The 72,089-nt window shown below is 45.3% G+C and overlaps 1 pseudogene across 1 annotated transcript; it reads right to left on the minus strand.

The window, feature by feature from the left end:
• Nucleotides 1-38,688: 38,688 nt before the first annotated feature.
• Nucleotides 38,689-54,466, minus strand: LOC310782159 (G2/mitotic-specific cyclin-B2-like; annotated as a pseudogene). Its single transcript has 7 exons — nt 54,259-54,466; nt 53,303-53,307; nt 45,103-45,152; nt 39,930-40,083; nt 39,479-39,851; nt 39,259-39,369; nt 38,689-39,054 (listed from the first exon to the last, which is right to left on the minus strand). The product of its transcript is annotated as a G2/mitotic-specific cyclin-B2-like (transcript).
• Between the last annotated feature and the right edge of the window lie 17,623 nt (nt 54,467-72,089).

A 72,089-nucleotide genomic window follows, 5' to 3' on the forward strand; every position in this document is an offset into this window, starting at 1 on the left:
ACTGTCATATTGCCCATATAGTGGGCTGTTGTTCAGGTATTGATGTTAGCCATTGATGTAGTCAGGATTATAGAGTTGGTTTAATTACCTGGTTGTAGTGTGCCATGGCCTCTCTGTGGTCCGTGAAGGAGGCAGTGTTGTTAGCGAATGTGACAATCAGCTTGCATGGAAATAACAGCCCATACCTCACGTTGGCCTCCCGCAGGTGTCCCCGCACCTCGTTGAATAACGCTCTTCGTTTGACCAGATCGGCTGTGAGGTCGGGGTAGATGTGAAAAGTTTGGTTTCTGTTGGTTGTCATTTGAGGTGATGGGTCGGTAGGGAATTCAATTTATTTTATTTTTTTATTTTTATTTTTTTCCAGTGGCAGCAAGGGATAGATAGGAAATATATATATTTTTTTATTTTCCTTAAAATTACAGCAGCGATGGATACTTTTTTCATAGCCTACATGTAGGCTACTCTACCACTGTGCTCTACACACGTTTTTATATGAACAAAATATTTAAGTCAATATGAATGGTTTCATATCAAACATGTTTGATATTTAGGACTGAAAATCTGCGCGAATACATCATCCTGCTGCTGCGCAAGCCTCCCGTCATTATCGTTAATTGACGCGCTGCTGCACTGCAGGCAACAGATAGGCTACCAAATACCAACAGCACAGAACCCGAGTATTTTGGGGAAAATGTCACTAATTTATATCACAATGAATGACCAATGAATAAAAAGTTGTTACACCGTAGTTTCAAAGCCCCTGCCAGTCAGAGGCTGTTAATCTCCTACCTGTCTATCAGGCAGTGTGGGGGGAAAAGGCATTGCTGCTATGAAGCAATCCAGTTTATCCAAACTTTTGCCAATCTCATGACATGCAGCAGGGAAATATATTTTGGTAGCCGATGTGTTTGTGTCCTCACTTGTCCAGACAATCTTGCTATAGAGTTGCGTTGTTTACACGCTTGTTAAACTGCCGTGAGATTCATTTGTTTGGGGAGCATATGCGAGACGCTCCAAAATCGAAACCGGTTCAGAGTATGGCCGGTCGTCAAAGTGATTATCCTCCCGATAATCTTAATAATATCCTGTAGTGCGTGGTGGCTGGGTTTACCCAGGCTACGCTAGTGCTGCATGGGCAGAGAAGCGACACAAAGCACATGTCCGTCATGCTCCCTACCATTTTTGTTTTAAAGTATCTAAATCACTCTGGATTAAACCATTGCCAAACCAGGAAGGAATGGGAGATACCAAGTCCAGTCACTATACAGGTAAACCATAGATATAAATAGGGGAGTAAACACGAATTTTGTAATGAAAAAACGCATTTAAAAATATATACAAAATACAAAAAATGAAAGTTGTATAACCCTCCCTAAAGCCAAAATAAAAAACACAAGTCCCTCCCCAGTACTCAAAAAAAGATTTGATACCCCTCCCCTTTTCTGCACCATACCCCCCCTCTCATAAATAACGAACAGTCCCTTACCTGCTAGTAGGGCCCTACTTACCTGCTAATTAGTCAAGTCAAGTCAAGTCAAGTTTATTTGTATAGCACATTTCATACACAGAGGTAAAGTGCTTCACATAAAATGGTTGACAGGAAAAGAAAAGAAAAGAAGAGAGTAAAATGGACATTTAAAAGCATCACAACAAAACTTAAAAAAAAAAGAGTATAAAAAGTGCATTAAGCAACTTCATTAAGCACATAAAATGGTTGACAGGAAAATAAACGAAAAGAAGAAATAAAATGGACATTTAAAAGCATCACAACAAAACTTAAAAAAAAGAGTATAAAAAAACAGGCGCAGCAGTTGCAGAAAGAGCTAAAACTTATAGAGGACTCATTGGGTTTGCATAGTAGCTGTCAGCAGTTAAAAGCGACGGTAAACATAAAAGTCTTTAGACTATTTTTAACACATTCACTGCCAGCCGTTTTTCAATACTGTAGTTAGCTTCTGCCAAGTTTTTTTTTTGAGGATTCTGGCTTATCTTTCAAGAGCCGAGGATTATTTTCTTCTAGGACTTTGTGAACACAAAATATCTCAAAAGAACTAATAGAATGTGTGCTTTCACTGTCTAAAAGAGTTAGTTTGTAGAGTTAGTAGTTATGTAGGCATTAGCAGTTGAATACAGCATGGTTTCAGCGTCTGAAAATTAAAGCGGAGATAAATGCCTTTTTGTGAAATTCGATAGAACAGTCACTTTAACCATTTATTTTTGGCATCAATAAGACATCAGACATCTAAACAATAGTTTTGAACAGTAATTTCCTCCATACCAGCACCCCCACCCCCCTCTCCTTCAAACTCCTCCCTCCGTGGGTGTTCTCCTCCTCCCTCCGTCGCTCTGCAGCGGGTGTGTCACAAGCGAGTTTCTGCTGCCTGTCTGCTGCCTGGCAGCCCCTCGTCGGGCGAGTCTGGATGGGCTCGCTCGTTTCTTGGGGTTTCGGTTGAGAGCTTTGATGAAGCTTTTGCGATTCTGGGCTTTATGCTGCATGTTTCAAAGTGTGTTGCACCCAGTCTATTTTTGGAACCCCCCACCGTTGTGCGCCACCGTTGTGCGCCAGCGCGAAAGCGTTTTCGCCAAACCATTCTACAGTATGAGAATGGTTTCCTCACGCTTTCCCCTGCAGTTTTGGCTCGGCTTTCTCTAGTCTGGAGAGCACTGTCGCCACTTAGTGGGTCGGTGGAATGGGTTGTACACGTTCGGTGGCTCCCATATTTTTATAGGAGACGTAGGGGGCTTTGATCCACGTCCCACCGTCAATTTTTTTTTTTTTTTTTTTTGACGAGTTGACTCGTCCACGGCAGTCAACCGTTGGTTTCTGCTTGACGAGTTGACTCGTCCACGGCAGTGAACGTGTTAAAATCTATTCTCTGACACACTGGCAACCAGTGTAAGGACTTAAGAACTGGAGTGATATGATCAGCTTTCTTAGTCTTCGTTAGAACTCTAGCAGCAGCATTCTGAATGAGTTGAAGTTGCCTAAGTTCTTTTTTGGAGAGACCAGAAAAAAGGCTATTGCAGTAGTCTAACCTACTATAAATGAAGGCGTGAATTAGTTTTTCTAGATCCTGTCTGGACATGTATCCCCTAATTCTTGCTATATTTTTAAGATGATAAAAAGCAGATTTTTTAATTGACTTAATGTGGGAGTTAAAGTTGAGATCGGAATCAATAATATATCCAAGATTTTTGACTTGATCCTTAGGCTTCAGGGATAGAGACTGAAGGCGTACAGTGATTTTAAGCCTTTGTTCTTTGGGGCCAAAGACGATCACCTCAGTTTTGTCTTTGTTTAGCTGTAGGAAATTCTGGCACATCCAGTTATTTCTTTGATCAATGCACTGGCACAATGATTCTATGGGGGCATAGTCAGCTGAGGAAATAGTTATATACAACTGAGTGTCGTCTGCATAGTTATGATAGGCTACTTTGTTTTTTTGCATAATTAGGCCTAGAGGGAGCATATAAAGGTTGAAGAGAACGGGCCCGATAATGGATCCTTGAGGCACCCCACAAGTCATCCTAGTTAGGTCAGATGTGTAATTGCCAATGGAGACGAAGTACTTCCTGTCTTGAAGATAGGACTTGAACCACTGGAGGACCGTACCCGATAGCCCAACCCAGTTTTCCAGTCTGTCCAATAAAATTGAGTGGTCAACAGTGTCAAATGCAGCGCTAAGATCCAGTAGCACTAGAATCTAATTTTTGCCTGAGTCTGTGTTCATTCTGATGTCATTTATGACTTTAGTAAGCGCGGTTTCTGTGCTGTGATGGGGGCGAAAGCCTGATTGGAGTTTATCTAGGAGATCATTTGAGGTTAGGAATCTATTGAGTTGTAGGTAAACAACCTTTTCAATTATTTTGGCTATAAAGGGGAGATTAGATATTGGTCTGTAGTTACTGATTACCGATGCATCAAGGCTACGCTTTTTTAGTAGGGGTTTAATAACTGCAGTTTTCAGGGACTCAGGAAAAGTGCCGGTCACAAGGGATCTATTAACTATTTGCAATAGGTCCGACGACAGACAGTTATAAACGCTTTTAAAAAAGCTTGTTGGAAGGGTATCGAGACAGCACGAAGATGATTTAAGGCCTTGCACAGTTTCCTCTAAGATGTCGTGGTCGATAACGCTGAACTGGGACAAATTTATCGAACTAGGGATCTGCGGGTAGGATGATGTCACAGCATTTCTTGGTGTGGAGCCACTAATAGCCTGCCTGATATTAATAATTGTATCCGTAAAAAAGGCAGCAAACTCATTACATTTGACAGTAGAGAGGAATTCAGGTGCTATACAGAGAGGCGGATTAGTCAGTCTATCAACTGTGGCAAATAGAGTGCGTGCATTGTTAACATTTTGTTAATTATCTCGGAAAAGAACGATTGTCTCGACCTTTTCAGTTCGAGGTTGTAGGAGTGAAGGCTTTCTTTGTAAATATCATAGTGAATGTGAAGATTAGTTTTCCGCCATTTACGCTCAGCTTTCCTGCAATCTTTCTTTTTGCATCTAACGGATGCAGAATTTCGCCTGGGTGCTTAATTAGGGACCTACTTACCTGCCAGTAGGGCCCTACTTACCTGCTAGTAGGGACCTACTTACCTGCTAGTAGGGCCCTACTTACCTGCTAGTAGGGACCTACTTACCTGCTAGTAGGGACCTACTTACCTGCAAGTAGGGACCTACTTACCTGCTAGTAGGGACCTACTTACCTGCTAGTAGGGCCCTACTTACCTGCTAGTAGGGACCTACTTACCTGCCAGTATGGCCCTACTTACCTGCTAGTAGGGCCCTACTTACCTGCTAGTAGGCCCCTACTTACCTGCTAGTAGGGACCTACTTACCTGCTAGTAGGTCCCTACTTACCTGCTAGTAGGGCCCTACACACCTGCTAGTAGGGCCCTACTTACCTGCTAGTAGACGCAGAAGGTCGTTATCAGCGATTCGTTATCAGCCATAAGTTTACGTTTTAACGCTTTTTGTTGCTTAATTCTAACCATAACCCTTACCCTAACCCTTACCCTAAACCTAACCCTTAACCTAACCCTTACCCTTAACCTAACCCTTACCCTAACCCTTACCCTAAACCTAACCCTTAACCTAACCCTTACCCTTAACCTAACCCTTACCCTTAAAGGATGGGTTTTCCGTGGGGAATATGAATTTATATTAAATCTCACGCCCCTAAGGTTTTAGAATCAGTTGAAATTTTTGAAATTGGTTATTTACTGCTAGACCTATCAAGCATCTCTCACATTATTTCCATGTCGCTCTGACGTGTAAAGCGTCAGAGCGTCATGCCCCGCCTTGCGGAAGTCGTGCACCTATGAACTACAACTGTTGTTGGCCATGGTCCCGCCTCTAGAGGTCCTCCACGCCCCTTCACAGCTCTTGTTCCAAAACAAAGGGCAGCCATTTTTCTTCACCGCATCGGCTGAGTGCTGCTAGCTAACTTAGCTGCTCCTGAACCATGGCTGAAGCAAACCTATCCGATGAAATTGAAGTGTCTGATATGGATGAAGACTATTTTGATAGTGTGCTAATAAACTCGGACATTCAGGGCTACTTATATGAGCCAGAATACAGTGAAGAGGAATTACTCCGTATGGAAGCAGAGGAACAAATACAGGAGGCCGAGGCAGGCTCCCCTCAAAGCCCACAGCCACCCCGTGCGGGTGATAATTTCTGGTGCCGATGCCGAAAATGTGGACCTATGCAGACAGAAGAGGAGTCGCTATGCTGCAGCAAATTTCACAGAGGCCAATTTCTTCTCGAAGAAGTGGCAGCATACGCGGCGGACGGAGGAGAGGGATGTCTAACCCTGCATCCAAGTTTTCTTCCGCACATGGATCAGTGGGTTTTGGAAACCTTCTTCCTGAGACCGAGAATCAACTGGAAAAGACAACCTCGGCCTGCAGGTCCCGACGGGCGTTTGAGCATTGAGTAAGTGTCTATGTATTATGCCAGTTCAAGACAGTCGCTGTTTTTCAATCCATAAAATAGATAAGGCGAAGATAGCAGTAGAAACAGCTTGAACGTATTTCACACCAAACTAGTATCACAAAACATATGTGCGGATTATAAATATGCCGAATAGAATAGTGGCCTCTGGGCACAAATTCAATGAGTATGTGATGTTATTCTGAGCAATGTTTTAACGTTAGTGTCGATATAGCAGTAGGTTGCGAAGAGAAATATGTAAACGGATGGCCCGCTGTTACAGAAAGAGATAGCCTACAGCCATTCTTTTGTTCCCCGAGGGAGCGATGGAGGACACATGGTTTCGCGTCCTTTTAAATGTAGTATTTTAGAAGAGATCCCTACTTTTTACTGTTTCGTGTCTGTATGTTTTAGAATTAGGCTACATATTTAGTTCTGCTGCATCTGAATTGCTACCGGGGATATCAATAAAATATCTACTATACTGTGCCACTCTCAGCAATAGATTTAGGATTAGACTATTTATCTGAACATTTGGTATCTAACGTCTACCACCAAACGTTATCCTGCCAATAGGCTTGCCGTTCTAATCTTGCTTTTGGTGTGTGTTTCTTTCTTGCAGTCAGTGTCGCCTGACAGCATATCGCCATTTCCTCGAATGGGTCCTGAGAGGCGAAAGACTTGGACGTTTTCACCGTATAGTGTTGCCAGCGTGTGTTGTCCAGGCGATCAGAGGCATGTACCCCGCAAACGATGGACAATACCGTGGCTTCCGGGACACCAATGTTGCTATCGCGGGAATCAATCTATAAGATCTCCAAGGGCATCCATTTTACATTTTTAGTAGGCTATATCATGGTAAATGTCATCTGAACAACTACTGGAAATTTGAAGGACGATATTTGGACATCCACTATTCATGTCACACCTTGTTTACATAGGCTAATGTCACTATGTTCATTAAAATTTGAAATAGATATTTCACATCTGATGTCTTTATTAGTTCCATTAGAAATTGCACTGAATGGAGAAATATAAATCCTACTGCCTGGTTCAATCCCCAAAGGTATCTATTTTTATAGACAGTGGTTCTATAACTTTGTCATGCAAAGCACAATATGGAATGGCTCTCAGACCTTGTAATCTGCTCAGATCTCTCAATTGCATTAGTAAAAAGAGCAACAGGGAATGCCAGATTGATATTAAAGTGTTCCAGACAATTTCCCTCAGCTAATAGCCGATTTCGAAGTCAGTTTTTTATCGTCAACCACATGAAGTGCTAAGACAACACCTCCATAATTAATCTAATCAACTATAAATAAATCAATAACATTTATACAGGGACTTAGAAGGTACGGAGTTTTTGATGACTTTATATTTTTTTTAATGTTTCTTTTCTCCTATTATACTGTCTCATATAGCATATTGAAATAGCCAAATCCCCTAATTCCAAGAAATCCCACTTTTAGATAAATAACTATTTTATTGCTAGCTGAGATTCTTGTAGTGTGAGCCATAGATTTGATGTCATTATTTTGACGCAGTAGTATCTTTCTGCATTTATCGTTTGATTACTATTATAATTCTCGCCCCCCCAAAATCCCCACACACACACACCTTCTATCACCCATACCCATCCAAGGCAGTGAGCTGTACAATGCAAAGGGGAGGGCGGGCAGGCAGCAGCACTATCCAATAGGCTGATGTGTTGTGAGGGAGTTAGCCTAACTCCTGCTTTGTCCATACATGTAACTAGTTACTATGTAAGAAATAGCTTTGTAAGGGTTGACAAATCTGCTAAATAAAATCAGATAAAATGTGTGCATTGCAGCAAACGACATGTAGTTGTCCATTTGTATTGCAAAGAACCTGAACTAAAGCTATAACACATTAGAAAAAAGGCTGGATATTTCGAGTTTACACCAGTCACATAGAGCAGTGATTCACAAGCAGGGATACCTGAACCCCTAGGGGTACTTGAGCAGCTTGCAGGGGGGCCCTGGAATGATTGTGGAATACAATTTACCTCCAAAAAGACACATAAATATATATATATTCCAAGTCTTTTCATAAGCCCATTGTGAAAATGTGATGTCTGTGCTGCATTGTTCTGCTACTAATAATGGAAAAAAAAAACACAAAAAAAACACCGGCAGTTCAGTGAAACATAGATTTTGTATAGATTTACTTGTATCTAATGATCAACACGCATTTGTGAGGGGACCTCAAGCGGTTGGGGACCACTGAACTAGGTCACAAACCTATTAGTGTTACACCAGGTTGTGTGTAAAACACAGCCCTTTTAAAGATAGTTTAAATTCAAGTATATCCATAACCTAGAAAACAACTAAAATCTAGCACTGTAATGTAAAATTAAAACAAATAAAATGTCCACTGCAGCTACAAATGGAGCTGTAGATTTTCATTTGAAACCCCCTCAAGTAAAAGCTACAGGGCCCTAAGTCATTATTTTAAAGGTGAAAATGTTGACAGACAACTCCCACCTTGGAGCGCATAGGACTCGGCAAAAAAGCCACAAACACGTTAGTATACACCAGAGTTTAGCCGGGGTAAAAGACCACGAATAACAAAGTTTAAAAAGTAACAATCTTTATTTTTGAAAATATGCCCCAAAGTCCATCCACGCCGTCGGAACCACTGGTCCGCCTGTCCTCCTTCCTGCTCTGGTCCACGCTGCCCTGGGGGGGGGGGACAAGAACATACGGTCAACGTACAGGCCCACAAATCACTCAGAATAGTAGTCAGTGTTTCACTGCACTGACACTGCACACTAATCTAAATCAGAACACGGTGGTATTATGCTTTTGTGCCCTGCACTGCACTCAAGACAGGCTAGACTTTAAATCGGCAGGGGAGATCAACTGAAAATCCAACAATATTACAATAATATAATTACGTCTAACAATATGGGTATCAGTGTCCAGTAAAAACAGGGGGGAGCGTGTACTTACCTCAAAGAGGAATGAGCCGGGACTTCGACCCTCAGCCGCGGTTGAATAGTCTGCACGTTGTCCCACTGAGGCTGGTCAGCTCCCATCAGACACGTCACCGCCTGGGGGGCACAAGAAACACCGCCAATCTTCTGTACATAAACCACACACTATCCCACACTCACCTGTCACCGCAGCCGGCCTATCTGTGTATCAGCCGCAATGATGGTAAACTACTCACAATTATCCTGGGCAGGAACGTCATCCCCCTATCGAGCCTGGCTGGAGTTGTAGAGGAGAGGTTCCCTCGGCATGTCTGTAGTCACGGCTGTTTGGGTGGCGGTTGGGTCGGCCAGTGTTCTGTACCAACAAATACCATAGACTTAGGTATACAGCATTGTTTGCAGCCACACAAAAATGTATTTGGAGAGAATCCCCCAAAAATGCCCTACAACATGTTCAGTCTGAATGCACAGTAGGATGGGTGCAGATGGGATTGCTATAATTTCACCTACTCTTGGATGGGTCATTTTGATGCTCTGTTATTGAGGTTGATACACGTTTGAGTGGTTTACGACAATTGACTAGATAATCGATCCCTGCATTTTGGCACTCTGCAGAAATCCCCTTTGTTCAAATTTACACACACACACAGCCCCCCCTCCCCCACACACACCTGGAGATGAGCCCAGCCACTCGCTGCCCTGGCCTGCCCCCCGGAGGAAAGGACAAAGCCAGGATGGGTTAAATGCAGAGGACAAATTTTAATTTAAATCGCTTTTAATCGTGTTAACGCTACAAACCTTTGAATAAATGGCATTTGTAGAGACTCTATAGCGGCTTAGCTTGTAAGTTACTGTAAGGGATCTAAACACAGCCCAACCAACAATGTACACACACATATATAGCCTACCTCTTCATTTCTTTGTGCAGATTGCGGGTCAGGACTTAGAGAAAAAACGTCTTCCATTGACGCTGATGGAACGCTGGTTGGACTTTGGGGCCCTGTCGACGGGGAAGCCACGGGCGCAGGATCCTGAAATGTCACAATAACAAATAACGTTATAGTGTAAGCCTATTTTTATTTCAATTTATTTGATCTACGAACAAAGTTTGTATACTAGTTGGATACGTTAGTTAGATGTGCTTACCAAACGACGCCGTTTCGGCTCTGGGGCTGCGCGAGAAGGTCCTGCTGCTTCTTCATCCAAGTTTACTGAAGGAATTGCAGTTTCCCTCAGCTTTCTGCGAGGCGGGGCTGCCTCTGGTGCTAGGTAATTACGTTCATAGTCCTCCTCTTTGAAATGGAGACTGCAAACTCTCAGGTCGAAACCAGTTGCAACAGTGTTCTCATCGTATTTCAAAGCGCGCAGCCACTGTTTACTGCGCTCTGGGTCTTTCGGTAAACAATGCGAAATAAGCGCTTTGCCTGGTTGCTCTGCTTCTCGCCTCTTCTTCACCGTGCACGACTTAACTCCACATTTAATTGCCATTATCGTGTCTCTACAAACGAGTCTAGTCACGTAGATTCTCAAGTTAGATCTGCCTCGCGGCTGTTTTTCGAGTTGATCGATGCAGAATCACTGCGAGCCGCCCATTGGTCAAGCGTGCACGGTGGGCGTGGAAACGAAGGCCACGCGAGCCCAGTGCATTGTGGGAAATGTAGTATTTCGAGTCCCCCCACCCGCCCCTCCCCTCCACCACCCCCCCCCACCCCCCCACACAGAGTGGATTTCTGTTGATAACTTTGGCAGTAAATAACCAATTTCAAAAATTTCAACGGATTCTAAAACCTTAGGGGCGTGAGATTTAATATAAATTCATATTCCCCCACGGAAAACCCATCCTTTAACCTACCCCTAACCCTTATCCTTACCCTTAACCTAACCCTTACCCTTACCCTTAACCTACCCTAACCCTTATCCTTACCCTTAACCTAACCCTTACCCTTAACCTAACCCTAACCCTAACCCTAACCCTACTTAACCAAGCACTGTATACTAATATAACCCCTGCCCACCCCTTAACCCACAACCTAACCAAGCCACCACAGTGCCTAAATCTAACCAAGCACTATTTAATATTATAATCCCATCCCACCCCAAATACACAACCTAACCCCTCCAACCCACGTTTAAATTTAACCCTGGCCCTAAACCTAAGAATCCCACCCATAAAGTACTTCCTACCCTGGCCTAAACCTAAATTACAGGCCTCAAACATAGGCCTTAGTCAATTAGATTGGAGGAGATAAATTGTATTAGCATGCCTCATTTTTGAAGGCCCAAATTGTGCATCAGTGTGCCCACCCTGGAGCTGGAGGGCATACGAGGAGCCATCGTCCTGGGCCGAACCAGGGACCCCCCAGCTGCAGTGATGGACCACACCTGAACTTTCTTTTAAGACTAAAAGGCCCAAAATGTGTGCTTGTGTGCCCGGCCTGATGTTGAGGAGGTGTCCCAGGGGGACCCATGGGGGCACACTTACGGGCCCTTTAGCAAAAGGGTGTTGACACATTGATCTGAATCATAAGAGTTGGGAGCATGCTTATGGCTTGCATGCCAGGATGGCAAAGGGAAATGTATTTGGTTGCTCGCCTGATGCAGGAGATAAATCACAAATTGGATGAATCTCATAGCACAGGCCAGAGCCAAACACACAGGGACATGTATGGTCATGAAAGGTGGACGGTGTGGCGGGCCATACTGCCTTGCAAACAGCACCCAAACTGGAAACAGCCATATTAGGCTTTTAGAATGGGATTTTGAACCCATTCTTTTTTGTTTATTTTTCGCCCTAATTTGGAGCAATTTAATTTCTATTCAGATTTAATTATGAGAGGTCGAGAGAGTGGGAAAGTGCATTTGCACAAACGGAAAAGTAAAAATCTAGCAAACTACTGGGAGCCTGACCACGCCCCCCAGAGCCGATGAAGCTGCTCAGAGAACAGGCAGGTCATTTGCTCTGAAAAAACCACACAGACCGCACCGCTGCCACAGCATTTTTCACTTCAAGCTCCATCAGAAGACTGCCTAAACTGCATTTGCATGATTTGTCAACTTATAGATACACCTGAGGAAGGTCTTTATCAACCGAAACGCCGTGTTAGATTAAGTTGACGTTACTACGACCTAAGTTCATTATCACGCGTTGAAGAAACAACACGCGGGTCAAACAAAGAAAACAAGCTAGCTCGTCCCTCAAGGACGGGTGGCAGAAGAAACGCCCTTATCAGGGCGAAAGAAGAAGACTGCGGCAAAGAAAAGCAGATTAAACTCCATGGTTTAATGAAGACTCAGTAGAGTAGGGCTGTGAAGACATGTACGCCTGAACCTGCCGTCCATAGCGAAAATAAACGGGGCAGAGGAGACTCAACGCTAGCGTTCCATGCAGAATAGCTAGTCGTGAAAAAGCCAACTTGGCAACATCTGTTTTAGCTTAAACTCCATATCTGAGGGCTAACAAGACACAAAACCTTAACGCAACCATCAAATCTAGACGGGCGTTCATTTTTTTGATAAAGTTAACGATCTTTTCCAAGACGTTCTGACTGCTTAAAACGCAATAGCAGTCGTCAAATTGCATCAAATAGGCTGGGCAGGCATGTCTAATGACAGAGGCAGACCTGTGATACACCTGGGGCCTGGGGTAGCTACACACCCGCCCAGAGAGCGTACTAGAAGCCCAAACATACGCCCAGCGCGTGTTATCCAAGGAAACACGCTGCATCCACTGCAGAGGCCTCCTATCGCAGACCAGACTCCCACTATGGAGCCCTGGCGAGAGCAATACAACGCCTACAAGGCGTTAGAGTATGGAAAGGACGAGTCTCAACCAGGCCTGAAATTAGAACAGGACCTGGGACAGATAGGTAGAGCACCAACAGCACCCAGGCTGGAGGCTGCATGTGATGGTATAGGCTGTTATGAAATCATATGCACACAGTGTAGACCACCCTACACAGGAGACATAGTCAAGGACGCCCCAGAGTCAGAGAATCCAGACTGGGGGGATGAGACTTATTATCCGTGGCAGCAACCACAACAAGATTCCTATGTGGATCCAGCCTATGACACTCAAAAGCACCCTAGTGCAGAGGGGGGCACTTACAAGGGCCCCTGGGAATGGCAGAAACCAGATCCCTGTCACGACCCCAACCTAGACCAGCACCAGGCACCTGATAGGCAGGACACACCTGGTAGTGTAGTGTTTAGTGGGGAAAACATGCAGGAGTTGTTCGACCCTGAATACAAGGGTAGAGTGAAAGCCATGTACAAAGTTATTAGGACGGCTCATCACTTAACAAATGTCACTCAGGACACTCCTCCGCCGGGGATTAGCAAGGTCACCAACACTTTGATAGGGTCAATCAGACCATTTGCCCCTACCAAAGAGTTGAACGACATCTTAGAGGGACATGCCAGGACATGGGAACTGGCGGCTATTAGGAGTCTACGCAGTCACTATCTGACCATGATGCAGGCCGAGATTAACACCTTGCCACACATGACATTAGACCAGTGCCGTGGACCCTATCAAACAGCCACAAAGTGGGCTAAGAAGGCCTTGGGCAGACTGCAGAACCACACCCTGCTTACAGCAGAAGCTATGATTGAGGCTAGGGTCAAAAGTGTACAAGCCAGAGTGTCAACAGTGGGAGAGGCACAGCCCCCACAAGCAGCAGCATACTGTAAGCCTGCGGCACAACTTATGCCTATTGTCAGTGATGTAACCCCGTTGGACATCCAAACTGACCGTGACACGCCCCCAGGAGGGCAGCAAACTGAGTCAGCTGACCAAACCGAATTTGACAGCTCTGTAGCACTTAGCCAGAGACTGGAAGTAGGGCCCTCACCACAGGGTAAGGCCTCTGTCAGACAAAGGGCAGAGGTCAGACATACTTGTCTAGTCAGACTCACTCAGGAGTGGCGTACACAGGACCAACTGACTAAAACTCAGAAGCCAAACAGACATAGCTCTACGCCCAACAAACACAGGGACTGGACTTTAACAACTTCCAAAAAGTGGATAGTCTTAGGTGACTCAAGCTTACAAAACATCCACAAGTTCAGGTGCCCCGAACTCCAGATAGATAGTTTCCCTGGAGCACATTTTGGCCATATCCCAGCCCTCATGACCAAAACACTTGTCTACACAGAGGTCACAAAGGTCATCCTGGCCTTGGGTATAAAATTACCATGCCTGGACTGACAGGCCGACTCTGTATAAACAGGTGATCCAAGCTGTCACAGCTCTACAAGAGCGCTTTCCCCGAGCAAAAATATGGGTGCCACTTGTCAATTACTCGCAGCAACTGCCATACCAATCTGCAGATATGCTAGAGTATCTTAATGACATAATAAAAGAGAGGCTGAGAGCTATACCTTTATTGCCGCTCCAGCAATTCTCAACTCAGGCAGGTCACATTCATTGGACCAAAGGCACAGCACAGAGGATGTTAGAGCATTGGCTTAGACATATTAATTAAAGGACATACATCCATATCAAAAAGCAAAACAATGCTCTCATCCTACTGCTTTACCGCTGTCACACAACACACACAATAAGAGTGTTGTAGTTACTCATAGGCCTCTAAATAGAAACTGCCAATATTAGGCTAGTAGAATGTGAGTTTACACCCATTCTCTTTTTTTGTTTCTTTGAGGGCACAAAATGACTGATGGTATACACCACAGTCATCCAATGACTGATGGCATACACCACAGTCATATTACAAATGGAACAGGGGGACCCATTTCAGTTCAACTCAGTAACAGAGCACTGTCTTATGGAGATAACACAGGGAGTAGGGACCCAGTGATGGGACGCCTTGGACAATGTGGTGGCGAGTGCACAGTGGCCTGGCAACAGGTCACAGTGGCCGAAAGGCTGCACACTTCCTCCAAACCCTAACCCGCCAGGGCCTCACATTGTCCCGGGTGGCTGGGCCCCTGTTCTCTGTCATCCAAGACACAGGTCTCTATACTTCTGACTGAACCACAGCAGTGGATTTCATTTTTAAAGCAAAACTCTTGCACCATCTAAATCCAAACAAGACCCTCTTTACATACAGGTCACACACATGACCTTACAATTTGATGCCAATTTGCTAGATGCATAACAGAAGCCAAGTTGGGCCTTTGCAGAAAGCCATGTCTGGCATGCACCAAAAAGCCATGCTCGGCCTCCACTTATCCACTAGATGGAACCCTCACCTCTCCTACGACCTAAGTTCATTTTTTTGTCCCCTTCACCATACCTCAACTTAAGTCCTGTTGCCCTGCCAAAACCTAACCAGGATAGTGCCCTAAACCTAACCTGCACTATCACAAAGGCCTAAATCTAACCAGGACAGTCACTGCAGTGCCTAAACTTAACCAAGCACTGTATACTAATATAACCCCTGCCCACCCCTTAACCCACAACCTAACCAAGCCACCACAGTGCCTAAATCTAACCAAGCACTATTTAATATTATAATCCCATCCCACCCCAAATACACAACCTAACCCCTCCAACCCACGTTTAAATTTAACCCTGGCCCTAAACCTAAGAATCCCACCCATAAAGTACTTCCTACCCTGGCCTAAACCTAAATTACAGGCCTCAAACATAGGCCTTAGTCAATTAGATTGGAGGAGATAAATTGTATTAGCATGCCTCATTTTTGAAGGCCCAAATTGTGCATCAGTGTGCCCACCCTGGAGCTGGAGGGCATACGAGGAGCCATCGTCCTGGGCCGAACCAGGGACCCCCCAGCTGCAGTGATGGACCACACCTGAACTTTCTTTTAAGACTAAAAGGCCCAAAATGTGTGCTTGTGTGCCCGGCCTGATGTTGAGGAGGTGTCCCAGGGGGACCCATGGGGGCACACTAACGGGCCCTTTAGCAAAAGGGTGTTGACACATTGATCTGAATCATAAGAGTTGGGAGCATGCTTATGGCTTGCATGCCAGGATGGCAAAGGGAAATGTATTTGGTTGCTCGCCTGATGCAGGAGATAAATCACAAATTGGATGAATCTCATAGCACAGGCCAGAGCCAAACACACAGGGACATGTATGGTCATGAAAGGTGGACGGTGTGGCGGGCCATACTGCCTTGCAAACAGCACCCAAACTGGAAACAGCCATATTAGGCTTTTAGAATGGGATTTTGAACCCATTCTTTTTTGTTTCTTTTTCGCCCTAATTTGGAGCAATTTAATTTCTATTCAGATTTAATTATGAGAGGTCGAGACAGTGGGAAAGTGCATTTGCACAAACGGAAAAGTAAAAATCTAGCAAACTACTGGGAGCCTGACCACGCCCCCCAGAGCCGATGAAGCTGCTCAGAGAACAGGCAGGTCATTTGCTCTGAAAAAAACACACAGACCGCACCGCTGCCACAGCATTTTTCACTTCAAGCTCCATCAGAAGACTGCCTAAACTGCATTTGCATGATTTGTCAACTTATAGATACACCTGAGGAAGGTCTTTATCGACCGAAACGTCGTGTTAGATTAAGTTGACGTTACTACGACCTAAGTTCATTATCACGCATTGAAGAAACAACACGCGGGTCAAACAAAGAAAACAAGCTAGCTCGTCCCTCAAGGACGGGTGGCAGAAGAAACGCCCTTATCAGGGCGAAAGAAGAAGTCTGCGGCAAAGAAAAGCAGATTAAACTCCATGGTTTAATGAAGACTCAGTAGAGTAGGGCTGTGAAGATATGTACGCCTGAACCTGCCGTCCATAGCGAAAATAAACGGGGCAGAGGAGACTCAACGCTAGCGTTCCATGCAGAATAGCTAGTCGTGAAAAAGCCAACTTGGCAACATCTGTTTTAGCTTAAACTCCATATCTGAGGGCTAACAAGACACAAAACCTTAACGCAACCATCAAATCTAGACGGGCGTTCATTTTTTTGATAAAGTTAATGATCTTTTCCAAGACGTTCTGACTGCTTAAAACGCAATAGCAGTCGTCAAATTGCATCAAATAGGCTGGGCAGGCATGTCTAACGACAGAGGCAGACCTGTGATACACCTGGGGCCTGGGGTAGCTACACACCCGCCCAGAGAGCGTACTAGAAGCCCAAACATACGCCCAGCGCGTGTTATCCAAGGAAACACGCTGCATCCACTGCAGAGGCCTCCTATTGCAGACCAGACTCCCACTATGGAGCCCTGGCGAGAGCAATACAACGCCTACAAGGCGTTAGAGTATGGAAAGGACGAGTCTCAACCAGGCCTGAAATTAGAACAGGACCTGGGACAGATAGGTAGAGCACCAACAGCACCCAGGCTGGAGGCTGCATGTGATGGTATAGGCTGTTATGAAATCATATGCACACAGTGTAGACCACCCTACACAGGAGACATAGTCAAGGACGCCCCAGAGTCAGAGAATCCAGACTGGGGGGATGAGACTTATTATCCGTGGCAGCAACCACAACAAGATTCCTATGTGGATCCAGCCTATGACACTCAAAAGCACCCTAGTGCAGAGGGGGGCACTTACAAGGGCCCCTGGGAATGGCAGAAACCAGATCCCTGTCACGACCCCAACCTAGACCAGCACCAGGCACCTGATAGGCAGGACACACCTGGTAGTGTAGTGTTTAGTGGGGAAAACATGGAGGAGTTGTTCGACCCTGAATACAAGGGTAGAGTGAAAGCCATGTACAAAGTTATTAGGACGGCTCATCACTTAACAAATGTCACCCAGGACACTCCTCCGCCGGGGATTAGCAAGGTCACCAACACTTTGATAGGGTCAATCAGACCATTTGCCCCTACCAAAGAGTTGAACGACATCTTAGAGGGACATGCCAGGACATGGGAACTGGCGGCTATTAGGAGTCTACGCAGTCACTATCTGACCATGATGCAGGCCGAGATTAACACCTTGCCACACATGACATTAGACCAGTGCCGTGGACCCTATCAAACAGCCACAAAGTGGGCTAAGAAGGCCTTGGGCAGACTGCAGAACCACACCCTGCTTACAGCAGAAGCTATGATTGAGGCTAGGGTCAAAAGTGTACAAGCCAGAGTGTCAACAGTGGGAGAGGCACAGCCCCCACAAGCAGCAGCATACTGTAAGCCTGCGGCACAACTTATGCCTATTGTCAGTGATGTAACCCCGTTGGACATCCAAACTGACCGTGACACGCCCCCAGGAGGGCAGCAAACTGAGTCAGCTGACCAAACCGAATTTGACAGCTCTGTAGCACTTAGCCAGAGACTGGAAGTAGGGCCCTCACCACAGGGTAAGGCCTCTGTCAGACAAAGGGCAGAGGTCAGACATACTTGTCTAGTCAGACTCACTCAGGAGTGGCGTACACAGGACCAACTGACTAAAACTCAGAAGCCAAACAGACATAGCTCTACGCCCAACAAACACAGGGACTGGACTTTAACAACTTCCAAAAAGTGGATAGTCTTAGGTGACTCAAACTTACAAAACATCCACAAGTTCAGGTGTCCCGAACTCCAGATAGATAGTTTCCCTGGAGCACATTTTGGCCATATCCCAGCCCTCATGACCAAAACACTTGTCTACACAGAGGTCACAAAGGTCATCCTGGCCTTGGGTATAAATTACCATGCCTGGACTGACAGGCCGACTCTGTATAAACAGGTGATCCAAGCTGTCACAGCTCTACAAGAGCGCTTTCCCCGAGCAAAAATATGGGTGCCACTTGTCAATTACTCGCAGCAACTGCCATACCAATCTGCAGATATGCTAGAGTATCTTAATGACATAATAAAAGAGAGGCTGAGAGCTATACCTTTATTGCCGCTCCAGCAATTCTCAACTCAGGCAGGTCACATTCATTGGACCAAAGGCACAGCACAGAGGATGTTAGAGCATTGGCTTAGACATATTAATTAAAGGACATACATCCATATCAAAAAGCAAAACAATGCTCTCATCCTACTGCTCTACCGCTGTCACACAACACACACAATAAGAGTGTTGTAGTTACTCATAGGCCTCTAAATAGAAACTGCCAATATTAGGCTAGTAGAATGTGAGTTTACACCCATTCTCTTTTTTTGTTTCTTTGAGGGCACAAAATGACTGATGGTATACACCACAGTCATCCAATGACTGATGGCATACACCACAGTCATATTACAAATGGAACAGGGGGACCCATTTCAGTTCAACTCAGTAACAGAGCACTGTCTTATGGAGATAACACAGGGAGTAGGGACCCAGTGATGGGACGCCTTGGACAATGTGGTGGCGAGTGCACAGTGGCCTGGCAACAGGTCACAGTGGCCGAAAGGCTGCACACTTCCTCCAAACCCTAACCCGCCAGGGCCTCACATTGTGCCGGGTGGCTGGGCCCCTGTTCTCTGTCATCCAAGACACAGGTCTCTATACTTCTGACTGAACCACAGCAGTGGATTTCATTTTAAAAGCAAAACTCTTGCACCATCTAAATCCAAACAAGACCCTCTTTACATACAGGTCACACACATGACCTTACAATTTGATGCCAATTTGCTAGATGCATAACAGAAGCCAAGTTGGGCCTTTGCAGAAAGCCATGTCTGGCATGCACCAAAAAGCCATGCTCGGCCTCCACTTATCCACTAGATGGAACCCTCACCTCTCCTACGACCTAAGTTCATTTTTTTGTCCCCTTCACCATACCTCAACTTAAGTCCTGTTGCCCTGCCAAAACCTAACCAGGATAGTGCCCTAAACCTAACCTGCACTATCACAAAGGCCTAAATCTAACCAGGACAGTCACTGCAGTGCCTAAACTTAACCAAGCACTGTATACTAATATAACCCCTGCCCACCCCTTAACCCACAACCTAACCAAGCCACCACAGTGCCTAAATCTAACCAAGCACTATTTAATATTATAATCCCATCCCACCCCAAATACACAACCTAACCCCTCCAACCCACGTTTAAATTTAACCCTGGCCCTAAACCTAAGAATCCCACCCATAAAGTACTTCCTACCCTGGCCTAAACCTAAATTACAGGCCTCAAACATAGGCCTTAGTCAATTAGATTGGAGGAGATAAATTGTATTAGCATGCCTCATTTTTGAAGGCCCAAATTGTGCATCAGTGTGCCCACCCTGGAGCTGGAGGGCATACGAGGAGCCATCGTCCTGGGCCGAACCAGGGACCCCCCAGCTGCAGTGATGGACCACACCTGAACTTTCTTTTAAGACTAAAAGGCCCAAAATGTGTGCTTGTGTGCCCGGCCTGATGTTGAGGAGGTGTCCCAGGGGGACCCATGGGGGCACACTTACGGGCCCTTTAGCAAAAGGGTGTTGACACATTGATCTGAATCATAAGAGTTGGGAGCATGCTTATGGCTTGCATGCCAGGATGGCAAAGGGAAATGTATTTGGTTGCTCGCCTGATGCAGGAGATAAATCACAAATTGGATGAATCTCATAGCACAGGCCAGAGCCAAACACACAGGGACATGTATGGTCATGAAAGGTGGACGGTGTGGCGGGCCATACTGCCTTGCAAACAGCACCCAAACTGGAAACAGCCATATTAGGCTTTTAGAATGGGATTTTGAACCCATTCTTTTTTGTTTCTTTTTCGCCCTAATTTGGAGCAATTTAATTTCTATTCAGATTTAATTATGAGAGGTCGAGAGAGTGGGAAAGTGCATTTGCACAAACGGAAAAGTAAAAATCTAGCAAACTACTGGGAGCCTGACCACGCCCCCCAGAGCCGATGAAGCTGCTCAGAGAACAGGCAGGTCATTTGCTCTGAAAAAACCACACAGACCGCACCGCTGCCACAGCATTTTTCACTTCAAGCTCCATCAGAAGACTGCCTAAACTGCATTTGCATGATTTGTCAACTTATAGATACACCTGAGGAAGGTCTTTATCGACCGAAACGTCGTGTTAGATTAAGTTGACGTTACTACGACCTAAGTTCATTATCACGCGTTGAAGAAACAACACGCGGGTCAAACAAAGAAAACAAGCTAGCTCGTCCCTCAAGGACGGGTGGCAGAAGAAACGCCCTTATCAGGGCGAAAGAAGAAGACTGCGGCAAAGAAAAGCAGATTAAACTCCATGGTTTAATGAAGACTCAGTAGAGTAGGGCTGTGAAGACATGTACGCCTGAACCTGCCGTCCATAGCGAAAATAAACGGGGCAGAGGAGACTCAACGCTAGCGTTCCATGCAGAATAGCTAGTCGTGAAAAAGCCAACTTGGCAACATCTGTTTTAGCTTAAACTCCATATCTGAGGGCTAACAAGACACAAAACCTTAACGCAACCATCAAATCTAGACGGGCGTTCATTTTTTTGATAAAGTTAATGATCTTTTCCAAGACGTTCTGACTGCTTAAAACGCAATAGCAGTCGTCAAATTGCATCAAATAGGCTGGGCAGGCATGTCTAACGACAGAGGCAGACCTGTGATACACCTGGGGCCTGGGGTAGCTACACACCCGCCCAGAGAGCGTACTAGAAGCCCAAACATACGCCCAGCGCGTGTTATCCAAGGAAACACGCTGCATCCACTGCAGAGGCCTCCTATTGCAGACCAGACTCCCACTATGGAGCCCTGGCGAGAGCAATACAACGCCTACAAGGCGTTAGAGTATGGAAAGGACGAGTCTCAACCAGGCCTGAAATTAGAACAGGACCTGGGACAGATAGGTAGAGCACCAACAGCACCCAGGCTGGAGGCTGCATGTGATGGTATAGGCTGTTATGAAATCATATGCACACAGTGTAGACCACCCTACACAGGAGACATAGTCAAGGACGCCCCAGAGTCAGAGAATCCAGACTGGGGGGATGAGACTTATTATCCGTGGCAGCAACCACAACAAGATTCCTATGTGGATCCAGCCTATGACACTCAAAAGCACCCTAGTGCAGAGGGGGGCACTTACAAGGGCCCCTGGGAATGGCAGAAACCAGATCCCTGTCACGACCCCAACCTAGACCAGCACCAGGCACCTGATAGGCAGGACACACCTGGTAGTGTAGTGTTTAGTGGGGAAAACATGGAGGAGTTGTTCGACCCTGAATACAAGGGTAGAGTGAAAGCCATGTACAAAGTTATTAGGACGGCTCATCACTTAACAAATGTCACCCAGGACACTCCTCCGCCGGGGATTAGCAAGGTCACCAACACTTTGATAGGGTCAATCAGACCATTTGCCCCTACCAAAGAGTTGAACGACATCTTAGAGGGACATGCCAGGACATGGGAACTGGCGGCTATTAGGAGTCTACGCAGTCACTATCTGACCATGATGCAGGCCGAGATTAACACCTTGCCACACATGACATTAGACCAGTGCCGTGGACCCTATCAAACAGCCACAAAGTGGGCTAAGAAGGCCTTGGGCAGACTGCAGAACCACACCCTGCTTACAGCAGAAGCTATGATTGAGGCTAGGGTCAAAAGTGTACAAGCCAGAGTGTCAACAGTGGGAGAGGCACAGCCCCCACAAGCAGCAGCATACTGTAAGCCTGCGGCACAACTTATGCCTATTGTCAGTGATGTAACCCCGTTGGACATCCAAACTGACCGTGACACGCCCCCAGGAGGGCAGCAAACTGAGTCAGCTGACCAAACCGAATTTGACAGCTCTGTAGCACTTAGCCAGAGACTGGAAGTAGGGCCCTCACCACAGGGTAAGGCCTCTGTCAGACAAAGGGCAGAGGTCAGACATACTTGTCTAGTCAGACTCACTCAGGAGTGGCGTACACAGGACCAACTGACTAAAACTCAGAAGCCAAACAGACATAGCTCTACGCCCAACAAACACAGGGACTGGACTTTAACAACTTCCAAAAAGTGGATAGTCTTAGGTGACTCAAACTTACAAAACATCCACAAGTTCAGGTGTCCCGAACTCCAGATAGATAGTTTCCCTGGAGCACATTTTGGCCATATCCCAGCCCTCATGACCAAAACACTTGTCTACACAGAGGTCACAAAGGTCATCCTGGCCTTGGGTATAAATTACCATGCCTGGACTGACAGGCCGACTCTGTATAAACAGGTGATCCAAGCTGTCACAGCTCTACAAGAGCGCTTTCCCCGAGCAAAAATATGGGTGCCACTTGTCAATTACTCGCAGCAACTGCCATACCAATCTGCAGATATGCTAGAGTATCTTAATGACATAATAAAAGAGAGGCTGAGAGCTATACCTTTATTGCCGCTCCAGCAATTCTCAACTCAGGCAGGTCACATTCATTGGACCAAAGGCACAGCACAGAGGATGTTAGAGCATTGGCTTAGACATATTAATTAAAGGACATACATCCATATCAAAAAGCAAAACAATGCTCTCATCCTACTGCTCTACCGCTGTCACACAACACACACAATAAGAGTGTTGTAGTTACTCATAGGCCTCTAAATAGAAACTGCCAATATTAGGCTAGTAGAATGTGAGTTTACACCCATTCTCTTTTTTTGTTTCTTTGAGGGCACAAAATGACTGATGGTATACACCACAGTCATCCAATGACTGATGGCATACACCACAGTCATATTACAAATGGAACAGGGGGACCCATTTCAGTTCAACTCAGTAACAGAGCACTGTCTTATGGAGATAACACAGGGAGTAGGGACCCAGTGATGGGACGCCTTGGACAATGTGGTGGCGAGTGCACAGTGGCCTGGCAACAGGTCACAGTGGCCGAAAGGCTGCACACTTCCTCCAAACCCTAACCCGCCAGGGCCTCACATTGTGCCGGGTGGCTGGGCCCCTGTTCTCTGTCATCCAAGACACAGGTCTCTATACTTCTGACTGAACCACAGCAGTGGATTTCATTTTAAAAGCAAAACTCTTGCACCATCTAAATCCAAACAAGACCCTCTTTACATACAGGTCACACACATGACCTTACAATTTGATGCCAATTTGCTAGATGCATAACAGAAGCCAAGTTGGGCCTTTGCAGAAAGCCATGTCTGGCATGCACCAAAAAGCCATGCTCGGCCTCCACTTATCCACTAGATGGAACCCTCACCTCTCCTACGACCTAAGTTCATTTTTTTGTCCCCTTCACCATACCTCAACTTAAGTCCTGTTGCCCTGCCAAAACCTAACCAGGATAGTGCCCTAAACCTAACCTGCACTATCACAAAGGCCTAAATCTAACCAGGACAGTCACTGCAGTGCCTAAACTTAACCAAGCACTGTATACTAATATAACCCCTGCCCACCCCTTAACCCACAACCTAACCAAGCCACCACAGTGCCTAAATCTAACCAAGCACTATTTAATATTATAATCCCATCCCACCCCAAATACACAACCTAACCCCTCCAACCCACGTTTAAATTTAACCCTGGCCCTAAACCTAAGAATCCCACCCATAAAGTACTTCCTACCCTGGCCTAAACCTAAATTACAGGCCTCAAACATAGGCCTTAGTCAATTAGATTGGAGGAGATAAATTGTATTAGCATGCCTCATTTTTGAAGGCCCAAATTGTGCATCAGTGTGCCCACCCTGGAGCTGGAGGGCATACGAGGAGCCATCGTCCTGGGCCGAACCAGGGACCCCCCAGCTGCAGTGATGGACCACACCTGAACTTTCTTTTAAGACTAAAAGGCCCAAAATGTGTGCTTGTGTGCCCGGCCTGATGTTGAGGAGGTGTCCCAGGGGGACCCATGGGGGCACACTTACGGGCCCTTTAGCAAAAGGGTGTTGACACATTGATCTGAATCATAAGAGTTGGGAGCATGCTTATGGCTTGCATGCCAGGATGGCAAAGGGAAATGTATTTGGTTGCTCGCCTGATGCAGGAGATAAATCACAAATTGGATGAATCTCATAGCACAGGCCAGAGCCAAACACACAGGGACATGTATGGTCATGAAAGGTGGACGGTGTGGCGGGCCATACTGCCTTGCAAACAGCACCCAAACTGGAAACAGCCATATTAGGCTTTTAGAATGGGATTTTGAACCCATTCTTTTTTGTTTCTTTTTCGCCCTAATTTGGAGCAATTTAATTTCTATTCAGATTTAATTATGAGAGGTCGAGAGAGTGGGAAAGTGCATTTGCACAAACGGAAAAGTAAAAATCTAGCAAACTACTGGGAGCCTGACCACGCCCCCCAGAGCCGATGAAGCTGCTCAGAGAACAGGCAGGTCATTTGCTCTGAAAAAACCACACAGACCGCACCGCTGCCACAGCATTTTTCACTTCAAGCTCCATCAGAAGACTGCCTAAACTGCATTTGCATGATTTGTCAACTTATAGATACACCTGAGGAAGGTCTTTATCGACCGAAACGTCGTGTTAGATTAAGTTGACGTTACTACGACCTAAGTTCATTATCACGCGTTGAAGAAACAACACGCGGGTCAAACAAAGAAAACAAGCTAGCTCGTCCCTCAAGGACGGGTGGCAGAAGAAACGCCCTTATCAGGGCGAAAGAAGAAGACTGCGGCAAAGAAAAGCAGATTAAACTCCATGGTTTAATGAAGACTCAGTAGAGTAGGGCTGTGAAGACATGTACGCCTGAACCTGCCGTCCATAGCGAAAATAAACGGGGCAGAGGAGACTCAACGCTAGCGTTCCATGCAGAATAGCTAGTCGTGAAAAAGCCAACTTGGCAACATCTGTTTTAGCTTAAACTCCATATCTGAGGGCTAACAAGACACAAAACCTTAACGCAACCATCAAATCTAGACGGGCGTTCATTTTTTTGATAAAGTTAACGATCTTTTCCAAGACGTTCTGACTGCTTAAAACGCAATAGCAGTCGTCAAATTGCATCAAATAGGCTGGGCAGGCATGTCTAACGACAGAGGCAGACCTGTGATACACCTGGGGCCTGGGGTAGCTACACACCCGCCCAGAGAGCGTACTAGAAGCCCAAACATACGCCCAGTGCGTGTTATCCAAGGAAACACGCTGCATCCACTGCAGAGGCCTCCTATCGCAGACCAGACTCCCACTATGGAGCCCTGGCGAGAGCAATACAACGCCTACAAGGCGTTAGAGTATGGAAAGGACGAGTCTCAACCAGGCCTGAAATTAGAACAGGACCTGGGACAGATAGGTAGAGCACCAACAGCACCCAGGCTGGAGGCTGCATGTGATGGTATAGGCTGTTATGCAATCATATGCACACAGTGTAGACCACCCTACACAGGAGACATAGTCAAGGACGCCCCAGAGTCAGAGAATCCAGACTGGGGGGATGAGACTTATTATCCGTGGCAGCAACCACAACAAGATTCCTATGTGGATCCAGCCTATGACACTCAAAAGCACCCTAGTGCAGAGGGGGGTACTTACAAGGGCCCCTGGGAATGGCAGAAACCAGATCCCTGTCACGACCCCAACCTAGACCAGCACCAGGCACCTGATAGGCAGGACACACCTGGTAGTGTAGTGTTTAGTGGGGAAAACATGGAGGAGTTGTTCGACCCTGAATACAAGGGTAGAGTGAAAGCCATGTACAAAGTTATTAGGACGGCTCATCACTTAACAAATGTCACTCAGGACACTCCTCCGCCGGGGATTAGCAAGGTCACCAACACTTTGATAGGGTCAATCAGACCATTTGCCCCTACCAAAGAGTTGAACGACATCTTAGAGGGACATGCCAGGACATGGGAACTGGCGGCTATTAGGAGTCTACGCAGTCACTATCTGACCATGATGCAGGCCGAGATTAACACCTTGCCACACATGACATTAGACCAGTGCCGTGGACCCTATCAAACAGCCACAAAGTGGGCTAAGAAGGCCTTGGGCAGACTGCAGAACCACACCCTGCTTACAGCAGAAGCTATGATTGAGGCTAGGGTCAAAAGTGTACAAGCCAGAGTGTCAACAGTGGGAGAGGCACAGCCCCCACAAGCAGCAGCATACTGTAAGCCTGCGGCACAACTTATGCCTATTGTCAGTGATGTAACCCCGTTGGACATCCAAACTGACCGTGACACGCCCCCAGGAGGGCAGCAAACTGAGTCAGCTGACCAAACCGAATTTGACAGCTCTGTAGCACTTAGCCAGAGACTGGAAGTAGGGCCCTCACCACAGGGTAAGGCCTCTGTCAGACAAAGGGCAGAGGTCAGACATACTTGTCTAGTCAGACTCACTCAGGAGTGGCGTACACAGGACCAACTGACTAAAACTCAGAAGCCAAACAGACATAGCTCTACGCCCAACAAACACAGGGACTGGACTTTAACAACTTCCAAAAAGTGGATAGTCTTAGGTGACTCAAACTTACAAAACATCCACAAGTTCAGGTGCCCCGAACTCCAGATAGATAGTTTCCCTGGAGCACATTTTGGCCATATCCCAGCCCTCATGACCAAAACACTTGTCTACACAGAGGTCACAAAGGTCATCCTGGCCTTGGGTATAAATTACCATGCCTGGACTGACAGGCCGACTCTGTATAAACAGGTGATCCAAGCTGTCACAGCTCTACAAGAGCGCTTTCCCCGAGCAAAAATATGGGTGCCACTTGTCAATTACTCGCAGCAACTGCCATACCAATCTGCAGATATGCTAGAGTATCTTAATGACATAATACAAGAGAGGCTGAGAGCTATACCTTTATTGCCGCTCCAGCAATTCTCAACTCAGGCAGGTCACATTCATTGGACCAAAGGCACAGCACAGAGGATGTTAGAGCATTGGCTTAGACATATTAATTAAAGGACATACATCCATATCAAAAAGCAAAACAATGCTCTCATCCTACTGCTCTACCGCTGTCACACAACACACACAATAAGAGTGTTGTAGTTACTCATAGGCCTCTAAATAGAAACTGCCAATATTAGGCTAGTAGAATGTAAACTGCCCAGATTAGGCTAGTAGAATGTGAGTTTACACCCATTCTCTTTTTTTGTTTCTTTGAGGGCACAAAATGACTGATGGTATACACCACAGTCATCCAATGACTGATGGCATACACCACAGTCATATTACAAATGGAACAGGGGGACCCATTTCAGTTCAACTCAGTAACAGAGCACTGTCTTATGGAGATAACACAGGGAGTAGGGACCCAGTGATGGGACGCCTTGGACAATGTGGTGGCGAGTGCACAGTGGCCTGGCAACAGGTCACAGTGGCCGAAAGGCTGCACACTTCCTCCAAACCCTTACCCTTAACCTAACCCTTACCCTTAACCTACCCCTAACCCTTATCCTTACCCTTAACCTAACCCTTACCCTTACCCTTAACCTACCCTAACCCTTATCCTTACCCTTAACCTAACCCTTACCCTTAACCTACCCCTAACCCTTATCCTTACCCTTAACCTAACCCTTACCCTTAACCTACCCCTAACCCTTATCCTTACCCTAACCCTTACCCTTAACCTAACCCTTACCCTTAACCTACCCCTAACCCTTATCCTTACCCTTACCCTTAACCTAACCCTTACCATTAACCTAGCCCTAAGTTGTTTTATTTGCCTAAATATAAAGTTATTAATAACGGCCATTGAAACCTACTAGCAGGTTTGAAGCAAAGTACCAATGGCACAAGGTAGCACTCACAAAACTTCAGGACAAAGGAGCTCTCAATTTCACCAATTTATCTGGCCATGTCACAAATAATGCCAACGTTTCGGCCTTTTGGCATTCTTCAGGGCATGGAGGAAGCTTCCTCCATGCCCTGAAGAAGGCCGAGAGGCCGAAACAGCTCTACTGAGCTGGTACTTTGCTTCAAACTTGATGTTGGTTTAGCACCACCAAAAACCACTGGGAAGGCGCATCCTTTCAAGATCCAAACTACTAGCAGGTTTATCAGCGATAGGAATGGGGCTGATGACGAACCTACTGAATCTATGGGTGACAACAGTCCGATCAGGTAAATGAAAAGAGAATTATAGTTTTTTCACAAGTTGATTATGATTAATAATATTAATATTTCTGTTTAATTAAAAACAACAAATGTGATGAAATGGGATTTTGCTTCTCCTATGTTCTGTCCTCTCCTCTCTTCTCTCTCGTCTTCTCTTGAGCTGTTGAATGCTGCTCGCTGAAAGAGAAGCTCAGTAGACTCTGGTGCTGAGAAATGATGAAACAGCACCACCTGCTGGTCCCAGAGACACAGTAGAGAGCTGAGATCCGAGTACATCATCTGTAGCATTTGTGACATCCGAGAACCAATAATGGATTGAGATCAAATCACACAACCAGTTGTTAAACTAATTTTTGCAGTAACTAGTAATCTAACTACTTTGTCAAATTTAGTAACTCATTTACAATGACTGAAATTTAAATGGGCTAGTTACTAGTTACTTTAGGATGTGAAAATAATGGATCACTTCAGAGGGAGAGATACGGCCTTCCTGTCCGGCAGTAATGCTCTGCAGCTGCAGCCAGACCTATAGGCTATAAGCCTCCCCAATAAGTGAATGTTCAAGTATTCCATGCAGATACAATGACTATTAATGATTTATTATGCAGTAATCTGTAAAGTAATTAAATTACCTTTTGAGACTAGTAACTAATTACTCATTTTCAGTAACTTTCCCAACACTGCACATAACTAACTGGAGCTGTGCTTCTCTAAATCAAACTGAATGATAGACAGTGGACTTGTGTTGTGATGTTGTGTTGGAGACATCATGAAGGAAATTATCCCAGCTTAGTAGATTTTGATTTCTTAGGCAATGACAGTGATGATGGGTGTTTGGCTTCCTGTCAAGCACTTTAGGAGCCTGGTGGTATACCGATTGTAAAGGTTTGAGTGCTGTACAGGAGGCCTGAGCCCAGCTAGTCAAGCAGTAAGACAGATGTCCGGGACTTCCGCGTCCGGGGGGGCTGGCACAGTCACACTGCAGAAATGCATTCACATAATCAATATTGCCTGTCTTTCAAGCTACAACTAACAGAGTATCAACATTTCCCCCCAAGTCTATACTTATAATAACAAAGCTAGGAAGTGACAACTACATCTGACTGACATACAGTTATCCTCCCAAACTCCACTAAGAAAGTTGGAAAGCACTCGTGGCTGAGTGGTTAAAGCCGCCTGCTTTGCAATCTGAAGTTCAGTGGTTCGAATCCACCACTGGCTTTTAGCAATCTCTGTCCCAGGCCAGAGCTTCTTTACAGGTCCGGTACCATGTAACTACATATGAACTACAGTTAAATAGACTCACTCCACTTTACAGGTCCGGTACCATGTAACTACATATGAACTACTGTTGAATAGACTCACTCCACTTTACAGGTCCGGTACCATGTAATTACATATGAACTACAGTTGAATAGACTCACTCCACTTTACAGGTCCAGTACCATGTAACTACATATGAACTACAGTTGAATAGACTCACTCCAATTTACAGCTCCGGTACCATGTAACTACATACTACAGTTGAATATACTCACTCCACTTTACAGGTCCATTACAATGCAACTACATATGAACTACAGTTGAATAGACTCACTCCACTTTACAGGTCTGTTACCATGTAACTACATATGGACATCATTTATAACTATTGGTAATTACTGTGTAATTACATTTGGTGTTCATATGTAATTACAAATAGTTCATATGTAACTAGGGTACCTGTAAAATAAAGGGTTACCATGTTATCTTCACCATAGTGTTTACCCTGCCGTCACTGCTGACAGCCAGGTAACCATAGTGTTTACCCTAAGCCAGGCCACGCCACAGTTTCATAAAAAAAAAAAAAAAAAAAAAAAAAATTGGGTAGGGGACAAAGATCTATGACTGGCCCGGGAGAAGCTTTTTTATTTCGTTTTTCCTTGTTTGTTACATTACAGTGTTTGATTTGCATCATAATAATAATAATAAGTTCAGTGTTTATGCCTGTGTTGCTGTCTGTTGTAGTGTAAAACGACTAAAGGGAGTATAATAACAGTATAATCCTAATGTTAATTTAAAATTAAATATTCTTCTAAATATGGATAAAAGTCCAAAAAACATCAAATTTTCTTCGGCAGCGTCGAGATTCCATTCCTTACAGCACCCCCTATTTAATAATAGTTCCAGCACGGCTGCGAAACTGTGGTGGCGGGTTGTGTCAAGTATACATATAATGGCTCGGGGTCCGGCCCCCGGCCCCTTAGGTTTCTGACAATGTGGCCCCCTGAACAATTTAGTTGAATAGCCCTGCCCTAAGCCATGACAGCCAGCCAGGTAACCATAGTGTTTACCCTAAGCCATGACAGCCAGCCAGGTAACCATAGTGTTTACCCTAAGCCATGACAGCCAGCCAGGTAACCATAGTGTTTACCCTAAGCCATGACAGCCAGCCAGGTAACCATAGTGTTTACCCTAAGCCATGACAGTCAGCCAGGTAACCATAGTGAACTTGCAATCATGTCGGTGGGGGGACATTTTATTGTCCCTCCATTTCAAAACTCATTCCGGTGAGCCTGCAGAAGGCTTTGCTAGATGAGGAACAAGCACTGTTAAATGATTTCCTCATTCCTCACAACAACTACGTCAGCGGATATGTGCGCGGCCTAAGGCAACGGCCAATCACAGCTCTTGTGCTGGTCACGTCACGTCCGCGTTGACGCCGGCTATTCACATTTTCGGGGAGCTGCACGCCCCCTCCGCCGAGCTGCACCGATAGGACGGCCAGCTGCGGCGACCCCTCGGCGCAGTCGGGCGGCGGCACTTGTGATTTCACGTAAGCATAAAACCAGTTTAGGGTTGACTAACCTAATCTCTGTCTACCATGAACATTAAAACGTTGTCGTAGGCTACCAGAAAATTTTCATGGGACCAATTAGTGCAGACTCTATTTTTCTATTTTTTTTACTTCCTCGTCCAGCACCGAGAATTTATCATTTTTTATGTGCATAGCTACTTTTGTCTACTTTCTTGTAGGCTATTACCTGGACTGGTGAACATTCCCACCTCACACAACATGACTAAACACGAGCAATGCCAAGCAAGCATCTAAAAGCTGGTTTTGAATTTTGGAACTGAAATACCGGTAGCCTATCTCAGCTTTCAAAAGGTCCCTCAATGAATTTCCCTAAACATACTTTCAAACAAGGAAATATAATTCTAACTATAATCCTCTTCTTTTGACGGCATATTGCCCATCCCAAATCCCTGGGCCTTTCTAGTGTTCAGATGATTTTTGAATTCACTGAAAACTTCCACATACTGAAAATCCCCCAGGCTATTTAAGTTCAAGTGTTTGTTGATGAGGCAAACTTACCAGACAGGTGTCTGTTTCCATAGCATCACAACCCCAACCGCAACCCCTGATCTTCACACTATACTATCATCACACGATCATCACAGGAAAGCACCGTTCAGTTTCCCCCACTCTGCATTCGATCTTATCGTTTTTCTATTTAATCTTGTAGTTAGTGTGGGGGGGGGGGGGGTAACATATTTTCCATTTTCTTGATGACTGGGCTGAGGTATAATTTGGACAGAGAAAATATGCAGCATATCAGTTGGTGTTGATGACACACTCTGCACCCCCTACTTAAAAACAGTTCCACCCAGGTGGTGGTGACTGGTCAGCCATTCATTTTTCCATAGACCATTCCATTTATTGGGGGTGTTAATCTGGCCTTGGGAAATGCTGGTTTAAGGAGATCCATACATCTTCTACAATGTTACAAATTCTTAAATATACTTTTTAACGTTCATTTTCATGTTCTTATTTCCGCAGCTCCAATCATGGTGACCCAGTAGTCCTGAATAGAGGACCTTTGCAGACATGCAGTTTTCAGTGGCACACTTTGATATGTGTCACTGAAGCTCTTAAGAATTGTTAGTTCTGTGTGGCTGCTATTTAACACATTCAGTGCCACAGCGCTTCAGTAAAATTGTCTGGAGCCTGTGCCAGATTCACTTCCATTCAGTTGAAAACAGCTATAGAATTTTTTCTATTATGGCTATATTAACGGGGCTGGACTTTAATGAAAGATTGAACACTCCTGCTTCTTCCAAAGAAGAAATTTTGTTTCTAGACAGTTCCATTATGAAATTACAGCCTCTCAAAAAAGTGCACTTTCAATGGTTTTCTGTCGTTTTTTTTTACTTTCCAAGTTATAGGCCCTTTTATGAATACCTTTTGCACTCTAATTTCGACCACATTCACTGACTCTGGCTGGTGTTTTCTGATGTGGTGGCGTGTGGTGTGGTTTCTGTGAAGCCTGTGTGACACACACACCTCTCCCCCCCCCCCCCCCCCCTCCCTCCCCCCTCTCCCCTCTCCACCTCTGAGCTGCGGGCTCCTCCCACACGCACAGTTTGTTTTCTCGTTTTTGCCCCGGACAGATCCCAGCGCGCATCATTTCCTTGATGGGCAAACGCGACTGAACGAAAAGGCATGGCCGTTCGGCTTCGGATGCTGCCTTTCTAGGAAATCGTGTGGAGATAGATAGAAGCATAAGAGCTCAGTTGTGAGCGCGGATGCAGCCGAGCCCACTCTCCGCTGTAGGCAGAGCAATATATACGGCGCTGGCAGAAAGCATGCATCGGTTTCCACTTTCTCCGCTGTCTCCTGTACAAAGTAAAGGATCTGAGGTGGGTGGAGCAGCTCCTGTGACGATGTTTAAGGTGGCGCCGTGTGATCCCTTGAAGGGATTCATGCTCACTGGCTAGGTACGACCTTAAACAGCAGAATTATGGAATAATATGAATTATGATTTTAGGACGTCCACAGACGTCCTTGGCACTCCTCGTTACTTTTTTTTAGGACGTCCACAGACGTCCTTGGCACTGAATGTGTTAAGAACCATCTTAGTTTAGTTTATTTTTTTCAGTGATGTACTGTAGTGTTCGTAAACAGCTCTGGGAATGTCTGGAAAATGAATTAAAACCTACGACAAGAATGCAAAGTCTCTGTGAAATTGTGTTCGGCCACAGCTATGCTATTTGATGTGTGATGGCGCTGAATCTTTCAGGAAGTGTAAAGAGCACACTTGCGGCTGACCTAACAGAGCAGGATCTTTTAATTAGGTAATAGAGTACCGCAGGGATGACGTATTTTTGTAGTTGTAGTTTTGTAGTTGTCCCGGACATGTTGGATCTTCAGGGGGAAAGTGAATGGGGTTTTAGAATGGGAATTTGGCTTAAATGCATAAAATAAGGTCTGTGGTTAACACAAGTTTATGGGAGTGGTCATTTGTGTTCAGCAGGATAATCTTCACAAACATGAATCACTGACAAATCTAGAGTCTCACCTTTTTGAAGCGGTAACTCCATCCACCCTTGCATGGTGGGGCAGTGGTAGCGCTGTTGCCTCACAGCAAGGTCCTGGATTCGATTCCCGCCTGGGACGCTGGGGGTATATCTCCCCATGCCTTTGTTACTGGTACCTAGGTGGCCTATCTCATGAAAAGGGCCTTTCTGTGTGGAGTTCCCACACTGTTGTGTCCTAAAGTCCTTCTTGCCAAATATTGGAACCTTTTGTTGTGGAATACGGCCGTTGTAAAACATGTTTGTATGTAACTAGTTTGAAGATAAAGTGATACAAAAAAAGTATGAAACAAAGTATTTATTATGCACCCCCCCACCCCCTCCCCAAAAAGCAAAACGTGTGTTTCTTTCTAGTTTCTCATCTATTCTAGGGTCCTCTGTTCCTTACTGATAACGCAAGCTTTCTATTATTATGCTTTGGGCGTATTAATGCAACTACAGTATTGAGCTTCTCTCTAATGGGAAATGCCATTGCCTTAGCCTTGACTTGACCACCACCTGCTGGTCAAGAACAGTTAATGCAGGGCAGGGGTTCAAAGGTCTGGAGCCAGGCTAGGCTTTTACTATACCACTATCATATTTGTCAGTCAAAACCTTTATTGTAATGGTCTCACTCACAATAATATCCACTTGTCTCTTCTCTGGTGCTATTCTTATGTCTTTGATGTCTGATTTTCTGAGGAGAAAGACCATCATCATCTTTTCCACTCATTTGATAAGATTTGTTTTTATAATAATGGACTGTTAATAAAATATATCATTAAAACATTGACTGTAAATTGTCTCAATATTGCTTATAATATGATTAGCAATAGGAAATTGATACATTTTGGAGTTAACTCTTATTTTGGCCTGTACATTTTGTTATCCACCACATTAACTCTGACGGATTGATATCTGTCTGGACGTCTGTGGCATGGATGTGGGGCAAACATTATAAATCCATGCTATAAACTCAAAGGATTATAAAGCAACGTTATAGCATCGCTCCATATTCCTCAAATGATTCAACCAACATGTTATGATTAAATCAACATGTTATAGCATACATATTTCATCACATTGAATAAAGGTGGATTTGCTATTTGGTAGACTTCTTACAAGTGACTATTTCAGGGAAGTAACCAGATCCTTTAAAAAAATACATTGATATAAGGTCTTCCTTTCATAAAATTGATTTATTAGACACACAAAAAACAACAAAATGATTAGAAACACAAATATTTACAGAATAGTTCCAAGACAGACAAGAAAAGAGCAAAGTTTTTGGTAAAAACATCTATTTAACAAGAGAAATTAGGATGGGTGGGCCTGAGCATGTCATTCTGCAAAGGAGTGTGGGAGAGGCCTGAGCATGTCATCCTGCAAACGAGTGTGGGAGGGGCCTGAGCATGTCATTCTGTAAAGGAGTGTGGGAGGGGCCTGAGCATGTCATTCTGCAAAGGAGTGTGGGAGGGGCCTGAGCATGTCATTCTGCAAAGGAGTGTGGGAGGGGCCTGAGCATGTCATCCTGCAAAGGAGTGTGGGAGGGGCCTGAGCATGTCATTCTGCAAAGGAGTGTGGGAGGGGCCTGAGCATGTCATTCTGCAAAGGAGTGTGGGAGGGGCCTGAGCATGTCATTCTGCAAAGGAGTGTGGGAGGGGCCTGAGCATGTCATCCTGCAAACGAGTGTGGGAGAGGCCTGAGCATGTCATCCTGCAAACGAGTGTGGGAGGGGCCTGAGCATGTCATTCTGTAAAGGAGTGTGGGAGGGGCCTGAGCATGTCATTCTGCAAAGGAGTGTGGGAGGGGCCTGAGCATGTCATTCTGTAAAGGAGTGTGGGAGGGGCCTGAGCATGTCATTCTGCAAAGGAGTGTGGGAGGGGCCTGAGCATGTCATTCTGCAAAGGAGCGTGGGAGGGGCCTGAGCATGTCATTCTGTAAAGGAGCGTGGGAGGGGCCTGATCATGTCATTCTGTAAAGGAGTGTGGGAGGGGCCTGAGCATGTCATTCTGCAAAGGAGTGTGGGAGGGGCCTGAGCATGTCATTCTGTAAAGGAGTGTGGGAGGGGCCTGAGCATGTCATTCTGCAAAGGAGTGTGGGAGGGGCCTGAGCATGTCATTCTGTAAAAGAGTGTGGGAGGGGCCTGAGCATGTCATTCTGCAAAGGAGTGTGGGAGGGGCCTGAGCATGTCATTCTGTAAAGGAGTGTGGGAGGGGCCTGAGCATGTCATTCTGTAAAGGAGTGTGGGAGGGGCCTGAGCATGTCATTCTGCAAAGGAGTGTGGGAGGGGCCTGAGCATGTCATTCTGTAAAGGAGTGTGGGAGGGGCCTGAGCATGTCATTCTGCAAAGGAGTGTGGGAGGGGCCTGAGCATGTCATTCTGCAAAGGAGTGTGGGAGGAGCCTGTCATTCTGCAAAGGAGTGTGGGAGGGGCCTGAGCATGTCATTCTGCAAAGGAGTGTGGGAGGGGCCTGAGCATGTCATTCTGCAAAGGAGTGTGGGAGGGGCCTGAGCATGTCATTCTGCAAAGGAGTGTGGGAGGGGCCTGAGCATGTCATTCTGCAAAGGAGTGTGGAAGGGGCCTGAGCAGGTCATTCTGCAAAGGAGTGTGGGAGGGGCCTGAGCAGGTCATTCTGCAAAGGAGTGTGGGAGGGGCCTGAGCATGTCATTCTGCAAAGGAGTGTGGGAGGGGCCTGAGCAGGTCATTCTGCAAAGGAGTGTGGGAGGGGCCTGAGCATGTCATTCTGCAAAGGAGTGTGGGAGGGGCCTGAGCAGGTCATTCTGCAAAGGAGTGTGGGAGGGGCCTGAGCATGTCATTCTGCAAAGGAGTGTGGGAGAGGCCTGAGCATGTCATTCTGCAAAGGAGTGTGGGAGGGGCCTGAGCAGGTCATTCTGCAAAGGGGTGTGGGAGAGGCCTGAGCATGTCATTCTGCAAAGGAGTGTGGGAGGGGCCTGAGCATGTCATTCTGCAAAGGAGTGTGGGAGGGGCCTGAGCATGTCATTTTGCAAAGGAGCGTGGGAGGGGCCTGAGCATGTCATTCTGCAAAGGAGCGTGGGAGGGGCCTGAGCATGTCATTCTGTAAAGGAGTGTGGGAGGGGCCTGAGCATGTCATTCTGTAAAGGAGTGTGGGAGGGGCCTGAGCATGTCATTCTGCAAAGGAGTGTGGGAGGGGCCTGAGCATGTCATTCTGTAAAGGAGTGTGGGAGGGGCCTGAGCATGTCATTCTGCAAAGGAGTGTGGGAGGGGCCTGAGCATGTCATTCTGCAAAGGAGTGTGGGAGGGGCCTGAGCATGTCATTCTGTAAAGGAGTGTGGGAGGGGCCTGAGCATGTCATTCTGCAAAGGAGTGTGGGAGGGGCCTGAGCATGTCATTCTGCAAAGGAGCGTGGGAGGGGCCTGAGCATGTCATTCTGTAAAGGAGTGTGGGAGGGGCCTGAGCATGTCATTCTGTAAAGGAGTGTGGGAGGGGCCTGAGCATGTCATTCTGCAAAGGAGTGTGGGAGGGGCCTGAGCATGTCATTCTGTAAAGGAGTGTGGGAGGGGCCTGAGCATGTCATTCTGCAAAGGAGTGTGGGAGGGGCCTGAGCATGTCATTCTGCAAAGGAGTGTTGTTGGGGCCTGAGCATGTCATTCTGTAAAGGAGTGTGGGAGGGGCCTGAGCATGTCATTCTGCAAAGGAGTGTGGGAGGGGCCTGAGCATGTCATTCTGCAAAGGAATGTGGGAGGGGCCTGAGCATGTCATTCTGTAAAGGAGTGTGGGAGGGGCCTGAGCATGTCATTCTGCAAAGGAGTGTGGGAGGGGCCTGAGCATGTCATTCTGCAAAGGAGTGTGGGAGGGGCCTGAGCATGTCATTCTGTAAAGGAGTGTGGGTGGGCGGGGCCTGAGGGATTTGACTAAATGTCACTGTTTGAGCATGACACTAAACTCAGCCATGTAAAGAAAGGCCTAGAGCGTGGTTTAAGCCACCTGGGGCCCAATACACATTGTTAAACAGTAACAAATAAACAAACTCACTGATCCCCCGACCTCTGACCAGAGGACAGAAAGTGAAAATCTCTCTCTCACTCTCGACATTGTTCTGTTGTTGTTTTTGTTTGTGTATCAGAGCCATAGCAGGCGGTGGCCAACAGGAGGTGCTGCCAGGCCCCTTTCCTCTTACATACTGTACGTCACATGAAAGCAAAGAACATTTTACTGATACAGTAAAAAAAAAACGTTTTACTGCCATGTAAAGTAACTATTATGCTAGCCGTTAGCATTAGCCACAGTAGCCGACTACCCACAATGCATTACGTTATCCCAGCACCCGGCTGTAGAGCAGAATGGCTCTGCTGTAAAATCCTCATAGACGTTTTTTTGTCAAGTTAAAACAGTGTCAAAATTACACCGGAAGCGGAAGAAGCACCCATCAGGCATCATGGCAGCTAGAAATAAGGTGGATATACATTGTCATATAATTCTAAATTTAACAGCATTCTGTCAAAGTGCACAATTGGGGCTCTCAGTTACCAAAAACAAACAAACCATGAATGCAAACCAAAAGAGAAACATTTAAATACGTTGTATAAAGAAAACAAAAAGTATTCACAGCAATATCTCTAGTCTCGTGCTGAGCCACCTCGGAGAAGTTGGCCAGGGCCTAGCTGTGGCACCGGCTGGCTAGCTGCTTGAGGGAGTGGGTGTCAGCAAAGCGCTGGATGCCGAGGCAGTTGCAGGGGTCCAGCTGGTCCTCCAGGAACTTTGGGCAGCCATCACGCAACGTGGAGATCTGGAAGAGGCTGGAACTGGACATTCTCTCTGGTGATCTTGGCGCGGCTGGTGTAAACCTAACTGAGGAAGGAACCCATCGCCTCAGCCAGGATGCCGTTGATCTCCACCAGCATAACATGCCTCTGAAATAGGAGGAGCAGGCAGAGAGCACGGCACAGTGGCAGGGGAACTCGTGGCCCTGGACCCTGATGACCACGTCGGTGAACAGGCGGCAGTCGTGGAAGTCATTCAACACCTGGAGGATGGCCTCAGAGTGGCAGGCGCCGGATGTTGGTGGTGAGTTGATGATACTCGAGCAGAGGAAGGAGGCAGCATGTCATCTGGTTTAGGCGTGAGTATTTGTCCGTGCCAGCCTGGAGGGAAACACAAATAATGTAATTAGGTCATGTTAAAAACACATGTCATCTTATTGAGACTGCACTGTTGGCAACCAACTCACCGTGAACTCTGTTTTGCCCTCAATCACAGCCAGCACATGTTTTACAATGTGCTGCATGATGGGCTTCAGGTGCACCTGGTCATAGGAGGAGTAATGCTGCTGTAGAGGAGACTGCAACACAAGGGAGGACAGATCAATTCACTCACATGTTCTTCTCATGTTTCTTGCTTCAGTCAACCTTTGACCCCATTTGTAGTCCTGTAGACTTCAGTAAACTCACCCATGGCTGTTCATTCAGCACCAGCTGGGAGAGGCAGAGCTGCACCAACCTCAGAAGGATGGTAATGAACCATGTCGTAGTCCATCAGTGTTAGCTCCATCAGGTACTGGGCCAGCATGTATGCATAGACAAACTCACGCTTGCAGTCTTTGCAGCCCTCTTGAGGAAGTGCAGTGGCAGAGGGCGGCAGCTCCAAATCGAGGCCCTTCAAAATCACCTGCTCCATCTCCCGAATCTGGGCCGCTGTGACTGTATCGTCTGTGATGTGGGCGAACTCTGCAACCGGCGGAGGGAAGATCTCCTCATATTTTGCAGCCACCAGCATGGCCGTCACACCAACAAGCATCAGATTTGCACGAGACACTGGCTGGACCTGCAGCACAATAAGAAGAGTGTTAGCTACTGTAGTTCACAGAAAACTAAACAAATCAATGTCTAAAACAGTTTGTACCTGGAGAAAACGGTCCAATATGCCAATCGTGAGGTACAGTGTCTCCTGAAGCAGCCCAAAATTCAGTGTGAACCTGGATCAGCCAGTCAACTAGTGTAGCTCGCATGTGTTCAGTGATGTCCTGCATGTAGTTGGGTCGCACAGCCTGCTGTACCTGTGGAGACAGAACAACTTGTCATATAAAAATACACACTCCAATGCCAACAAAATAGCATAGCAGCTCAAAGTAAATCAGGCTGGCATTAGAAATACAAAGACGGATGGTTGAACAGGTTTGAGGTAGGCAGGGCTGGACTGGGACCAAAAAAGTTACCTGCCATGTGTCTCAGACAGGCGCACAAATTTGAATCGGCCCAATTTTTCGAGCTCGCGCTCGCATCGCTCGCACTCGCATTGGTTGGGGATTTACTTATAAAGCCACATGTTATGACCCGGTCTAGGGGTTTTAGGTGTAATGATGTTGCAGCATTGAATAAACGTGCCCAGTGAGAACTCAACGTTTACTTATTAAATAGACATAAGTACAGTACTAAACATAACAACACTGATTTGTGTAAGTGTATTGATTGTTGTCATGTTGGCGTCCCTCCCTACCACTAGGAATCAGTATTGTTATAGGTGAAACTATAAAACTAAACTTAACTAAAACTTAGATACTCAAAACCAAAAAATATAGAGTAGATTACTTTGGACATAATATAGCCACACAAACATTTCCCACCATCCTTGTACTGTTCAACGGTACACCCAGTGCAATTTCACTCACCTCGGATCATCTGTCATGCTGTCGATCATCATCTGCCTGTCACTCCTCCACCTCTGGTCAACACGTCTGTGGCTAATCAACTCCGGGCACCACGATATTCCTCCGACAACCATGACGCTGAAATATTCCATTGCTCAACTTCTGCAACTCAACAACCTCTCCATCCCGCCCTGCATCTCCCTCATCAAAACCCATGGTCTTCTCCGCCGACCCCGTTACATCCACCGAGCCTCTCGTATAAAGTTAATTCACTCCCGTCCTGACCACTCCACCAACTCCATACCGTCCATCTGGTCCGCTGTCCGCACCGTCGCAACGGCATTACGTCATCATCACAACACACAGCACGTGCACCCTGCCTGCCTACGCCCACTGACCAAAACAAACCTACCCATCCACTCAATAGCCCATCTCAAATTTGCACTCTTCAACACCAGATCCCTCAACACCAAGGGCCCCATCCTCAATGAATTCATAACTGACAATAAACTGGACTTCTTCTGCTTAACCGAAACATGGCAACAACCACTGGACTATTTTTCCATCAACCAAACCACACCCTCTGGATACTGCTATCTGGACAAACCCCGCCTGGACAGCCGCGGCGGCGGAATAGCTGTATTTCACCACCATTCAATCACCACATCTGCACTATCCCTCCCCACCCCCCCCTCATTTGAACACCTCTCTTTCAAACTATCTGGTCCTAAACCCCTGGTCACTGCTGTCATCTACCGCCCCCCCTCCAAGCCAATCCCTGAATTTCTCTCCGACCTGTCAGAATTCCTCACCCAGCTCTTTGCCATCTCTCCATCCGTGCTGTTGCTTGGCGACTTTAACATCCATGTCGACTCCACATCCTGCAATAAAACCACCGAATTCCTGGACATTCTACACTATTTCAACATCACCCAACACATTGACTTCCCCACCCATAACAAAGGACACACCCTCGACCTGGTCTGCACCTCCGGCATCTCCATCAGCAACCTCTCCACCACCGACCTCACCATCTCTGACCACCTCGCTATCACCCTGGACATCAACATCCCCCCTCCCCCCACCAAACAGCAACGCATTATATCCTTCCGGAACCTCAAATCCATCAGCCATTCCTCCTTTTCTACCACCCTAACAAACGTCATCTCCAACACCATCCCCACCCCAAACGTCTCCCCCACTGACCTGGTCAACTTAATACACACTCTCCTCCTGTCTTGATGCCATCGCCCCTGTCAGAACCAAGCCCGTCTCCTTCACCCACTCCGCCCCCTGGTACACCAAAGAACTCCGTCACCTCAAAGCCAAAGGCCGCCAACTTGAACGCCTATCCAAAAAGACCGGACTCACTACTCACCTGGAAGCCTACAAACTTCACCAACAACAATATAAAGAAACTCTCAACCATGCACGATCCTCCCACTATTCCTCTATCATCCGCACCGGCTCAAATAACCCCAAACCACTTTTCTCCACCATAAACAAACTGCTCAAACCCATGGACACCACCAGCAACTCCTTCACCACCAGCACCTGCAACTCCTTCCTGTCATTTTTCAAGAAAAAAATTGACGACATCCACTCACTTCTAGCCGCCTCCGCCCCCTCCGCCCCCCCCGGATTCCACCCCACCGACCCCCCCCCTCCAAACCACCCACTGTCTTCATTCAACCCCATCTCCGAATCCGATCTATCCTCCCTTGTCTCCAACATGAAACCCACAACCTGTGCCCTTGACTCCATCCCCTCCTCCCTCGTCAAGGACTGTCTCCCCTCACTTTCCCCACTCATCACCACCATCATCAACTCCTCCCTGTCCACAGGCTTCGTTCCCCCCTCACTCAAGCTTGCTTCCATCACCCCCCTTCTGAAAAAACCTGGCCTCGACCCCAGCATCCCAAATAACTTCCGCCCTATCTCCAACCTCCCCTTTCTATCAAAAATCCTCGAACGAGTCATCGCATCACAGATCAAATCCCACCTTGACACCAACAACCTGTATGAAATATTCCAGTCCGGCTTCCGCACACAGCACAGCACCGAAACCGCCCTCCTCAAAATCACCAACGACATTCTCCTCTCCGCAGACTCCGGCTCCCTCACCATCCTCATCCTCCTTGACCTCACCGCTGCCTTCGACACCATCAATCACTCCATCCTCCTCTCCCGCCTCCAGCACTCCATTGGCATCACCGGCACCGTCCTCTCCTGGCTCACCTCATACCTCTCTGACCGTCACCAATTCATCTCCACCAACAACTGCAAATCCTCCACTGCCCCAGTCACTCACGGTGTCCCCCAAGGTTCAGTACTCGGTCCCCTACTCTTCATCCTCTACATCCTCCCCCTCGGTCAGATCCTCCGCCATCACGGCCTCCGTTTCCACTGCTATGCCGATGATACTCAACTCTACCTGTCCTCCAAAACCATCACCCCAGCCACCCACTCCACCCTCTCTGCCTGCCTCAGCGACATAAAAACCTGGATGCAAAAGAACTTTCTCAAACTAAACTGCAATAAATCCGAAATACTTATCATTGGCCCCAAGTCCCTCACCCGCTCTGCTCAGAACTTCTCTCTCACCATCGACGGCTCCATCATCACCCCCTCCACCCATGTCCGCAACCTCGGTCTCATCCTCGATCCCACCCTCTCCCTCCTCCCCCATGCAAATCATATCACCAAAACTGCTTTCTTTCACCTCCGGAACATTGCCCGCCTCCGCCCCTCCCTATCCCTCCCCGCTGCTGAAACTCTCATCCATGCCCTCATCACATCCAGACTCGATTACTGCAATAGCATCCTTTACGGTTCCCCCCACAAAATCATCAACAAACTCCAATACGTCCAGAACTCCGCTGCCCGCCTCCTCACCTCCACCCGCCGCCGAGACCACATCACTCCCGTCCTCCATAACCTCCACTGGCTCCCAGTCAAATACAGGATAAACTACAAAATTCTACTCATCACGTACAAAGCCCTCAATAACCTGGCCCCCCCCCTACCTCTCTGATCTCCTCCCCCGCCACGTCCCTACCCGTAGCCTCAGGTCCGGAGACACCAACTGCTTGACGATCCCCAGGACCAAGCTCCGGACCTGGGGCGACAGGGCCTTCTCAGTTGCCGCACCCACCCTCTGGAACACTCTCCCCAGCCTCATCCGTCAATCTCAGTCCATATCATCCTTCAAACAGGCCCTCAAGACCCACCTCTTCAACCTCGCCTTCTCCTCCTAACCTCACTCCACTCTACTTACTGTCTCCACCTTTCATGAATGTTTCTAAATTAAAGTATTTATTTCTGTGTTTTCTGTAAAGCGACTTTGAGTATTTAGAAAAGCGCTATATAAGATAAATGTATTATTATTATTATTATTATATGTCTGATGTATCTTTCCCCATAGTCTGTTACAACTCAACTCATTCCATGCCTGTGTTTGATGGAGCAAGCAAGCAAGTCATTGGAAATGAAATATTGTTTATAAGTTACTCTAATAAGCACAGTTTAGATATTAATCTAAACGTTATAAAAACGTGAAAATCATAACGTCGTTGTTGCCGTTTAACCCACCTGCCTTTAGGTAGTTTTCTACCAGGTAGGTGCGATTGCCGATATCAAGGAAGGCAGTGTGTTAAATTGCCACATTTTCTAATAGAGTTTGGCGTGTACCGCGTCAAGGCTACAAGCCAGCCCAGAATCCTATCGCTTGGTCAAATTCAAATAGCTGGCACACTTACCTCAAATGAGTGAGACGCAGACGACGACGTCGATGTGAAGTCAGTGATTTTAATCCGTTTAGGTGGACGGTGGTGCCATGATGCAGCGCTACTTTTCAAACACTGTGATTTGAAGTGACAGACAGTTGCTATGGGCTGGCCCAATTGTACGTGGACCAATGTTGATTGGTTAGAGGGCCACTCCAGAGACCAGAGTCATTCATGATTGACGCCTGAATGGGCCGCTGACGGCCGGCCCAGACCCGCGTGGACCAACGTTGATTGGTTAGAGGGCTGGTCTCACTCCAGAATCATTCATTATTGATGCCTGAATGGGCCGCTACCGGCCCAATCAAATACATAATACATCCTTTTTCACCAACCTGACCGGCCCACTAGCCAGCGGCCCACCGGCCATTGCACCGGTAGAATTACATTGCAGTCCAGGCCTGGAGGTAGGACTTTGGAATGTATATTTTTATTTCATCAAATCAAATCAAATCCACTTTTATTTCTATAGACCAAGGAGCACAATGGAAACAAGTCCATGACTTTATTGTGTCTATCCTTGATGTTTTATTGAGGTGCATGTCTTTTTCTGTCATGGGTTTTTAACCTAACCAAAACAAGCAATCAATTAATCAATCAATCAATCAAAAGCATAGTGAGGAGAAATAAAGAGCATAATTACCTCAAGGAGGTGCAGATAGGCATTATGTCCTTGACATATTCAGAGCAGAGCTATGCATTGTCTCCATCCTGCTTATCAATGTCGTCTATAGACAGGAGTGTCTCAGAGAAAGCCTGGGACCTTTCCTCTTCCTGCACCTTTGTGTTTACTGCCCTCGATGGACAGTAGGTCAGCTTCCCAAGGGCCGCTCTCCTTTGACCAGCTGCTGTTCCCATCTGTATTGGGTTCTCTGTGCCCCTAAGCTGTTAGGAACAACCATTCAAAACAAAGCAAAGAAAAAAATACTGTAAGGCTGTGGCAGCTGTTCTCCACACACACAGGGTGACCAGACGTCCAAGTTTGACTGGGCACACTATGGGAGGAAGGGATTGCCTCCATCTCTTGGTCTGCTTGCTCTGCTGGTGACCTCCCTGCACTGTGGTTCTCTACCTGGCTTTGAATAGAGAGCTGCAGGAATGAGTCTGGAAGTATACTTCTGGGTTCTTCAGTGTCTATGGGACATGGGGGTTTCGCTTAAATGCATAAAATAAGGTCTGTGCAAAAGTGCAATAACTTTTATGACTTTTGGAGTGTAAATGCGTTTTTTTAAACACGATTTTTTATAAAAGTTCAAAGTTATTCACGTTTGTGAAGAGTATCATGCTGAACCCAAATTTGCGTTCCCATAAACTTTTGTTAACCACAGAGCTTATTTTATGCATTTAAAGCAGCTACGAGCAACTTTTTCGATTGTTATTAAACAGTATAATTACAATATTGATGCATCACATCTTACCTATAATAGTAGCTGAGAACAAAGCCGTGTGAATTGGAGATTGCTCCCTTGGATGATTATTAAGTCTGTGTCTGTCTAAACTCGCGTCAACAGGGGGCTCTCTCTCTCTCTCTCCTTACCGCCGGCCCGGCTACCCGGAAGTGAAACGCGGAAGTGAAACCCGGAAGTGAAACGCAGCTGCCTGCCTCGCCGTTTGCGCTGCCTAGCAACATAACATAAACAATGTGAACGCCATGCACACTCTCGCGAACATCTCTCGTTATATTCTAACAGGTTTTTTGGAAGTTATTTTGTGGTTATGGCCGAAGTGGCTGCTGCAAACCGTTTCATTTCACTTCCTGATCTTCCCTGGCCACAGACAGCCTACACTGGCCGATTCACTCGGGTTCAAGCGAGACTACTCTGCGTTGGTCTCGTCGACTATTAGAGGTAAGATGTGATGCATTGATATTAAATTTATACTGTTTAATAACAATCGAAAAAGTTGCTCGTAGCTGCTTTAAGTGAAATCCCCATTCTAAAAGCCCATAGACTTTTCCACTGAAGAACCAAATGGCAGCGATTTCTGGATAAAGCTACAAAAATACATCATCCCTGCGGTACTCTATAACTTTGTGTGTGTGTGTGGCACAGGTAACTGTTTACACTCTAAAAGTGTTTTTTATTCTAGGCGAGAATCAACCACTGTGTTTGAGCTGGTGTTACTCAGGATAGAGTCATTCTGACACTTGGACCAGAAACTTCAAAGTCTTACCTTTCAGAAAAGGTCAGGCAGTTGTCTGTAACCCTAGCGGTTCAGCCACAGTAAGCATTTTAGTTTGGGTATGTCGTTTTCACCATTTTCTTCAGAAATAGGTGGCTTTATGCCATTATACACGCATGACATATTATAACGTTAGTTACAGTCTCAACAAATAGCCTACATTTTAGATCGTGTTCTTACCTCTTTGGTTTAGTCATTTTGGTGTAGGCCTGACGTTACCTCTCTAGATCTTTTTTTCAGAGCATAGAGCACGGTCCGTGCTGGATTTTGGATGTGTCTCCTGCACTGCACCTCTGAAACGGAGTGATACAACATAGGCCTACAAATGATTAAAACATTTACAAATACAAATGCATGCATATAAGTTAACAGAATAAAATGCAACCCATACCAGTTTGATGATTCTCTTCCTCTAAATTCTCTGTTGTAGCTCGTTTTTGTCAGTGATAAAACATCTTCGATTATATCATTATTATTAAATTTATAATTTAAATTATATATATATTATATAATTATATATATATATATATATATATGTAGAGACCTCAGAAATATAGCTAAATGAGAAACGTGATAACAGTGTGGTTTCATATGGGAAATGTGATTGAGTGTTTTTATTTCAGTATGGGTGAATTTAACTCATTGAGTGCCAATGACGACTATAGTCGTCAATAGAGCTGTCACGATTCCTCGAGTACCTCGAATAACTCGAATAATTAAATTGATCGAGGCCAAAATGATTCGCCTCGACACGCATCTGAGTAATAGAAGAGAGTGGGTAAAATAGAAATTCCGACGGAACCTTAAGGCAACACGCGAGAGCGCGTTACGTCATTACGTCACTCTACCTGAAAACATCAACAAACGGGTCCACCCGAAAATGTGGCTACACTTTCCCAAGATAGACTCAGACAACACTGGTTGCAACATTTGTGATGTGAATTGCAAAGCTGGCCAGGGAAACACCTCAAACTTGAGGAAGCATGGTCAAACACAAGATATATTTACAGTAGCTAAATGCTGAAGACTGTAACATATTACTAGATAGGCTGAGGGTGAATGAAGCAGGCAGCACACCGCAGGTAACGTTAGCAGCACCTCCTCAGCTGTAACGTTGAGAGAGGCATCGACTACAACATCAGGTAACGTTATTTAATTAGCTAGCGTTAGCTGGATAAGTTGTTTCACTGCCGTTGTAGTTGTTAGATAACGGGGCTTTTCACTGTCTTCACAACGACTGCAAAACAGAGATCGTTAACGTTAGCGTTAACGCTAACGTTGCTGCAGTAATTGTCAAGGGTTTAACAGAACGTATTTCCTCAGCCTGTATAGTAGCTATCAACATGAAATAAAAAGCATTTGACAGCTTAAACCCGTGGCTTTTTATTTGGAAGGGTTACATTTGCCGTAATCTTTATTAACATTTCTTAAAATGCATTAGAATCTTTTTATTTTTATTTTTTTGGGTTAAAGATCTTTTTTTTTAATTAACATTAGAGCAAATATAATAGGAAAAGCCAAAGGGTTAAGCTCTCAAATGCTTTTTATTTTATGTTTCTATGTACTACAGAGCCTGAGATATGAAGGCTTTAGTGAATACCGACCGCTCTCTCTGAGAAGTTTGGACCGTTTTCTGTGAGAAATACAAAGCTCAACCTATTAACGTTAGCGGCTAATTTAACAGCGTTTTGTGTGTGTGTGTGTGTGTGTGTGTGTGTGTGTGTGTGTGTGTGTGTGTGATCACACTAGCCTGTTGGTGTGTGAGAGAGAAAGAGAGAGTGAGTGTGTGTGAGAGAGAAAGAGTGTGTGTGTCATGCAGCTGTAAGGTAAATGAAGGATGTAAACTAGCTAGTAAGCCATTCATTCATATTATTTAACGGTTGCTGTACACTGGAAGAACTCAAACGTCAGGTTGAAAAGATGAATGGTGCCACTGCCAGTTCTATGCAATTTAAAAATAAAAATGTTGTTTTTTCTAAGAAAGAAACTAATGTAGTTGTTTATTTGAAGAGATTTATCTTATTTTTTGGTGTATATTTACGATAAGCCTTTGAAAACACAAAAAAGGGTTCTTATCCGATTACTCGATTAATCGATGGATTATTCGGTAGAATACTCGATTACTAAAAGAATCGATAGTTGCAGCTCTAGTCGTCAATTCAAATAGTAACGTTGAGTGCCAATGACGACTAAAGTCGTCAATTGCGTTTTTTGACGGTGGGACGTGGATCAAAGCCTGATCCATCTCCTGTGAAAGTATGGTGCATGTTGAATGTGTAAAAGCTATTTTACGGACCCATTAGGTGGCGACAGTGCTCTCCAGATTACACAAAGGCGAGAAAAAAACAGAGAAGAAGTCATGGGGAAACGGAAATCGCATCGGTATGCATCGATATGCATGAAGCATAACGTTAGCTGTGCCTGCAGCAGCCAATCTGCTGCCACAATTGAGCCCCTCCGTGTCCGCTGCGATAGCCCATCCGCATGATTAGTTGTGGAGTTGTTATTATTCTCAACTAGAAGCGATGGGAGCCGGTGAGAAATACACGCGGAACGCTGTAAAAAAGCTGGATGTAGTGCACTTTTCAGTACAGAGCAAACGCAGCAGAGAGCCACCAGAGACACTCCCACAGAGGTGGGGTTTGCAGTTGAGCGGGGTGGGGCACGCAGGGCAGCATACAACACTGACCCAGACAGACCCAGACAGCAGGACAGGATTGGCAAACACAAGCTAGAATATCTGATGCCCACCAGCAGTAAATCAAGACCAGCAAGAAGCTGCAACCAGCAGCGCACGCAGGGGCCAGCGCTGCTGGTTGCAGCTAAAAAATATTATTTTGCCAAACAAAATTCCTTTGTTTTCACTGTTTTATTGAAGGAAATTATTTTTGAGGTGTGACTACATCAGAAAATATTAGCTTCAGAGTCAGTCATGTGCTTGAAATGCTTCATTTCACAAAAGGCTGATTATCTCAGCTTCTAATTTGAAACGTCTCTTTTTGGTGAAATCAACCTAAATTCTCCGGCTCATAACTAAAGAACGGAAAATGATATCAATAAACTTTTTTTTGCTGATGATAGAAGAGAGTCTCATCGTTCTTTGGGCGTGTTCGGTGTTTACATAGTAATATCACACAATATTCTGTGGGCCTCGAGAAATCACTGAAAACGCTCTGAAACTCTGGCACTGGGAGCATCCGTTTTCCAAAAGTGGCTGGCACTCAATGAGTTAATGAGAAACTACATGTACCATGATGCTTTGTTTTCCTATTTGCGCCAAGTTCTTATTGTTTGTTGAGTGACATGTTGCTAAGCCAATCGGGGATCGCGCTGCTGTGCTCTAAGCCAATAAGAAATGACTCTGGGGTGGGGTTAGGAGGAATCCGGAAAAAGCATACCAGTCTGTTCAGAGAGAGACACATGTGAAGACATTGGAAACCGAGTTGCGTGCAGTATAAAACAAAGTTGAACGTTTGGATATATTTGTTGACTGAAATACGTCAAAGTATTGGCACAAATATTACTATGCAGTCGAGACTTTGTTTTTGTGTTTACTGTAGTTTACTATAGAGGGCGCTATTACTCTTTTGAGAGTGAAACTGTGAGTGATCTACAATACAATATTTTCTTTGGGTATTTTTGCACTTGAAGATAAATTAACACAAAGTACATTTTGGAACTTTTATTTTATTACTGGGTAAACTTGAACGTTTTGTTATTTTGAGATTCGGGTATTGTGAATTTTGTTTTTCTAAAGGGTATAAAAAAAATGGTTTGGTTTGGTGTGATAAGAGAAAAATACTTTGAAGAAATCTAAAACGAACAAAAGAAAAACCAATACAACACAATCTAAATAAATTAATATTTGTTATTCCTTTTTATCTTGTTGTCCTGAACGATTTATTATTAGAAGGTTTACACTTACATACATATACTTAGTTATTTCTGGGGAATACACATTTAGCTCATAGTGTATGAGTCTAGTAATTCCACAGTGGAGGCACCGCACTATTATTCATTTATTCAAGCCTGAACTGACTCTTACTGATAAATAGGAGATCTAGCCAGCTCAACACCAACCGCTAGAAACTCAGGATCCTGTTATTGAAATTATATACTTAGCCCAGTATAACATCCAGCTCATTCTAGATACTGCTGTGTATGTGACTCTGCTGGTCAGAGCCTATAGGGGGCAAGAGGAGGTTACATATATATATATATATATATATATATACCTAATTCTTCCAATAAGCGCCTGTATTCTAATTGCCGCCGGGTCTTCCCTTTACCGCCAGGTCCAAATTGATTTAGCATAATAAGCGCCTGACTCATTTTGCCGCCGGGGCCGGAAATGGAATATTTTTTTGGTTACCGTTGTTATTGTTGTTTTTGTCGTCACGAACCAAGCCGCGAGCTACCGAACACACCCGAAGCACGAGAGAGCAAGAAACGGTAATGACGTTGTTTTGGAGGAAGTCAGGCGGAAGTTTCATCCTGTCAGACAGTTTTATATTTTATTTATACATGCTGTAACCGACATGTTTCAAGTATGCATACCGCATTGTTTAATGCTACGGATTCCTGTAGGCAACGTGCTGAGACGCTGTCTAACCAGGAGCAGTGGGCAACTTACGCTAACGTAGCTCAGTTGTGCCTTGTAAAAGTGCATTTCTCTCAGCGGAACAGCGATCATAAATGCAGTATGGATTATACCCATTATACTGGACATGTATCTACCTACTATTTGGTAAGTCTCCTTGTTTTGTCTAACGCTAGTGCTTTAGTGCTGTTTGTTTGGTTGGCGTTAGCTTGGTAGCTAGCTATGTTAGCGTGCCTTCTGCTTTGCTGGGAGTGTCTGGCAAGCGAGACTAATAACGTTGCTATGACTTCTTTCCAATGAAACACAAACAACTGAATGTGTGAGCGGTAGGCTAATGTTACTTGTTTAAAATATGGTATGGCTGCTTGGCAGAGGAAGAAGAGGAGAGCAATGAACTGATACAGTAGTTGGATGATGATGGCGATGAAGACGAAGGCTATCAATTGTTTTTGTTCATTCCAGTCCGTTGTACAATACTAGGCATGTTCAAAACTGCCTGTACCTACCCTCTTGTGTGTACTAAGTACTATCTCACTGGTTTAAACTGCCTGTACCTAGCCTCTTGTGTGTACTAAGTACTATCTCGCTGGTTTAAATAAGCAATTTGATACTTTCCGTTTTTGCTGAGCAGGCATTCATGTTAAAAAAATAATAACCGCCTGGCTCAATTATGCCCAAATGGAAATAACCGCCTGACTCTAATTGCCGCCGGGTCTTCCTTTTACCGCCGGGTCCAAATTGCTTTAGCATAATAAGTGCCCGGGCCCTTATTGGCAGTTTTACGGTATATATATATATATAATTTAAATTAAATATTATTATATATTATAATAATATAAATAATGGAGTAAATTGAGGCCCAGCCTCCTCTTGTCAAAACGGATCTTTTGGCACGTCGATTTAAGAGCAAAGTTAACGGTGCTGGAACAGGCAGTAAACTACTTCCACACTCCTCAAGAAGTAAACAGCCTGAGCCGCTAGTGGAGAGGAAACCACCTACTTTATCAACTGTGGGAGGAAACGAAGTAGACAGCCTGAGCCGCTAGTGGAGAGGAAACCACCTACTTTATCAACTGTGGGAGGAAACGAAGTAGACAGCCTGAGCCGCTAGTGGAGAGGAAACCACCTACTGTATCAACTGTGGGGAGGAAATGAAGTAGACAGCCTGAGCCGCTAGTGGAGAGGAAACCACCTACTTTATCAACTGTGGGAGGAAACGAAGTAGACAGCCTGAGCCGCTAGTGGAGAGGAAACCACCTACTTTATCAACTGTGGGGAGGAAATGAAGTAGACAGCCTGAGCCGCTAGTGGAGAGGAAACCACCTACTGTATCAACTGTGGGGAGGAAACGAAGTAAACAACCTGAGCCGCTAGTGGAGAGGAAACCACCTACTGTATCAACTGTGGGGAGGAAATGAAGTAGACAGCCTGAGCCGCTAGTGGAGAGGAAACCACCTACTTTATCAACTGTGGGAGGAAACGAAGTAGACAGCCTGAGCCGCTAGTGGAGAGGAAACCACCTACTGTATCAACTGTGGGGAGGAAATGAAGTAGACATGCAGCCTGAGCCGCTAGTGGAGAGGAAACCACCTACTTTATCAACTGTGGGAGGAAACGAAGTAGACAGCCTGAGCCGCTAGTGGAGAGGAAACCACCTACTGTATCAACTGTGAAATGAAGTAGACAGCCTGAGCCGCTAGTGGAGAGGAAACCACCTACTGTATCAACTGTGGGAGGAAACGAAGTAGACAGCCTGAGCCGCTAGTGGAGAGGAAACCACCTACTTTATCAACTGTGGGAGGAAACAAAGTAAACAGCCTGAGCCGCTAGTGGAGAGGAAACCACCTACTTTATCAACTGTGGGAGGAAACAAAGTAGACAGCCTGAGCCGCTAGTGGAGAGGAAACCACCGTCCTACTGTATCAACTGTGGGGAGGAAACAGAACTAAAAGCTGGCCTATAGGGCGGGCCTATTATATTTCACAGCCTTAGGAAGTAATTGATTACATGTAATCCGATTACTGTAATGAGCAATACAAAAAAGGTAACAATAATCCCTTACAGTTGCTGAAAAAAGGAATCAAGAATTACAGTTACATTTAGTAAAAAATTCGATTACTTACAGTAGGAGGGTTACAATTCATAATTATACTCTATGTCTAATTCTATTCTATTCTAAAGTATATTCTATATAGGCTATTAATAGGCCTATTGTGTATTTATCCAAGTGGCTATGCACTGTAAATATTGACTCTTTATTGTCTACCTCAACACGCAGGCGCACGCGCGTGCGTGCGCGTGCGCACACACACACACACACACACACACACACACACACACACACACACACACTCTCACACACACACACACACACACACACACACACACACACACACACACTCTCACACACACACACACACACACACACACACACACACACACACACACACTGCTGAAACATGCGACACTAGATAAATTGGCTGAAAGCCGGCCTTAACCAACACAAAAAGTCTGAAAGGCCTACAGAGCTGGTTTTAAATTAGTTCGAAAAGTAATCGAAAAGGAACAGAAAGTAATCAGTTACATTACTTTTATAGTGTGCCTTGGTGGATTAGGCTACGTTACTGATTACAATTTTTAACAGGTAGTTAGTAATTGTACCCGATTACATTTTTAAAGTAACCCTCCCAACTCTGTTGTGTCTCTGTTCTGTCCCATACTCCAAAACACTCTGAATTACCGACACAGTCAACTGTCTGTCTTGAGCCCTAGTCTCTGCTCCAAAACACTCTGAATTACTGACACAGTCAACTGTCTATCTTTAGCCCTAGTCTCTAGTGCACCACAAAACAGTAAAGATCTTAATCAAACAACAACAACAAGAACAACAACAATAATAACAACAATATATATTGTATCTACAGGTCCAGGTCCAGGTCCAGGTCCAGACCGGGTAGGTGAATTCCCCTTCTAACGAAGAAGAAAAGTACCTCAAAAAACTGTCCAAGTCATCTAGACCTGTGAAAGGGTCCTCAGCAACTGGCCTGGAGCTAAACATTGCTGATGACGTGTGGCAGGAAGAGATGGTGGGCGTGTCCACAGCACTGCAGGGAGTGATGGTGGGCGTGTCGACAGCACTGCAGGGCGAGACGGGGGGCGTGTCCACAGCGCTGCAGGGAGTGATGGGGGGCGTGTCCACAGCACTGCAGGGAGTGATGGTGGGCATGTCCACAGCGCTGCAGAGATGGGGGGCGTGTCCACAGCGCTGCAGGGAGTGATGGTGGGCGTGTCCACAGCACTGCAGGGAGAGATGGGGGGCGTGTCCACAGCGCTGCAGAGAGAGATGGTGGGCGTGTCCACAGCACTGCAGGGAGTGATGGTGGGCGTGTCTACAGCACTGCAGGGAGAGACGGGGGGCGTGTCCACAGCGCTGCAGGGAGAGATGGGGGGCGTGTCCACAGCGCTGCAGGGAGTGATGGTGGGCATGTCCACAGCGCTGCAGGGAGTGATGGGGGGCGTGTCCACAGCGCTGCAGGGAGTGATGGTGGGCGTGTCCACAGCGCTGCAGGGAGAGATGGGGGGCGTGTCCACAGCGCTGCAGGGAGAGATGGGGGGCATGTCCACAGCGCTGCAGAGAGAGATGGTGGGCGTGTCCACAGCGCTGCAGGGAGTGATGGTGGGCATGTCCGCAGCGCTGCAGGGAGAGATGGGGGGCGTGTCCACAGCACTGCAGGGAGAGATGGGGGCGTGTCCACAGCGCTGCAGGGAGTGATGGTGGGCGTGTCTACAGCACTGCAGGGAGAGACGGGGGGCGTGTCCACAGCGCTGCAGGGAGTGATGGGGGGCGTGTCCACAGCGCTGCAGGGAGTGATGGTGGGCGTGTCCACAGCGCTGCAGGGAGAGATGGGGGGCGTGTCCACAGCGCTGCAGGGAGAGATGGGGGGCGTGTCCGCAGCGCTGCAGGGAGAGATGGGGGGCATGTCCACAGCGCTGCAGAGAGAGATGGTGGGCGTGTCCACAGCGCTGCAGGGAGTGATGGTGGGCATGTCCGCAGCGCTGCAGAGAGAGATGGGGGGCGTGTCCACAGCGCTGCAGGGAGTGATGGGAGGGGTCTCGGGAGCTCCCTCAGGCTCATCGCAGTACAGGCGGCGGGCGCAGGCCTGCGCCGCGGTGGCCGGTCGCACTCCATCCCCACCTCGCTGTCTCTGGCTGATGTTAGTCGCCTCCTCCTGCTGCTGCTGGTGGTGGTATCCTGCTGCAGCATCCGCAGCCATCTTCTCCTGCAACATTCAAGATATTTATTGTCACTCTGTTGTACGAGTTCACACGTGTGAAGTTCCTATAGAGGGCCTTCAACAAGTCATAGCGCAAGTCAGCTGCTATAATCCAGGGTTTGAGTTATGTGGGGGGCGGGGCCAACAGGCGCTGAGCTCCCATGAGGAGAGTCTGAGACCCCCCATGAACATGTAGCTGTGGGGGTCTAACATACGTACCAACAACCATTATTTTAGTCCCAAATAATGCATTTTTCAATGTAATTAGCATGATTGCATTGTATTTGGGAGGTGCCGTTTTGGGGTAAAGACTTGGAATGTTTGGGTAACTGGCTCAGAGTAGTATAACCAGTGTCGCCAAGGCTGTGTCTATCAGCTGAAAGAAGACGAATAGAAAGAATATCAAAATGCAAGCTTCTCTGTAATTATGGTGGGAACCACTACTGCCACAATAATAATACTTTGATGTTGGAGATCAGCTAAACTGCCAGAGTTACGTGAATGGGCCAAAACAATGAGAAAAACAGCCTCATACGAGTTGATGCTTGATGAGATGAATAGTGCAAGGAGGAAGGTGGCACTACCAGCACCTTGGGTCGATTTTTGGAACTATATTAAGCTGACAGACTCATAATATGTCCTGGGATTGAATGAGAAGTTGAGGGGTACACTGAATATGCACACACATTTTTTTAAGTGGCCCATCCAGCAAAGGATAAATGCCCTCTGTTATAAACAGTCTACTCTTGTTTGTATATTTAGTTCACCCAAATACAGGCCAGTAGTATTTGTAAGTTGTCACTTAACTACTGCTTGACTTCAGGGAGTAAGGATCATTACCTGACCTGCAGTGGTGTTGGTCATTTCAGATAAACACATGGCTCTGACTAGCTCCTCATCACAAGGATGCCAGTTAGGAGATGAGCATCACTGTTATGGCAAAACCAGGAATACACCTGTTTTAACTTGATTGATTTCTAAATATTGTGTCACCTGAACTGGTCTCTCTCTGTCTCCTCTATTCTGTCACTGCTGCCTCCACCTGGCCTCTTAAACAGATCAGTGCATGTATTCAGAAGTGACAGGACTGATGGCTGTCTATAGGAGACTTTTCAAAATGGCTATATTCAATTTAACTCAAAGATAATAGTATGATAGGGTGCACCATTACAAATTATTTAGTTAAAGCTCATGTTTAGTTACAGTTAAATCAAACAACAGTAGATAGCTATGCCTTCACTGTTCTTGCCCTGGTAGCTAGTAATTGTTACACTAGGGCCTAGTGACTAGGCTATACAGGGGATTTAGAAGTGGGTATTCACTGCTAACTAAGAAATAAGTGGGTATAGCCTGCTCCGTATACGAGGGATCAGCCAAGCAGCATTTTGGTAAACAAGCCGCTCAATTCACTGGTGGGTCTCGGCAACGGCAATGGAACCCTATGGAGCCTGAGTTTGAGCGTCTGACTCTAGCGTGTTTACAATTTAAAAACTGCGACAGTTCACACAACTTTAGCACGACATGCATATATTATACATCAAACTCTTGAGCTACTTCTGCTCTCACTCAGAATGTCGAAATATAAGCGATGTGATGTCTAGTTTTTGAGATACAGAAACCTTTATAGTCTATGGTTTAAACTTTTGTACACATTCTTCAGCCAATCAGCGACCGCCACGTCACAGCGCAACTGCACGCGCGGCCAGAGCATGGTTCTGGGTCTAGTATGCTCCTGCATGAGTCGTGCCAAACAAACGTGAATATCTCAAAAACTATAAATCACATCCCTTATATTTTGACATTCTGAGTGAGAGCAGAAGTAGCTCAAGAGTTTGATGTATAATATATGCATGTCGCGTTAAAGTTGTGTGAACTGTCGCACTTTAAAAAAAGGAAACAATCAGCTGGCTAGAGTCAGAAACTCAAACCTCCCAAAGCTCAGGCTCCATAGGGTTCCATTGCCGTTGCCACCCAGTGACGCGGTTTGTTTACCAAAATGCTGCTCGGCTGATCCCTCATAATACACAAATAAAACTATCAGGATTTACTTATTTTCCCCTCGTCCCCTTTGCCCCCCATGTAGGCCTACATATTTATCATATTTTAACATTAGCTACATTATTTATTTAACATTATGTACCAATGTCAAATACTGTAGATACTGAGTTATAGCCTACATGATCAGTGTGATTATGCATAAAAAAATATAGCCTAGATTTGGGATTTCTTTGGCGAGTTACTTCTGAACTAATTTCTAATGATGGGGAACATTACAATTTACTCATTTACTCAACTGTACATTTAGAAGTAGGCCCACTTAAGTAAAATATCTATCATTTAAATTACTGGAGTAAGAGTAAATGTTTACATATAATAATGCATTTATAAGGCTTATATAGGCTAATGGCTTGTAGCTGAAGACAATTTGAGCTATTGTTATCAAACTCAAGGATCATGTGTGTGAATTTCCACTTGGAACTTGCAGGATTTTCATTCAGATCTAATCATCAAATTAGGCCATACAGCAACATCTTTAATACCCAGCCAATAAAAAAAAAGATATATCTATAATGCCCCCTGATGACATGACAGAATCTATTTTCAATTTCAATTAACTTGGCTCAAGTTGGAAGATGAAGCTCAGCCTGAGGGCGCTGTACACTGCAAACGGTAACCGTAAAAAACCTTCTTTGAACGACTAGAGATGAGCTAAGAGCTCTAGTCCAGAGCTCTAAATCATCCTCTACTGCAGATGTTTTCAAAGTGGGAGGCGGGCCTCCTCAGGGGGCGGCGCCAAGCAGTTTCAGGGCAGGCTCAGTGAATGAAAGTGAAAAAATATTATAGGCTATCAAATGGAGATCGCATAGGATAGCCTAAATGTGTGTGATTTGGTTAAATCAATCAATCAATCAATGAACTTTATTATCAGACACAAGGTCCATAGAAAAAACAGACATAACATTTAAAAGAACACACAAAAAATCAGTACAACTATAAAAGGCACTTATACCCAAAAGTCCACATCTGTGATTGGTATCTTACAGCACTGATACCAGGATTGGTCAGCAGCATGACAATGGAGTTCTGAGAAACATTGAGACAACACATTTCTTAACACTTTCAGTGCCACGGCCCTTGGGCAAAAGGTTGCTTGCTGTGCCACATAGGCCGCAATGCATTTTAAAACAGTCATATAATTTCTTTAATAATTACTATGTAAACACTGAACACGCACAAATAACGATGAGACTCTCTTCTATCACCTGCAAAAAAAAGTTTATTGATCCCATTTTCCGTTCTTTAGTTATGAGCCGGAGAAGATAGCTTGATCGAACGAAAAACAGAGCTTTTTTTCTACGAGCTGAGATAATGAGCCTTTTGTGAAATTAAACATTTCAAGCACATCACTGACTCTGAAGCTAATTTTCTGATGTAGTCACACCTCAAAAATAATTTCCTTCAATAAAACAGTGAAGGCAAGGGAATTTTGTTTGGAAGAATAATATTTTTAGCTGAAACCAGCAGCGCTGGCGCCTGCATGCGCTGCTGGTTGCAGCTTCTTGCTGATCTTTTGCTGCTGGTGGGCATCGGATATTCTGGCTTGCGTTTGCCAACCCTGTCCTGCTGTCTGGGTCTGTGTTGTGTACTTGGCTCTGCGTGCCCACCTCCCCCCCTCCTCCCCCCCCCCCCCCCCCCCCGTTGTGGGAGGAGTGTCTCTCTGCTCTGCTGTTTTCTCGTTTTCTCTGCCTGTGCTCAGCACTGAAAAAGTCAGCTAGATCCTGCTTTTTTACAGCCGCGTGTACCAGCTCCCATGCTTCGAGTTGAGAATAATAACAAATCCACGGCTGATCATGTGTTGCAGCGGACACGGAGGCTGTTGCAGCGGACATCGAGGTGCTCAATTGTGATAGCAGATTGGCTGCTGCAGGGGCACAGCTAAACGTTGCTTCAATGAAGCCGCTGCATACGGACGGATGCGATGCGATTTCCTTCCCCCCAATGACTTCTTCTGTGTGTTTCACTCCACGTTCTCTCATCTGGAGAGCGCTGTCGCCACCTAAGGGTTCTGTAAAATAGGTTAGACACATTCAATACCTCTGAATATTGTAAGAGGCGATGTAAGAGGCATAGATCGACACCCCCCCGTCAAAAAAAAAAAATCGAGTTATGACGCCATTTGGCGTCGCTGGCACTGTACGGTAAATTTCTAATGACGCCATATGGCGTCGCTGGCACTGAATGTGTTAAGAGTGCCTGAAAAGTGCTGACACCGGCAATACAAAACATTTCACTTGCATTACTCCACCTGGGTTTTTTCAGGTCCACAGGGTGCCATGTGGACCTGATGGAGTGGGGGACTGGAACGTGACCCGGGAGATCCCACTAAATGGACATGTTGTCTTGCCCCACATGTTTAATCTCCCTGTGTATAGATGGTGAAAATAGGGATCTTAGTTTGCTGAAGGGTTCAACTCCAATGTTAAGATGTATATATACACATCAGTATGGGTTTAGAAAGAGACATTCAACATGTATGGCAATTACACATCTAATTAATTAAATATACAAAGCTAGAGACAAAAGGGAAACACTATAGCAATTTTTTAGACTTATCAAAGGCATTTGATACAGTCAACCACCATATCCTTTCCCAGAAGCTCTCACATCTTGGAATGAAAAACAAGAAGTGTGGTTTAAAATAGAAATAGAAATAGAAAAAACTTTATTGTCCAGCCAAGGCAGGACATTTGTCATTGGTCTCACCCCTATTTATATAGCTCAGTGGTCTCACCCAATTATGTAAAAACACAAACATGTCTACAAAAAATACATATAAGCCATAGGAAGCACATGCATGTTTACAAAAATGACATATGAGCCACATGAAGCACAGACATGTTTACAAAAATGACAAAAAAGGCACAGGAAGCACAGACATGTCTGCAGAAGGGAACATCAACAGCCTGGTCAACACATCACATTATAGATTAGTCAGTGTTGCAGTCCTCCGTTCTCATGTCCCCTGTTCACATTACTGTTGTTTATTGACTACATTAATTGCATTAGGAATAAAGGAGCCCTTGTAGATCTTGTTCCTTGCCAGGGGTACTCTATAGCGCCACCCTGAGGGGAGCAGCTCAAACTCAGGGGGGGGGGGGGGGGGGGGGTGTCTCATCATTGATGATCAGCAGGGCCTTTCTCTGTACAGCTGAGCTGTAGAGGTCATCTAATGGCTTTTGTTGTGGGCCAACTATCTTCCCTGCCGTCTTGACAATCCTTTGTTTCTATTGGCTAACGTCAGGTGGCCGTGCCAGACAGAGATATTAAAAACAAGGATGCTCTCTACCAGGCAGACATACACTTTTCCCAGGATGTCAGGCCTGACCCTGAACCCCTTCAATTTCCTCATTAAAAACAGTCTCTGATGAGCCTTTTTACAGATTAAAACAACATTGTCTGTGAAACTCAGTTTGTCATCGATATGTGTTCCCAGAAAGGGTTTTTAATCACAAATGTTTTTTTTAATCATCTGTGTCTTTCTAGCCACACGTGCAGAGCAAAAGCTGGAAGATGCAGGTGGTGATGAGTGGCTGAGGCTTGCCGAGCTCCATGTCTGCCTTCAACATCTGGAGGGCACCTACCCCGTGGCTGAGGTTAGTAGAGAGGGAGACTTGCATACACTCTGTCTGAACACTAGAGGGAGACGTGCACACACGCTGAACACTAAATGCATGCAATCACACATGCATAATAGACCCTTTTACGGTGGACGTCACAGGGTTAGTTGCGCACGCATCGCGGTATGCAAACCTCCGCGGAACTCTAGCCGAAACGAGAGAGATCCCCGGAATACAGGAAAAAGACGTATTGTGCCGTATGTGTATCAGACGCTGGACATTCCCACTAGGAATATGCAGATGTGCAGCACTGCAACTTTGGCGATGTTTCGATCCTAGACCCATCCTGACAGTGAGTACGGCTCAGGAAACCTCACTCCATTGAAAGAGTTAGCTTATTTGTGTAAGATAACCTGTCTGTTGCTGGCAAAGCTTTAGAATACGTGGAGGAGGTGTCAGGATCTTCCATATTTTTATGACAGCTAGTTGTAACTTTCTGCAACGAGTTCAGCTCCGCCCACCAAATACGTCATCACTGTTTACAAACAGTAAAAGGGTCTATAATATACACAATTAGAAGGCACAATTTGGTCAGAGATGCCGTTTTATCTCTTGTGTATGTAAATGTGTTTATATTGTATATTTGTACTGTATATGTAATATGCGTGTGCTATCAGTTGACTTGCTAAAGTTAAATCTCAATCATGGCAGCCAAACACGACTGTAGTGTTCATTGCTATAATGTTGTCAATTTGTCTCCCCATCTCAAAGTTACAGAAAAAGGCTGAGAGCAGCAGGCGTCGCCTCACTCGCCCGGGTCGCCCCACAACCTTCATCATTGAGTGGGAGCCGACAGTGACCTCACTTTGAAGACAGAGAGGCATCAGCAAGCAGGCCTGATGGAGAGGACACTGCAACAGATACTTGAGTTCAGCTTCACCACTCTTCACAGTACACTCACATGCTCCTCGTCAGTCCTCTTATCGCTATGGATCCTCTACAACTTTTTTTTTAAATACAATTACTCCACGTTCAGAGGGAATTGGAGTGCGATTTGTGGCTTTACCCTGAGGATAGATCAAATCCATGTAAAGATAAATCGTTTTTTGGAAACTCTTGACCCCAGTTTCCAGACACTATCCTCCATGCCGATGCTTTGAAATCCAGCCCTCAGTCAACTTTGACAAGCACTCAGGATGCTGTTGTGTGAGAGAGCTGACACCAAGCCAGAGCTGCATCAGTGAGATACTGTACTTTCAGCCCGTTGATGCCGAGGGTAAAAACCATCGACCTATATAAAGATGGACGCCATTTCAGGTCCCGTTTAGTGAATGTTAGATCGCCGCCCTGACGGCTGAATCCAGTATTAGGTCACAAGGCCCGCCTCCCCATGTTAGTGGATGAGAAAATCACAACCGAAATATTCACAGTAAACATCAGATAATTTTTTTCCAAAGGTGGTTCGTATCATTTTAGATAGTCATTATCATGCTAATGCCTGTGCAAGTGGTCATTTTTCTGATCAGTTTGTTTTTGAGTAGTTATTTGACATATAAAAATGGATGATTGACAGCTGTGGCAGCCAGTCTCAAGCCGTCATTGGCTGGACAGGCTCTGCACATTATAGATCTATCGTCATAGACAAGACACACGGCTTCATGTTATCTAACGCTCCCTGGAAGTCGGGTGGCTCATGGTTTGGCTGTGCTGGCTACCAGACATCAATGGACCCCAATAAAAAGAACATTGTTTTGAGGAATGAAAACAAATGTTTTGTGCGCGAGGAATTAACGTTGGTTGGGGACTGAAGTAAGTTCAGAAAATATGTGTTTTATGAGTTACTCCAGCTACGTTATAGGTACACAATGGTTTTAACATGCAGGCTAGCAATGGCGTTAGCTGCTTGCGCTAGTCGGCTGTTTTATATCATATTACTATAACTTAACAACCGATAACGATAGCTGGAATAACACAATAATAGACACATATTTTCAGAACTGACCAGGTTGTCCAACTGACAGGAAATGTGTTTTATAACGTTAACTCCCGTCCCGGCTATAAAATGAGGCCTAGTAGTACACAACCACCATTAGCTCATCGCTAACGGGTTAGCATGACATACAAACAGACGTTTTATTTTTTGTAGGCTATTAAAGCAACAAACGTTTTTATATGCATATCTGGGGGAAATGCTTTGACTGTGGGGATGTTCGTTCTTCACAAGCTCCTCTCTTAGTAACGATATACCAGGCAATAGACCAGGCAGCCTGGCTCACACACTCACTGGGCTAACGTTAGGTTGGCCTGCCTACACACACTACCGGGCGGGTACAACAACGTAGCCTCACGGTTACATTTGTTAAACCAACATTTGCGCCAAAAGAAATGTAATCATAAAGTTAATCAAAATGCCACGGAAACATTAGGCTAATCAACACAGAGCTGTTCATCCGAGAATTTCCCCCAGTGAGAGGCTGAGCCAAGCAGCCCTGGCTTCTCTTGCGGAATGAGAGCAGCCCGGAGGTCTGACTTGTCTGGCTGATACAACTCAATCTCCGACAACGGAGAACATTACAGGCTGCAGTACCCACAACACTATACCAGCAAACAACGTTGCGTAAAGCGTCAAGGTTAGATTTGTAACACCAACATTTGCTCCAAAAGGAATTAAATCATAAAGTTAATCAAAATGCCATGGAAACATTAGGCTAGCATAGTCAACACAGCAATCCCCCCAGTGAGGCCTGCCTCCACTTCCGGCCCGCGCTGAGAGCACTCAGCAGTCAGCAGCAGCCTGGAGGTCTGAAATCTCCGACAACCAAAATCAGATTTTCGTACAGGCGTAATTTTGATAAACTGATCTCATAGTGGGAATCTTCCTGGTTACTTTTGGCGAGACAAAGAATATTACAACTTAAATTGTCATATTTACAGAGCTAGACTGTATATAAATACACAACGCACTGTGCGCATTCTAGAAACAGCAGCTCTACATAAGAAAGTTCAGAGGGGCGTGGAGCTCTCAGAGGTTCTCAATCAAGGGCGCTACTGGGCAGACTCTGGTTCACTGATCTGGCCGGATTTTGGCTTCAAAAGAACATACAGGGAGGAGATAGGGACACTCCCTCCATTCATATTATAACTCAATGGTAAAAACGAGTAGTTTTTATAGTGTTCTCTGACCAGATGGAGAAAAAGCAAAAAGACCAAAATTCCACCATGTTTATCTGTGAATGAGGTAGAATGTCTTGTTTACTGCCCATCCTTAGATACAGGTTGAAAATGATACAGAGGATTTGTGTCTATCATTGTGAAAATTGAGCATGGAGCTTTATGTCAGGCCAGGTACGGCTGTGTTTGCCACTGCAATGTGTGAGCCAATGTGGACGGCTCTGAATGCCTAGATTTACTGGACCCACAGCCAAAGCTATGGGCCTCCTGTTATTGACAGATAATGGCTACCTAGTGACCGCAGACAGTTTGTAGTGAACGCAGACATTCTGTAGTAGTCTAGTAGGAACGGGGGGTCCCCGCGCACCCGAAAGATATATTTTTCTAACATAGATTTTTGTACTCCTCAAGGTGTCTAATAAACAAATTGTGTTGTTACCCCGTTGAAATAGTGTCCCATGGGTCCGTTTGGCGGCCATCTTTGCGGGCATATTGCGATGTCTGATGAAAATGGATAAGGGTCATAACTTTTGAACTAGACGTCATACAGAGACAAATGACACCACTTTTCTGTATGATTTCTGCATGAGAAATTGATTGAGAGGGTTGTTTTAATGATTTTAACAAGTTTGGTATAGTAAAACTCAAAAACATTTGAAAAAAGTGTCTAATTTACTCTCAAAATCTTGCAAAAGAAATCTATCTACATATTAGTCTATGGGCCAGAAGGGTTGGGAATAATGCTCATATTGATTTTTGGCAAGGTATACATCTCTAGAGTTAGAAAATATGTGAGAGCATTGCACCAATGGTAGCTAAATGTGTGTTATCACTCGATTTATAACACCATGCAAAACATAATAGTTGCAGGACTTTTAGGGACATTTGAGGCTAAGTTCATGCAAATTAAGTCTAAAAGCACCAGATTTTGCCCAGAATTAGCCCAGGGCATGCTCTAACAATTGAGCCAGAGTGCCCGAGCCGGTGACCCCCGGGGTCACCATGGCGGCCAGATCCAATATGACCACTGTCCGAAAAAGCTTTTGGCTATAACCTTTGAAAGAGATGAGCTAGAAATACAGATGTGGTGTCTATCTTATGTTTTTTGACCATTAGAAAGGTGTTGGAATGCTTATCTTTACTAATGAAGATGTGTGTGGACCCCTAATCTGCATATTTCCAAATGGCGGCTACCTGAATATGAGTTTGACCATAACTGTTGATGCTTTTAGTAAACTCAGTGTCCATTTTATGGTTTTTGAGTTTTAGAAACACATTGTAATACTCAGATTTATGATTGAATCTATCTATAGCACTCTACTTTGCATTGTAAATAGGCTACCAATATGGCTGCTATCCCATTTCTTTTTTATATACACTTTTGTAGTTGTAAGAATGAGTTACCATCAAACTGGTGGAAACAAACAATCTACAGTATTTATCTTACATATTTAATTGAAACAATAAGTGAGTAACACTTAGGTATGTCCATGGGTTGGGGGGTTAAGTTAGATTGAGTGTAAAGTGTTTTTTGTTTATATCCTTATATCCACAGCCAGATTAATCAAATATTGTTGTCTTGACTGCATTGTTGGTACAGGCACTCTTGCATCCACATTGAGGTGCCACGGGCTCCAGCTTTACAGCATTCACAGCACCCACTACATGACTTTTTGCAGCTGCAGCAGAGAATGATGACTCAGGCTTTACTGGCATCTGAAAGATGGGTCCAGTAAGGTTCCCAAGTCTTGGTCATGGGAGTCCCAGTACCAGCCCCACATACTGAACTCTGGATATTTTGCTGGACAGAGGTTGCCTGATTCCAGTAGAAGCTGGTCTGCAGCAGTCCCCATTCGACATGCTGAATCAGTGCATCTTGGGTGGGAGGCAAGTTCTCAAGGGACTTGGTACCATTTGAGAAAAGCGGATGTCTGGCTTCATCTACTTGGCTGGAGACACAGCTCTTGCTGGACATGACAACAACCATAATGCTTCCAGTCTTTGGACATCAACATCTGAGTTGATCGGTTCAGGCTCCAAGGTGAAGGCGTCCATGGTCTCAGTGAGATCCGATGTTGCTTCCCAAGCTGCCCATCCATTCCTTTTCCCATAGCCCTGGAAGGCTGATGTAGTATCACATCATTTTAGCACATGGAGGAGATGTAATGCCAGTGATCTCTGGGGACCAAGAACATTGCAGATTTTGTGAACATAAATGTACTTTCCACATGTGAAGCCGATCCAGTGCTCTGTAAGGCCTAATGTGTAGAAGAAGCGTATTGCAAGTATTACAACATCACTGTCGGACGTATGGATCCTGAGTTTCTCATTCTCAATCATTCTACTGTAGTGTCTGCTTCAGGATGGTTACAAGGCTGAAGTGCAGATATGTCATATTCAGATCTGTTGGAAGGTATAACATCCTTCTTGGTAGAAAGGAGGAGTTCATCCCAAAACCCTGGTCGCCCTCACCTTGGGGTTGTCATGTATAGCAAAAGCTGTGGCTCCAGCCAAGTAGATGATGCTAGACATTAATCCAAACAAGTTCATTTCGTCTATCTATTATTAACTATTAGAGTTTTCTTATTGAAAGACTGTGTGTATTTTGTCATACCTGACAGTTTCGACTGCTGCTTCCTGCAGTCTTCCTCAGAGACGTCACGTGATGTTGTTGTGACGTGCTGTATGGCTGGTTTATGAAGGGTTGGCCATCCCACCTGGATAGGTAGGATGACCATGCCCCCTGCTGGCCGGTAGTTTATGGAGGAGGACTGTGTCCCAGGTGTGGGATAGCATGTATGCCCCCTCATCCCGGTTCACAGTCCGGGGTGCACGTTTCCGTATCTCCATTGCTTCCCTGATCCAACGGTGGTATTTTTTGCTTTCCGGTCATCCGATGCTAGACTTTGGCTTTTTTCAAATGCATCAAGAGAACCTGCCTCCCACCCAAGATGCACTGATTCAGCATGTCAAATGGGGACTGCTGCAGGCCAGCTTCTACTGGAATCAGGCAACCTCTGTCCAGCAAAATATACAGAGTTCAGTACGTGGGGCTGGTACTGGGACTCCATGACCAAGACTTTGGAACCTTACTGGACCCATCTTCCAGATGCCAGTAAAGCCTGAGCAATCATTCTCTGCTGCGTCTGCAAAAAGCCATGTAGTGGCTGCTGTGAATGTTGTAAAGCTGGAGCCCGTGGCACCTCAATGTGGATGCAAGAGTGCCTGTACCAACAATGAGGGTCGAGACAACAATATTTGAGTAATCTGGCTGTGGATATAAACACAAACCACTTGTCATCTGAAGTCTTTTATGCAAAATCAGTCACCCTGGTAAATCAAAAGGACTGAGCACTTCTAACTCAATTCAACCTATGGACATAAGTAGGCTACTACTCACTTGTACATATAGGCACCAATATATGTTTTGTTCTGTTGTTTTTCTTTCTGATATTGTAATATTTTGTTCAAATTCTAAACACCTTTGATCAGTATTGATAGCATTTCACATTTATGGAGAGCATTGATACACAGACTGGCTATTACCTGTATCAATGGGAATGGGTTCTACTCTATTTGTCTAATTGTTTCAATAAAATCTGTAAGATACATACTGTAGATTGTTTGTTTCCACCAGTTTGATGGTAACTTATTCTTACAAGTCTACACTCAATCTGGGTGAAGTGTATGTAAAAAAAAATCGGTTAGCGGCCATATTGGTAGCCTACTTACTATGCAAAGTAGAGTGCTATAGATAGATTCAATCATAAATCTGAGTATTACAATGTGTTTCTAAAACTCAAAAACCATAAAATGGACACAGAGTTTACTAAAAGCATCAACAGTGATGGTAAAACTCATTCAGGTAGCCGCCATCTTGGAAATATGCAGATTAGGGGTCCACACACATCTTCATTAGTAAAGATAAGCATTGCAACACCTTTCTAATGGTCAAAAAACATAAGATAGACACCAAGTCTGTATTTCTAGCTCATCTCTTTCAAAAGTTATAGCCAAAATCGTTTTCGGGCAGTGGTCATACTGGATCTGGTCGCCATGGTGACCCCGGGGGTCACCGGCTTGGGCACTCTGGCTCAATTGTTAGAGCATGCCCTGGGCTAATTCTGGGCCAAATCTGGTGCTTTTAGACTTGATTTGCATCAGTGTTAATTTCGTCAACGATGACGATGACGAAATTATTTCGTCAACGCCCCTTTTTTTCATGACGAAGGACGAGACGTTGACTAGCTAAAAATAGCTCTTCTTGACGAAAATATGACGAGACGTATTGTTGTTTTCGTTGACGAAACGAGACGTGACGAAAACGTAGTGGGTGGGCTGTCGGACTTTCAAAATGCATGACATTTCAGCAGCAATTGCAGCAAATGCGTCCTGTCCTTGTTTGGTTGACAGCGTGTTCCAGCAGTAATTGCAGCAAATGCGTCCTGTCCTTGTTTGGTTGACAGCGTGTTCCTCTTGGTTTCTATATACTCTTTGCTGTTACCACACCCACCAGGCACAACGTGCTTCCGTGTTTACAAGCAGAGTTTACGTGGTGGCCAGCCTCAACCAACATGGTCAACACAGGAAGAGTTTGGTTGTCGAGAAATAGAACTGATTTATACTTTACCTATAATCCAGCGGAAAGGAAAACAGTGCACCGTAGTGACGACGACAGGCGGAGATACGCGATGTGTTATGTGGATATACAACGAACTTAAAAGAGGCACGCTACGGTAAGCTACACCCTGTTGCAAATGAATGGGCTGTTCGTTGGCTTGCTTGCGCTAACGTTAGTTAACAAGCTTGTCATGAGTAAAACTGCAGGGCTTTTGGTCACAGCAAGTGAAGTCATAATATTGTCCCACGTTTGAGTGAAACATATGGGGGGAAATTTAGCCATTCAGACCTGTTGCTGTCCCCCAGTGTGTCTAGAACAGCATATGTGGCTGCTGTATGTAACGTTAGCAGTTCATGTTAGCCAGCATGTTTATTTTGGACAATCTTAGTAGATCATCAGTAGCCTACAGCAAGGCAGCATTCCATCTCCATCGATTGTAGAGTCTCTGCTAGAGCTATCAAACTGGTAAGGAAACAAGTAAAGGTGTTAAGAGAGTTAACTATGAATTGCAGCCTGTCAACCTTGATTACAATTTCCAATACCTGTATTGACATAATTTAATTATTTTAACACATTGAGTGCCAGCCATGTTTTCATTCCTGTAGGTAAGTTGTGCCAGGGGTGTTTTTGACGATTCTGGCTCATTTTAGAACAGCCGAGGATTCTTTTCTGTTAAGAATTCATGAACACCAATCATCTAAAAATAACTAATAGAATGTGTGCTTTCTCTGTCTAAAAGAGTTAGTTTGCAGAGTTAGTAGTTATGTAGATATTAGCCGTTGAGTACAGCATGGTTTCAGCGTCTGGAAATTTATTCAGAGATAAATGGCTTTTTGTGAAACAGTCACTTTAACCATTCATTTTTGGCATCAGTAAGACCGTCAGACATTCTAAACAATAGTTTTGAACAGTAATTTCCTCCATAACAACAGGAAACACCCCTCTCATTCAAACTCCTCCCTCCGTGTGTCTTCTCCTCCTTCCTCCTGGCTCTAACAGCGGGCGTGTCAGAAGCGCGTTGCTGCTGCCTGCCTGCCTGTCTGCGTGCCTGCTTGCCTGCGTGCGGGGACGAGTCTGAAATGGATTACTGTAAAATCGCCTCGCCATTTCCTTGAATGGCTTGCTCCCGCGGTGTGTGTGTGTGTGTGTGTGTGTGTGTGTGTGTGTGTGTGTGTGTTCGCGCGTTGCTCCGCGGCTCTGGGGGGAGGGGATCTCTGTCCGTTCTGTGTGTGTGTCTCCGGGCTTCTGACTGTAAAATCGCCAAGCCATTTCCGCGGGAGGCGGCTGCTTTTGATCCACGGGTCCCGTGGCTGTGGCTTCTCTCTGTCTCTGTCGCCACTTAGTGGTCGGTAAAATAGATTACACACATGCTCTTGCTCCAATAGTTATCTCGAAGATGTAAAAGGGGTTGATTGATGTCCCACCGTCAAAAAAACATGTAAGACGAGTTATTTCGGCTCTGGCACTCAAGCGTTGGATTATGTAAGACGAATTATTTCGGCTATGGCACTTAAGGTGTTAAAGACATACATTTTTTGACTAAAACTAATGACTAAAACTTGACTAAAATGCAATGAGTTTTCGTCGACTAAAATTAGACTAAAACTATCAAGGATAGAAATGACTAAAATGTGACTAAACGAAAAAGCATTTTCGTCCAAAAGACTAAGACTAAGACTAAATCTAAAATAGCTGCCAAAATTAACACTGATTTGCATGAACTTAGCCTCAAATGTCCCTAAAAGTCCTGCAACTATTATGTTTTGCATGGTGTTATAAATCGAGTGATAACACACATTTAGCTACCATTGGTGCAATGCTCTCACATATTTTCTAACTCTAGAGATGTATACCTTGCCAAAAATCAATATGAGCATTATTCCCAACCCTTCTGGCCCATGGACTAATGTAGATAGATTTCTTTTGCAAGATTTTGAGAGTAAATTAGACACTTTTTTCAAATGTTTTTGAGTTTTACTATACCAAACCTGTTAAAATCATTAAAACAACCCTCTCAATCAATTCCTCATGCAGAAATCATACAGAAAAGTGGTGTCATTTGTCTCTGTATGACGTCTAGTTCAAAAGTTATGACCCTTATCCATTTTCATCAGACATCGCAATATGCCCGCAAAGATGGCCGCCAAACGGACCCATGGGACACTATTTCAACGGGGTAACAACACAATTTGTTTATTAGACACCTTGAGGAGTACAAAAATCTATGTTAGAAAAATATATCTTTCGGGTGCGCGGGGACCCCCCGTTCCTACTAGACTATAGTGAACGCAGACAATCTGTAGTGAACGCAGACAATCTGTAGTGAACGCAGACATTCTGTAGTGAACGTAGACAGTCTCTAGTGACCGCAGACAGTCTGCAGTGAAACGTAGACAGTCTGTAGTGAACGCAGACAGTCTGTAGTGAACGTAGACATTCTGTAGTGAACGTAGACAGTCTGTAGTGAACGCAGACAGTCTGTAGTGAACGCAGACATTCTGTAGTGAACCTAGTAGTGAATGTAGACAGTGTGTAGTGAACGCAGACAGTCTGCAGTGAACGCAGACAGTCTGCAGTGAACACAGACAGTCTGTAGTGTACGTAGACAGTCTGTAGTGAACGTAGACAGTCTGTAGTGAACGCAGACAGTCTGTAGTGAACGCAGACAGTCTGTAGTGAACGCAGACAGTCTGTAGTGAACGCAGACAGTCTGTAGTGAATGTAGACAGTCTGTAGTGAACGCAGACATTCTGTAGTGAACCTAGTAGTGAATGTAGACAGTCTGTAGTGAACGCAGACAGTCTGCAGTGAACGCAGACAGTCTGCAGTGAACACAGACAGCTGTAGTGTACGTAGACAGTCTGTAGTGAACGTAGACAGTCTGTAGTGAACGCAGACAGTCTGTAGTGAACGCAGACAGTCTGTAGTGAACGTAGACAGTCTGTAGTGAATGTAGACAGTCTGTAGTGAATGCAGACAGTCTGTAGTGAACGTAGACAGTCTGTAGTGAACGCAGACAGTCTGTAGTGAACGTAGACAGTCTGTAGTGAACGTAGACAGTCTGTAGTGAACGTAGACAGTCTGTAGTTAACGTAGACAGTCTGCAGTGAACGTAGACAGTCTGTAGTGAACACAGAAAGTCTGTAGTTAACGTAGACAGTCTGT

This window comes from Poromitra crassiceps, assembly GCF_964638095.1.
Source record: "Poromitra crassiceps genome assembly, chromosome: 9".
NCBI classification, from domain to species: Eukaryota; Metazoa; Chordata; class Actinopteri; order Beryciformes; family Melamphaidae; genus Poromitra; species Poromitra crassiceps.